The following is a 66,890-nucleotide window of genomic DNA, read 5'->3' on the forward strand; positions in this document are numbered from 1 at the left end:
CTTCACATCTAATGCCTGAACTTTTGAGGAGGGGGGCTCAGGATGCACAGCTATATGATCCTCTGCAGCAGAGGTGCCACCAAGAGTTCGAGGATTTCGAGAATTATCACTCTCCTTTGGGACAATGCACTCTTTCTCGTTGGGCATAATACGGTTCTTAGCTTCCAGATTGGCTTCAGGAGTACCAATGGACACATGGGCTGCAGTAGCAGCCTGGTGACTTAACACTGTGCTATTACACTTAGATGGAGGATCCGAGGGCAGTAATTCAGGTTGTACAGGTTGAAATTTAATTTCTATGTCACCCGCGCTCTCTAAACCTAATTTAGACCTGCTTGTTTGATGAGTTTGAGAACAATAGGTAGTTGAATTAAGATTGGGAGCAGAACCAGGGTTGATCAGTGTTGTGGTAGCGCAGGACATCCCGACAACTGAAGATTGGGTCATTGGCTGACTTGTATCATTCTGTATGAAGTTTCCAAATTGATGAAGCTGATCAGTAACTCCTAAGTTTCTAGCCAGCGAAGAGGAAATCCGGCCCTCAGGATCGACTTCTTCACTTTGAATAATCTGATGCTGCAATCGATGACTGAGGGCTATGGGAGCCTCTGTTTGGTTACTTCCATCCCATTCCATTTCTGTAAATGAAAGTGAATCCAAATGAGACAATAAATCTTCTAATCCAGTGGCCATTGAATCATCAGCCCCTGCAGAGAAAATTTGCAGTTGTGCTATGATTTGGAAACTGTTAATCTAGTATATCTTTCAACCAATCTGGTTAATTAAGCGGACACCAGACCTTTAGGACGCTACCAAACTACACAAGCAATTTACACTATCAAAGTTCATTGTACTGCACACAAAATAAGGGGGAAAGAAATCAAGCAACAACTATTACCCTGGAACCTGGAATCAGTTTGTGTGGCAAAATGGACCCTTTTTGTCCCGTCAACTAAAGGAACATGCTCACTTTCCATGACAGAGGCAACTGTATCATTAGTTTTGTGACCAGCATGGGATCTGGCTTGCTTAGATTTACCATCGAACTTTTTATAACTTTCATCATGAGTATTTACAGTAGAACCCCACTCTGAAGGTGCATTTATCGATGCACACTCTGGAGTTTCACTGACAACAGAAACCATATCTTTTGACCGTGATACGCAATCCCTTAATCTTTGACTTAATAAGCCTTCATCTTCGATCTTCTTTATGTCAAATGTAGATCCTGTAGTTATACTGGAACTTTTTGGAGCTCCGCGCTGCGGAACGAACATCCTCCTTGGTTGTATATTGTTTGAGGGCATCATACCTATGTGTTATGCAGAGAAAAAATTCAGAACGATCTCCAACATAAATCACTAAGTTAATAAGTTTTTCTCACTATATTATGAGAAAAGTCCAAAAAGAAGTTATAAGCAACAATCTAGCAAAAGTACCATCATACAAGTTTTAGAAGGAGACAACTAGGAAAAGCTCTCAAAGAGCAACAATTTGGGATTCTCAGAAGGCAAGAAATGAAATAAAAGAAGAAGAAAAAATTCAGCCAAAAAACTCTCTACAAAATGCAAAGGAATTGAGAGAAAAATTGAGCCAACTAAGAAAAGCTTTTCAGTATTACCAACTCTGACCAACAAGTAGTTAAAGAAATGGGGATTAAAACATAATGACTAACAACAAATCCTAGATCATTCAAATTTCTCCCTAACTTAATAACAAGCGGAGCATGCTTTCACTTTTTATCATTTCTCTCCTGACTTATCTTCTATCATATTTTCTTTTCTGTCCCTAACTTCATAACTAGGCCAAAGAACCGAAACCATTATGCCTTCAACAAGAAATGACCTACTTGGTGTGTAGTGAACAAAGAATTCTTTTTGAAGCTCAGCCAGAACATAATAATCCTAAGCTTCGTGAGTTCACTGAAAATAACAAATGAAAGTTCAACCAGCGCTCAGCTAATACAATTTAACATCCTTATAGTCAAGTTTATGTGCTTTTACACAATAATCAATTTGTTTGTATATTTCTTTTCTTTTTGGCTCCATTAACTGAAATTACTCATCACACTGTAATTTCAAAGAACTCGAATCAGCTAGGCAAAATCAGCTTATTCTGTTGCGGTTACACAAATATTAAAAAAAATGAAGAACAAATTAAGAAGACCTATTTAACAATTTATACCCAATTCCAAATATAACCAAATCGGCACCATAAATCGCAGCTTCACTTCCATTACAATCGCAAAAAAGAATAAATTAAGCAAAACCCTAGTTCCAAATTCGAGAAAGGGGGTGGGGGGGGGGGAGGGGGAGAAGGAGCTCAAATTTTAAAAACTAAATCAGATTGAACAATCTAGAACAACAACATTACAAAATTGGAATCTTGAATCAAAACTCCAAATAGCAGACAAGACACGGCCGTAGCAGTGGGAAAGGCGTAGAAACGTGAAAAAAAACCACTTACTGAGAGGGCGGTGGCGCTTGAACACGGCTTGAACGTTCCGGAAGAAAGCGTCATTGGACAACGAAGAAGACGATGAGGAAGTCGACGTCGTTGAAGTGGAAGTGGAAGTGGAAGTGAATTCAAGATTTATAGAATTTCGGAGGAAATTGGAATTGGTTGACAACGGCGGAGGTGGTGGCACTGCTGGTGGTGGGGCCGCCTGAAGGTTAGCCTCCTCCCCTTCCATTGATGAATCCTTGGAGCATTTCTAATCTGTAATCTCTTCTACTCGGCTGCGAATCGATCAAGGAACGAGGCAGCTCGGAGGAGTGGATTGATGATTTTTCCGGGGTTTATTTGGGGGTTCTTTCCTTGGGGGAGTCGGGGAAGGAAGTGAGATTTCACAAGTTTAAAATGTTTCGTTGGCGCTTTCGACTCTTTGACTCGTGTCGCTAGTAAGGTTTGAAAAAAATATAATAATTGCATTTCCTTTCATTTTTTTCCAAAAGAAAAATAAAAAGTAAGCTTGAATTCTCTTCGTTTTCTTTTTTTTTTTTCAGTTACGTTCTATACTTCCTAGTAATTTTGTAGATCAAGTGGTGGTGGCTGTTAGGATGTATATTTATATAAAAATATAAAAATATAAAATTTATAAATTATAATTTATACATATATATAATATTCATTTATACATTTATACATTTATAATAATATACATTTATACATTTATAAATATATTTATATTATGTATTACATATAATATAATACATTTACAATATATTTTTATATAAATATATAAATATATAAATATATTTATTTATAAATATTTATAAATGTATTATAAATGCATAAATGTATAAAATTATAAAATTATAAAAATTATAAATTATAAAAATACTAAAAAATATGTTTTAAAAATACCTCTAAAAATAATCCAAAAAAATCTACAGTAAAAGTTTTTCATATAGTTTTTGAAAAACAATCCCAAAAACAACTAATCCAAGCGAACTTGTATTTCAAAAACGAAATGCTACAGTGCTGTTTTTGAAAAACAACCCCAAAAACAGCTAATCCAAACGGAGCCAAATATGTTCTTAGGGTGTTTCTAGAAAATTAACAATACATTATTAGAAAATAATGATAGCGTTTCCATCTAGTGTTTTTTGGGGTGTTTTTAGAAAATATCCTAGTATCTAAATATGGATCCTTTTTTATTTTTGAAAAATCTTAATGCACTCTACTCTTTGTTAACCGCATTCCTACTATTTGTTTTAAATATGTATGGAATGGTGTGTTTTTGACGTGTGTGTTTTTGTTTTTGAAATCTCCACTAACACACTCCTAACACCACCCCCTTTCCCAAAAAATACTCCAAAAACACTCCAAGATTTTTAAATACACCTAATAAAAAAAGGAAAAAGTCGTTCAAAATATCTCTCACATTTTGCAAAATAAATTTTTTCATCCTTCACTTTTAAAAGTGTAATTTTACATCCCTCACAAATTCACATTGGTCAAATTTGGTCCTTACCTAGATTTCCGACTAGTTTTTGACCAAAATCCATCATGTGCCTTACACATGATCATTTTTTAAGTACAAAATTATCAAATCAAAATTTATATAATCTGATCCAAAATCCCTTTTATGTCACAAAATAAATTTTTTCATCCCTCACATTTAACAAAATGAAGTTTTTCATCCCTAATTGATTATGTGTACGAATAATTTTTTTAAAACCCATGTATATATCTATTTTATTTCACCTGAACAGTATGAATAGCATATAATATATCTCAGTATGAATAGCATATAATATGTTACTATTTAATTTTGTCTAAATATATTGTTCAGGTAAAATCAAATAAATATATACATGGATTTAAAAAAAATGTTAGTTTTTCACTCATGTTCACTTTCTTTTACTCAAAAATTGAAAATAAAAAAGACATTTAATCCTAAACATTATCAAGTGTTTATATCGAATTAAATTTGGACAGACAAAATAAACAAAGGAAAAGTATGACAAAAAGAAATAAGTGATTGGCATTTTCAAGTTTTAAAACAATTACAAGGCAAGTAATTCAATTGTTAGTCTTAAAGGTGGCAAGTAGAAATTTCAGATTTAAACTGCAATTTATTAGAATGACTATAAAATTTGATTTAGAATTCATTAATTAGATGACCTTATTATACAACTCAATAAATGAGTTATTACCAAAAGAGAAAAGGCCACAAATATTGAATAGATTCACATAGTGAAATCAAATAGATATATATATATATATATATATATGAGTTTAAAAAAATTATTAGTTTTAAACCCATGCATAAATCTATTGAATAGCATGTGTAAACTATAATTAGGCTGTTTAGATGCAATCAAATAGATATATATATGAATTTAAAAACAAAAAACTATTCGTACACATGATCAATGAGGGATAAAAAAATTATTTTGTGAAATGTGAGAGATAAAAAAATTCATTTTGAAAAGTGTGAGGGACGAGACAATTCATTTTATGAAATATGAAGGACTATGGATCAAATTATATAAAATTTGATTTGATAATTTTGCCCCTAAAAAATAACCACATGCAAGGCACATGGTAGATTTCGACAAAAATAAATTGAAAATCTAGGTAGGGACCAAATTTGACTAATATGAATTTATAAGGGATGTAAAATTACACTTTAAAAAGATGAAAGAAAAAAGTCATTTTGCAAAATGTGATGGACGTTTTGAATGATTTTTCCTAAAAAAAAAAAAACAAATCCTACCTCATTTTTCTTCTTTCACCTATCACCCACCACCACCACTCATCACCACTTGTCGCCACCTCTACCCACTACTATCACCACCGTCCCTCTCCTTCCTCGTTTTTTCTGCCTTCGTCCCTTCTCCGTTTACGCCTCATTCATCCTCTTCCTCTTCTCTCTTCCTTTTCTCTCCTCAATATTACTCTCTCATCCTTTCCCCCCTTACCCCCTTCCTGACTTCGAGAGGGGGCGTAGGGAAAGAAAGAAGAGGAGAGAGGAGGGGAAAAGGGAGGATGAGGAAGGAGGAAGAAGAAGAGGGAGAAGGAGAAAGAGGAAGAGAGAGGAAAGAGAATGAGGGTGGGGACTAGGGGTGCAAACGAGCCAAACTCGAGTCGAGCTTTGGCTAATCGAGCCGAACTCGAGTTAATTTTGTGAAGCTCGAACTCGAGCTCGAGCTCGACGAGATCAAAATATCAAACTCGAGCTTAAAAAAAAAAATTTATTTTTAAAAATAAATAAAATAATAATTTTTTAACAAATAATAAAATATTAGGGATATATATGTAATTTTACTATTAAAATAAAAAAAATATATATATATATATAATTGAGCTCGCGAGCCAACGAACTTAATGTTTTTGAGCTTGAACTCGAGTTCGAGATCGATTTAATTAGCTCGAACTCGACTTGAGCTCGATATTGACGAGCTCGAGTCGAGCTCGTATTCGAGCCGCTCGCATCGTGAAACACCCCTAGCGGGGGCAATGGTGGTAGTGATGGCAAAGGTAGTAGCGGATGGTGGTGGGCGGTGGGTGATGGTTGTGGTAAAGAGATTTAAAAAAATTTGTAAACATACCCTAATAAAATTTTTAATTTTAAAACCATTTCAATAAATAACTACAGTGACAAGTTTTTCACATACAACACTATAGTGAAATTTTTTTTAAAATAACTCCAAAAACACCTAATCCGTATGGAGCCATGAAACCATATGATAAAAATAATAGTGAGAATATAATTAACAAAAAGTGGAGTGCAATTAGTATTTTCCTTTTTTTGGCCATCAACTTAACTATAATGGTTAAACAATATCTATATATTAAAAAATTGCACATTTCCTCATATTATATCTCAATAGGATTTATCTCCAATTCCAACTCTAACCTACCATACTATAATTATAAAATTCCTAATCATCATTCCAATTGTGCTAATTATTTTGCCTTCCTTAGTATAATTACCTTGTGCAGCACAGCATCACGCTTAGCGTTCCCATCATTCATGAAGAAATTAAGAGCTAGTTGCCTTCAAAAACTTAAATTGTAAACTGCATATTCTAAGAAATATGATCAAATAATGATGTAATTTTGAAATTGTAGATCGTAATTTGATGAATATACATTTCACAAACTTGTCAATGTTTCTTAAAAGAACAATTATCATCCCAATCATGTGTAGTATGTAGTCCCATCTGGTCACATATGTTCTACATATTTAACCCAAGAATAACATTAAATTATCAACATAAATATAATACATGCCGAGAACCTGTTTAGCTCCAATTTTCATCTTCTTTGTTCACGTGCTTTGCTCACGATTCTTACACAATTGTATGACGTCATTTTGCCTAGTTGGTGGTATAAAATTCAAAAAAAAAAAAAAACAAAAAACACCGCTTTGCTGCTTCTTCCTCATTAGTTCTTGTATTGTTGTATTGAGATATTAATCTCTTCTTTAATGCTAGATAAAATTTTTTGGCTAGGAGATTGGTTGTTTTGTCTTGCTCCTTTGCTTTTCCAGTGAAGAACTAATGCATTTTCCTTCTAATAAATTCTTGACTCTTCCTCTCTTATGCGTTTAGACTCTCCTGATTCTTATTTTTCCTTTGTAGATAAGAATAGAAGCATAACATGTTATTTTCTTCTTTTTAGGCTACTTCTTCCTTTTAATATCTCTATTGTGTGTGGCTATCTTTAGATACTATGCTGCTGCATCTTTTATCCATTCATGGTTTTTTCCTTTTTTTATTTGGTTTTATTATGTCGTTAACTTCTCTTCTGTTTTGCTCCGTAGTCTAGCTTTTGAGAAGTTGGTTTGGATTTCTCAGATGATTTTTCCTCATTGGCAGGTTTACATTTGCTTCTCTTCTTCATTCATGGTCTCTTTTCTCCTTTTTTGTTTAGTTTTATGTTGTTAACTTTTCTCTATTCTGCTATGCAATCTTGCTCTTAGGAAGTTGGTTTGTTTTTCTCAAGTGATTCTTCCTCAGGTTTGTATTTGCTCTTGTTTTTCTTTTGTTGTTGTGTTAAGCTATTTGATGTTTTTCCTCAGTTGTTATGAGGCATGAGGACCAATTTAGCTCCAATGTTAGGTTTTGTTTGATAAAATTGAATCTTAATTCTAAAATCTAAATACTGAAAAAATTAATTTGCTGAATTTTAAATACTGAAAAGAAATATATAAATGTTTGAATCTTAATGTTGAACCTATAAGTATTTATAACTGAATGCTTAATGTAGACACCAAAAAAAAATTTATGTTATTTATTTTTATTCTTATTCTTTTTTCATTTTTCTATCTACTTGTTTATTTTTATTTTTATGTTATGTTATGTTATTTTATGTTTATTTCTTACTTTTTCTAAAGAATATAATCTCAAATTCATTTTTTAGAAATTTAGAAAGAAAAGAAAAGGAAAGGCAGAAAATAAAAAAAAAGAAGAAAAGGAAAATCAAATCAAATTTTTGTCAAAAAAAAAGAGGAAAGCTTCCCACGCGTGCATTTTCTTCCTCTTTCGTATGAAGTAGGAAGCCAGTACAAGGGGAAATTGCAGCGGCAAATTGGCATTCCATTTCCACTCAGTTTTTTCTTCTTTCTTTTTTCCCCAACCCTTAGCCACCTCACCCCCCCCCCAAAATCTTTAGCAAGAAAATTCTAGAATCCAAACCATCCAATGGCTTCAAATAGGCCACAAGAAAACCAGCTTATCTACACTATTGCTCTTAGGGTTTTTTGGGAGGGGGGGTTTGTTCCATACAGTGACGGAGCCAGGATTTTTTTTTTTGGGGGGCCAAAATTGAAATTTCATTCAAAGATGACTAATTCATATATATATATATATATATATATATATATATATATATCAACTCTCATAATATAAACTAAAATTGAAAAAATTTAGGGGGGGCCAATTTTATTTTACACACATATTTACATATTATGAATTAAAATTCTCAAAACTTAGGGGGGGCCATGGCCCCCCTCTGCCCCCCTTGGCTCCGTCATTGGTTCCATATAAAAGGTTTCAAAACGTAGCCATTAGAAAAAAAAAGGGTAGGAGGGCAGCGGCAGAAAAAAAAAAGGGAAAAGAATAGGGGAGAACGGAGGGAGAGAAAGAGGGGGAGTAGCAGAAATTTTCTGAAAAAAAAAAACTTTGAACCAAGGCTGGTGATTCAGCCCCTTTCTTCACCATATTCCAAACTCATCAGGGATTATTTTGGGAAGATCTTTTTTGCTGGGTAACCTATGTTTGCTAGGAAGGAAATTTTGTGTTGAAGGTTTTCAGAAAAAATCATTACAACATCTTCAAATCAAAGCTCAAAACTACAGTGTTCACGATCCTTGAGCTCCTGTGCAGCAGACGAAATTTTGTTATGTCCGAAATTTGCACATCCTGCCTGGGATTTTTTGCACTTGTTTCGGTCTCATAAGCAGCAAAGGTAATCCTTTTTGCCCCTCTCCTCCTCACACCAGCCCAGACTTTCACTAGATGTACCAAAGATTTTGCTGCACTTTGTTCATTCTTTTACTTTTGCTGTTTTTCTTCGTATGGCAGCCCACTAGTTGGGTTTTGCCGCATGATTTGCTATTTAATCTTGTATTTGGAAAAAGAAACTTGATGATTGATGTTTGGGCTGTGCGATTTTATCCGAAAGCTGCAAAAATCAATCCCGAATGTTTTCTGGTTGGGTGAAATTCCATAGCTTCAGAGTTGCTGCGATAGTCTAGCATGGAAACTTCTGAAAAATATATTTTAACCCCCAACCTTTTAAATAATCCCACTGTGGCCCAAAATCTAGAAAAAATGAATCAATTTTGCCCCTTTAAGCATTATTCCTCTTTTGCATGTTTTAAGTATGTTTTTAAACAAATTATTTCTGGATTTTAGGGCTTAATTAGGGCTCAATAATTTTTGGTAGATTTAATATTTTGTTGAGTTTGATAAAATAAATCAAGGTTGGGATTGATGTTGTTTTGTTGGGCTTTTTGTAAATGGCTTTTGTTTTATTTTTTGGATTTTGACTTGGGCTTTGGAGCCAAAGTACATGAATTTAGATTGGGTTGATTTGGTAAAAAATGACAGGCCAGCCCGTCTCTTTTGTCCTTGGGTTTAAGCTAGGCCGGATGATTATGTGGCCCAAGGAAATGATAAAATGGCCCGCTGGCCTTTTGGCTTCTTAAGAGACCAGAGACAAAAATTACATTTTAGTCCTTGATCTTTTGATTTTTTTCATTCTGGCCCTAAAACCTTTGAATTTCTTTCAATTAGGTCTCTAATTTAATTGTAATTTGGTCCTTAAACTTTATCTTTTATTCAAATTTAACCCCTAATCTTTTTAATAATTATAATTTGACCCTCAAAACTTTCTCATTTTTTGCAATTGAATCCCTAATAGTTTTGATTTCTTAAGTATAATTTGTCGATCTTCTTTAATTGTTAATTATACTTCATTTAAATGCTTTTAATTAGTAGATTTCATGGTTATTTCCACTTCATTATAATTTATTTGTTAATTAAATTGGTACCTTGATCATTTTGTTGATTTTGGAGTATAAATAGGATAAATCCAACCTCATTTAACCACTATGTCAAGGGAGGTATCTTCTTATATTATTTTAAATTCTCTTATGTACTCCTATGTATTTTTTTATGTGTAATTGCATGTTTTGAGTGCTTTTTCTTTTAATTACTCATTTTATTCATTTTAAATTTTATTTATTCTATTTAATTTTGATGATTATTTGAGAAGCATTTAAATGCCAAGTTGTAATAGATAGATGTTCAAGACATGTATTTAGTTAAGTGATATAATAGATAGGTTTTAATTTTACCAAAAATGTAATTCGTTAGATAATGTAATAGTTAGGTTATTATTTTTAAAATTTTCCCTTTAGCTTGTAGTTAGAGCCCCAAATGTAATAGTTAGGTCTTTATGCGCATTTCTTTGTTTGCGTACTTGCATGCTTGTGTGTTTATGTGTTTATTCGCTTTCTTTAGGATTTTACATCTAGATATCATGCCTACGTGTTATGTGCTCTATGTGTTTATTTGCGTTAATTATGATTTATTTGTTTATAATAAATATATGACATCACCACACTAGTTCAACGTTAGTTGTGGACTTTCTTCCCGTTTTCTCACTAGTCCAACGCTAGTGAGAACTTGTAGAAATGGATTAGTTCAATGCTAGACCTTTAAACCGTTTTCACGCTAGATTTATCTCTTGTGTGATATTTATTGCATTTCATGCATATTTGTTATTTTTAAGATCTTTTTCTCATATTGCATGGTATTTCCCCTACTATTATTCTCTTACCCTCTATATGTTTGGACCATATCATTTAAAATTGCATCTTATTTTAGAAAATTAGAAATAGGTTAGTCCATTTGCTTAACTAGATTAGGAGAGTCACCCTTCAAATATGGAAAAATGAACAAATGTGGCTTCTTAGCTTTAGTACGCTCTTAATCTCTCTATAAAAAGGAAAATTATGTCACGAAATTTAGTCTCCCGTACCTGTTATGTTGCATTCTTCTCTTTTAGGTCATGTACATTTATCTACTATTATTTTTCTTTTCTTCGGATTTCATCTTTTGCATATTCGTGACTTCTTCAAAGAATCATTTTGAAGAATCGCAATTAATGTGATTGATCCAAATTAAACTTTGAAAAGACATTCCGACCCACCCAATATCCCTCTAGGTCTAGATTCAGATCCATATAGAAACATCCTAATGTGATAAGTTTATAGGTTAGATTAGGAAAATTTTTGACTAAATCTTGCAACTACCCTTGGTTTGATTGAAAGGGTGCCTTAGATTTGAATTTATCAAATCTTTGTCTTTCTTTTCTTCAACCGAGATTTTCGAACTCTTTTATCTTGTTTTCAAAAATCTGGAGTCGTCTAAAAGGCATTTTATTATTATTTATTTGTTTAAAAATATATTTTAAGTGACTTGGTATATACCTAAACTCAATACCAAGTGGAGACTCCTATTTTTTCTTCAAAATCCTTTTTAAACGATTATTTTGGGTCAAAACCATCGCATATTTTAAGTCCCATTTTAGGCCCTTTTTTAATTTATTTTCTAAAATAAAAATTAATTTTCAAATAAAATTAATCAAAAACTCATTTTTTCAACATAAATTTTATTTATATTTTTAAAAAAAGGGGCGCGATAGCTAGTGACTCCATTGGAGAATTTTAGAGAGTCCAAGCACTTGGTTTAGTCGATCCTTTTCTTTCTGTTACATCTTTTATATATCACATTGGGATGTTTAGGTTGTATTTTTCTTTTCCTTTTCTTTTCCTTTTTAGGGTTATTGCATTTCACATGCGCAACCGCCTCTTGTTTCCTATGTATGCGATAAATAATTTATTTATTTTTATTTATGTTATTGCTTTTTTGTATTAGAGGTGGGGGGAATATCACTTTAGAATCTTCATGCGTGCTTAATATTAATTCCTCCCCTCAAAGGAGCACTTTATACGTGCATACACTATTTCTTTATAACTCTTTATTATTATTTTTTTTAGTGGTCGTCACACCACTTCTCCCTATTAGGATTAGGATCGATCCACTTGGACATGTGGTTGTGGCACGACGTGCATGTAACAATGTCTATGGGATCATTTGAACTACTAACTAAGGATTTTGGGATTGATAACCCTTCGCCTCTTACTCTGAAGGTTTGAGAGTCTGAAATCTTATCGAATCTAGATGCATTAGTGAGCCTAATCTCATGTACCCATATTAGAAATTGTCTAGGATAGAATCAACCTTACCCAATTAGGAACACCAGATATGAGGGAAAAGATTCTACCCCTCTTTCTTTATTTTACATTTTTGTATCATTTTATTGATCCAACGTTTTATGTGTTATTTATTGAACTAACATTTCTTTATTTTCTCTTCTTTTACATTCACAAACCTTAAAAAATAAGAGTTCTGGTATGGTACTATTTTAAGAGCTCATCTTAGTAGATAGATTCTCACACGTTTAAATTACAAATAATTGCATTTTAATACCTTAATATTGCACTTCATTTTTAGACCTACCTTGACATATAAAAAGGGTTCCTTTAGGTCATATTTAATTCCCGTTATTGCATATTTATTTATTTTAATAAATTGGCATCATGCGTCAATCTTAAAGGAAATGTCATTTAGGGAATCCCGCTTTAGGATTATGCCAACCTTTTCTCCCCTGGGTATCTAACCTATTATGGAATTTGCATATTTAAATTTCTGTTATGACTGGAGAGGTGGACCTCGTAGGTAAGGTATTTGACCCAAACTTTATACTCCAAATGGACAGTTTTTGATGAAACAAACAGTTGCTGGTAGTTCCGATTGAGGTTCAGAGGTAGCCCACACTTCTTTTACTTTGTGAATTCCATCAAGTAGCATCTCACATAGGACCAATTGGAGATCTCAAAGACGTTTAGTCAGGTGGTTATTTGGTAGAAGTCTTGGTATAATTATGGAACCCTAATTGCTCAGCATTTAGGATAGAAAATCGAGAAGTGACCGTAATAATTGAAGAGGTAGTCGGTCTTCTCAATTTGCCGGTACATGGCACCGTAGTAATATTCCCATTTGTGTTCGACAAAGTTGAGTTTGTCATTTCATTGGATTAAAGGAATTTGTAGTACAAGGGTTTGATCAAAGTATAGATGTGAAATTCCTGTTTGACAGGTTTTCACTAAGAGATGGATTTGAGAGACATTTCGGAGATTTTTCATTTACAACTAAGGCAATGTGGGAGCAAAAGAGATCATGGGTATATGGACTTGTCATGACGGGAATTTACCTCTTTCTGCGAAGGAACAAGAAGATTACCTTCAGGATCACGAAACTTATGTTTGATCTCTTCCTTGGGATTAAGAACCGATCATACTCTATAGTACCAATCATTTTAGCCGACTTATTTGTCGCCTGTACCAATTGCCAAAGAGGAGCGAAATTCTTTCATGGTCCAAATTTGATCTTGCACATATGAGCTATGGAGCATTTTAGGAGAAAACTACCATTTCGAATAGCTTACCATTGATTGGGTACAACTGCATAGCAACCCATCACAAGAAGATTGATAGGAATAATTTACCGAGAAGTACGTTAGAATACGTAGCTTTATTGAAAATGTTGTCTGATCAAGAGATTAGATGGGTTTTGGATTGGACCGATTGCTTCAAATCTGTTCTGCGTGCCAAGTCATTAGAATTCATCACATTGTTAGGAACTCAAGGTATCATGGTTTACACGCTAAAAAGATTTCTTAAACAGTTAGGATGAGTTCAAGAGTTGCCACCTACACCGAATCTGATTGAATTCACTGTTAGTTTCGATAAGGGAATTTGTCCGAATTAAATTTCAATGAAGGTACCGATTATTGAAACTTGGAAAACATTGTTTGACGATATGCGCATTGCATACAATCTAGAACTCAAGCAAAACGCCTTAATTACCCCACAATACGAGGATTGGGTTGGAGATTCTTGTACAAAAGAACTGCAAGAAGGACAATCCGATGAGATTAAGAGGTTGATGGCTATTATCGAAGCAAAAGATAGGGAGAATTTACAATTGAAGAAGTCCGTCGAAACTAATAAGGAGTTGGCAGAAAAAAGTAGAAGGTCAAGTGAGGAAATGCGAGAAAAGTATCAAGAGTTGAAGAGGAAATGTGGAGAATTGTATGATCAAACGGAACACATAAGCAATCCCTACTCCTGGGAATCAAAAGATGATGTAATAGATAGGTTGAAGAGAACTAATAAATTTGTACGAAACCACATTCGAGAAATGATGTAAATACTCTACAAATTTGGCAATCAAATGACTTTTCTCTTTTGTCTAATATTGTTACTAAAAAACAGGTTTGATGAACGGATCCGACTTCAAAGGTGTCGCATCATAATAGGCCAACTCTTGGCGTAAAAAGGGCTTCCCCATAAGACATCTATCTGAAATTATTCAAATATCTACTAACTCATGTTATTTTCTTTTTTCTTTTTTCTTTTGAATAAATTACAGCAATTTGATAGAAAACGCACTCCTTTTCCTCATCCCCAAGTATTTTCCAAAATAGCTACGCATAAAAGCCCCATCATTACGCGGTTTAACAGTCGAGTCTTGAGAAACCATGAAAACATAAGTTTCCATCCGGAGCCATCGAAGAGAGCTGCAATAATTTCATCATCGGACGCTATGAATCTGGGGGCCCAATTAAATGAGATACTAAACAGATTCAACGAGCTAAGTGTAGAAATGGTGGCGCAAAGGCACATGATCGACCAACTAGTCTAGAACAATACTGACGGTTTCCAAAATGACCATGTACCTGTCAACGATAACCAACACGAGTTAGAAAACCCACCACCTCAATATCACACAATCAAACCACTTTTGTTTCGCTTTTTACAATCCTACTTGAAGGCGCCTTTACTTATCCCATCCCCAGTTTACTACATACATATCCAAACAATATTTTCGCCAACTCGATTAGTCACCAAATTCTCCAAAGTTATCTACAAATCAATTTGAACATGCTATCTAACCCTCAAGGACCCCATTACCCCACCACAGAGCTATTCATGTTGGACACCGCCTTTCAAGGGAAGGCTGAAATAGATGAGCCCTCTGCTTTGATCGACAAAAATTTGCTGAAGAGATTGGACCGATTCAATGAGTTTATGAAAAGAGCCAAGGATTGAACAAGCACGGAGGTTTAGACTATGATGAACCGTGCCTATTTCTGGATATGCAGTTGCCAATGGATTTTAAAACTCCTAAATTTAGCAAGTATGATGGCACTGAAAATCTGAAAACGCATCTCCCAATATTCATGAATAAGTTAGGAAAGCCACTGGATAATGAGAATCTACCAGTGCATTTGTTCCCTAAAAGTCTGGAAAGCGACACTCTAGACTGATATTCTAATTTGAAACATGAGAAAATGAAGATTTGGTTAGATTTGTCTACAGCTTTTGTGAGACAATATGAATACAATTGCGAACTTACACCAACAAGAAAGACACTTGAAAGAACCAAGAGGAAACCATCAGAAGACCATAAGACATATAATAAACGTTGGAAGAAGATGGCCGCTAAGGTGGAACCCCCCATGACTGAGGAAGAAATTGTCCGCATGTTCATTAAAACTCATGACCCATCGTATTTTGAGGAGATTTTTTGTATGACTGGGTATTTATTCGCGGCTATTGTTAACAAATTGAAAGAATCTGACGAGTTTGTTAAGGCAGAAAAAATTGTTAACGTATCGACATTGAAAATGCAACTGGAAGCCCTACAAGATCAGAATAACAGTGGGAAGAAACCCTAATTTAAGAAGAATGAAGGATAAGCTACCTTCATATGGGATCAAAACCCCTCGATTAGACCCAAATTTCAAAACCGCCCCACCTACTCATCTCCCTACCCGTACCACTCAAACTCCTATCCTGTTTATCACACTACCGTCAACCATGCTTGTCCCCAACTACACAAATATATCTGCACCACTCAGATTTCTCAATCAAACTTGCAAACTCGATCCCAACGCCTTTATAACCCAAGATCCGTTCCATCAAGTAACCAAACCTACAACCATACTCAAACTAGTGAAATTCCAAATCAAAACTAATATCGAACCTTTACCAATTTGAGCTGAGCCCTCGATAAATTGTATGAACAACTCAAAACTGCTGACAAGATCGGCATGGTGCCCCCTAAAACTTACGCTAAGGGTGTTCCTACTGGTTATAATCTTCAAACCATCTGCGCCTATCATTCTGGAAGTCCCGATCGCTCTACTGTCAATTATTGGGTATTAAATCATAAGATTCAAGATATGATTAATGCCGAAGATATAGTTTTAAGAAGAAGAGATGAGTCAGGGTCAAATGTCAGCAAAAATCCTTTTCCTGAGTATAAGGGAACTGTAGGGGCTATTTATCACTGATGAGCAGTTCGAGGAATCTGCCCATTACATTATGGATAAGAATGAAATAATTGGAATAGTTAAGAAGCCTTTTATGCAGGAAGAAGAACTCATTGAAACTATTGAAAGTCCTTTCATCTTGGATTTACCAGAACCTGTGGTACTTGAATTTTTTGAGTTATCACCTATGCATAACTTACAAGAAGTACTATAGAATTATGGTGAACTCGCCCTACCGATCGGGGATGTAGAGTTGCTAAAAGAGGAGGTGGCTACTGCCACTAGATCTAGAAAAATTGTGGGTGAGTTTGAAATTTTGACCCAATCAAAAGCGAAAGAGAATGTTCTACCGTCGAAGCCATCTATGACTGTAAGGGAAGCACTGGATTTTCTGCCCAAATTTCTATTCTATGATTATAAGGTCGTGGAATAGTTGGACAAAATGTTTGCCCAAATTTCTATTCTGGACTTGCTTTTAACATTTGAATTACATAGAGAAGCACTAGTTAAGGTTTTGAGCGAGACTTGAATACCGAAAAATATTTCAATTGACAAGTTCACTCACATTATGGAAAATGTTCTGACTGCCAATCACATAACCTTTTCGGACGAAAATTTAACTTCTGAAGGGATTGGACATAATAAGGCATTGTATATCTTAGTGAGGTGTTACGGAAAGCTACTGCCAAGAGTTTTGATAGATAATGGATCTGTTCTAAACATATACCCATGGAATACCCTTATAAAATTTAGACTTTCGGATGCTAGAATGCAACCATCAGCAACCATAATAAGAGGATTTGGCGAAGTCAGAAGGGAATCAATGGGCGAAATTAATTTAGTACTGGAGATAGGACCTGCCCAATTTCAAGTGATTTGTCAGGTCAAGGACTTCTCAATTGTCTTCAACGTTCTACTTGGACAACTTTGGATCCACACTTCTAGTGCCGTTCTATCTTCTCTCCATCAAAATGTGAAATTCATCATCAATGATCAACTTATCACTGTGTTCATCGAAGATAATTGCACTATGATCGTTAATTCTACGTCAAAGGAGGAGAATGATAGAAAAACTTTAGTTACTCTCCATCATGTGGCTGACATTGTATCCGTAGGTTGGGTATCTAAAGAAAATTCGTTAACAAAGACGAATCTGTCAGAAGCTAGTGTTATGATGGCTAAGGAAATGATACGAGAGGGGTATGAAATAGTCAAAGGTTTGGGGCGAAATTTGCAAGACATCTTGGAGCCTATAGAGTGTTTTGGGAAGAAAGATACATTTGGATTGGAATTTCAATCGACCGCTAAGAACAAGAAGGAGATGTAAGCTCATAAGAAAGGGGAAAAGGAAGGAAAGTAGATTGCTATGAGTATTCCGCCGTTACGCTACACCTTTCCTTGTCCGTCAGGGATAATCCTATCTGAATTAAATGAAGAACGCCTAACTGAAGAGATTGAGATAGGTCTGTCCCAACTGTTTGTTGGAGTCACTTATAAGGATGAGCCGCCGAAAGACGTGGAGTTTCCAACCATCTTTGAAGGAGTCGTGCAAAATTGTATCGCTGATTGCCTTCCCTTTCGAAGGGAATTTTGATAAATTTAGGCAATTGTCCTTGGCTGGAGTCCATGTCAAAGACTATTTTGTTTCTAGTTATTTGTTACTTTTTGGCATTATGTTAATATATGTTTTGTTTAAACAAAATTTTGTTCCCACTGTATAGCTCCGGTAGGAGCTATTTTATTTTTAAATGACGTTTCATTTTGCAAAGGACTTGTCTTAGTTTAAGTGTCTATCTGCTCTATCAAATTTAATGAAATGAAAGATTTTGTTTGTTCTTTTATTATTTTTGCCACTTATTTATTGTGCATGTTTATTTTATTTTCAAATGATCAAAAATAAAATCGTTTGACCCTTCGAATATCATCCTTTTGAATTCAATGATTGCAAATTCGATATCTCTCACGAATTTGAAATTATGGAATTCAAAATTCACAATGAGACTAATAGCAAGGAAGAACTTGAGTCTATTTCAAAAATTCTTGAACAATATGAAGAAAAACCCAAATTGAATTTAGAAGAGACATAAATCATCAATATTAACACTAAGATGGAGGTTAAAGAAATCAAAATTAGTATGCACTTGAATAAGGAGCAGAAAAAAGAGATGATTGAATTCTTAACCATGTTTTAAGATGTATTTGTATGATCGTATGATGATATGCCCGAAATTTCTACAGATATAGTGGTTCACAGATTGCCAACTAATCTAAATTTTCTACCAGTGAAGCAAAAATTGCGCAAATTTAAGTCAGATATAAGTCTCAAAATTAAGGAGCAGATCGAGAAGTGACTCAACGCCAGGATTATTATAGTGTCACATTATCCTATTTGACTTTCAAATCCTGTACCTGTTTTGAATAAAAGTGGAGAAGTGCGAGCGTGTATTGATTATAGGGATCTCAACAAAGCCAGTCCGAAAGATGATTTCCCGCTGTCAAACATTTATATTCTACTGGACAACATTGTCGGACACAAAATCGAATTTTTTGGTGACTGTTTTGTCGAGTATCATTAGATTCTGATGGCGGAAGAAAACAGAAAGAAAATCGCTTTCATCACTCCGTGGGGAATATTCTGCTATTGGGTAATGCTGCTCGGATTAAAAAATATCGGAACCACTTATCAACGAATCATAATCACTTTATTCCATGATATGATTCATAAAGAGATGGAAGTTTATGTGGACGACATTATCATTAAATCCAAGAAAACTGAAGATCATCTAATTGACTTAAAGAAATTGTTCGAAAGGTTGAGAAAGTACAACTTGAAACTGCATCTTGTAAAATGTGCTTTTGGGGCTCCTACCGGTAAATTGTTGGGGTTTATTGTCAGTAAAAAGGGAATAGAGATTGATCCAGCAAAAATCAAAATAATTCAAGAGATGCCTATACCGAAAACTCAAAAGGATGTGAAAATCTTTTCGGAAAAGATCAATTTCATCGACAGATTTATCGATCAATTAACATCTACATGTGAGCCCTTGTTCAAATTGTTAAAGAAGAATATGCCAATGCACTGGAATGAAGAATGTCAGCAGATTTTTAATAAGATTAAGGATTATTTATTGAACTCTTCGATTTTAGTGCCACCCAAGCCAGGTCGACCTCTGATTATGTATTTGTCCGTGCTAGATGAGGTTATGGGATGTATCTTAGGATAACACAATGATTTAGAGAAGAAGGAGCAAGCCATTTATTATTTCAATAAGAAGTTCATCGCATACGTGGCCAATTATTGCTTTCTTGAGAGGTGTTGTTGTGCTTTAGTTTGGGCTGCTCAGACGTTAAGGCATTACTTATTCAGTCACACTACTTATTTCATTTTTCGGTTTGACCCTTTGAAATATTTGTTGGGAAAGCCGATACCGACAAAACGTATGGAGAAGTGGCAAATGATTCTTTCAAAATTCGATATCGTTTTCACTACGTAAAAGGCAATCACGGGTCAAGTCATAGTAGATCATTTGGCCGAAAATCTGAGGGAAGATGATTACCAACCATTGCATACCTATTTTCCTGATGAGAAGATCTTATTTATTGGCACATCAGAAGATATGAATGAACCATACCCTGGGTGGAGGTTATTCTTTGATGGCGTTCAAATTCTTTTGGGATCAAAATTGGAGCTGTTCTAGTGTCACCAGAGGAAAACCATTACCCCGTTGCTGCTAAATTGCGATTTCCTTGTGCTAACAACATGATTGAGTATGAAACTTATATTTTTGGACTGAAAATGGCATTGAAAATGGAGATAAAGGATTTGATTGTGTTCAGTGATTCTGATTTATTGGTGCATCAAACGCTCAAACAGTGGGCTGTATCATTGCAGTCTACTCAATTTGGCCAATAAATTCAGAAATTTGGAGTTTAGGCATATTCCTCACACTCGTAATGTTTTCGCTGATGCTTTGACCACTTTATCTTTCATGATTCGACGCCCAGATGAGCTGGTAATTGAGCTATTTAGATTCAATTTCAGGATACACCGGCACTTTGGCTCGTTGTAGAAAAGACTTGTGATGATCGTTCATGGTATAACGACATCAAGGAATTCATAAAGACGGGATCTTACCCTCCGAGTGTTGATTTAGCTGCCAAAAGCTCGTTGCGCAGAATGTCGTCCAAATTCTTCTTGAACGAAGAGGTGTTATATAAGAAGACATCAGATTTGGACCTTTTAAGGTGCATTGACAGAGCGGAAGCTGATTATAGAATGAAAGAAGTGTATAGTGACGTATACGGATCTCATATGAATGGACCCTTACTAGTTAAAAAAATTATAAGAACGGCATAGTTTTGGCTCATCATGGAGCATGACTCTGTTGATTTTATCAAGAAATGCATTAAGTGTCAAATGCATATCGATATTATACGTGTTCCTCCTGCTGAGTTACACAATATGACTGCTCCTTGACCCTGCTCAATATGGGGAATAGACATGATTGGAGCCATTGATCCTTTGGCCTCGAATGAGTATCAATTCATCCTAGTAGCAATAGAATATTTTACCAAATGGATTGAAATAGCGTCTTACAAGAACGTGACCGAGAAAGTAGTAGCCAATTTTCTGAGAGACCACATTATCTGTCGTTTTGAAGTGCCGGAAACACTGATTACTGAAAATACGAGGAACCTCAATAATAACATGGTAGATGAATTATGTGAATAGTTCAAGATCAAGCATCGGAATTCTGCTAGCTACAGGCCTCAAATGAATGGAACTGTAGAGGCCATAAACAAAAATTTGAAAAAAATCATTCGTAAAATGACGGAAGAACACCGAGATTGGCATGAAAAGTTGCCGTATGCATTAATGATTTATTGAACTGCAATCATAACTTCTACTAGGGCAACACTGTGAGAACCCTGAAAATATATATATAAATATTAGTGCATATTTCATTTGCATTTATAATTCTTTAATAGATTTTAGCATTAAATCTATTTGTTTTTAAATAAGTGCGTAGAAATAAATTTTATGTGCAAAATAAAAGAATTGTGCTAAACTATTAAATTTCCTAGTTTAGTTACGTTAAATTCATATTTCGAAGGTAAATTATTTCATTGATTTAACAATTAATTTCTTTGAATTCCGATAGCTAGTTTTAATCGTTAATAATGTTAAGTGTTAATAGGAACCTTAGCAATAAGATGAATTTGGTAAATTCTAGATAAAATCGATACAAGTATACTAGGTTCGCCTAGAACGTAAAAACCTTGAAATTATAAATATACATATATGTACGTGTTGCATGTATATTTTAGATCTTTAATAAATGTTGTTATTATCTGGTCTTAAATAAGTGTGCAAAAATAATTTGTTTTAGATTACAAATAATTCAATTGTGCAAGATATTAGATTATTTGAATTTTTGCCAAGTAAAGGCAATTTTTCTTGATGTTGAGTGTGCCATTGTTTTTATTTTAATTTTTTTTGGTTCCAATAACTAATTTTAAGTATTAACGACGATAGGTGCTAAGGAAAACTAGAATTAAGACGAAACGTTTAGGTTAAAGCTCTTTATAATTATTTTAGGGACGTTGTATCTCGATAATTGAATTTTTCCAGGTTGGTATATTAGTAGGCATTTGATTTATATTGAGGAAATCTTGGAGTTAGTTTAGGATTGAAGGACTTAAGTGGATATTCGGATGAAATGTGAAAAGACCAAATTGGCCCTCTTTCAATTCAAATTTCACCATGCAGCCATGGAAAAAAAAAAAAAAATTCTTGAACCAACTCAATTCCAAACACTTCCCAATTTCTGCCGGTCCCATTTCCAATATGTATTCCAGCACCTTCCATTCCTACTTCCGGCTCAACTCCACTAAAACACTGCAATATATATACATATATACATTCCACTAACCACAACAAACCCACTTCACTTCCATTTCACTGCCTCGGTATCATCGACAGCAGTGAGGAAGAGGGAGCCGGATTCTTTGTTTTGTTTCCTTTCTGTTCGTGAGCTAAAGAAAAAGAGAGGGAGACCTGCGATTCTGCATTCATTCCATCCGTGAGTTGGGGAGGAGTTTGAGTGCCAAACTTCCTTCATCTTAGCTGCGGGCTTGAGTAAGAGAGAGGAAGAGCTAGCAGGCTGCATTTGGATTGCCGAGAGGAGAGAAATAACTTCAGCTTCCAGTCGCAGGTATTAAACTTAAGCCGAGGTAATACTCTGGACTGAAATTGACTGATCAAGGGTGGATTAAACTACCTATGGACTTGCATGTGATGCTTGTGAGGGTGGATGGAAAAAAAAATTATTATGACTTAAGAAATCTGGTTTGGAAAGGAGTGAAGCTGCCGTGAACTTGAGCTGGAGATTTGCAGCCTTAATTCGTTAATCTGTGATGATCTGAGTTTAGCCTTGGACTTAATCTGATAGATAGTTCTTTACTTGATGATGCATGTGAACTGTAAGGCTAGGAATTCGGTTGCATGGCTGGAAATTTGTACTAGAAGTTTTTGGATTGCTGCACACTTTTCCAGTCTAGCCGATAGAGCTGTCTTGGGTATTTCTAGTATGAATTTTGCTGGAAAATGTTTGATTTTCATTTGGTTAAGTGTTTAGCTAACTAAAATTTGGATGATTAAGCTGCGCATAGGATTAATTAACTTTGATTAAGTCAGAAAATTTAAAAGGTACAAAAACAGGTCACATGCAAGCTAACCGAGAGCAGGATTGATTAAATTTCTAGTTGGTTGGTGTTTTGAGGTTATCCGAACTTGTTTGTGGATCAAATCTGGTAGGTAGCTGTTTGTTTAATCATGCATGAAGCTGTTATGAGCTGTGGAAAAAAAAATAAAATAAGAATAACAATAATATTGTAAGAAAGTTGCTGGAGTTTCTTAGCTTTGGCCGAGAAAAAAGAAACAGGATGTTATCCAATTTTTTTCCTTTGAATCTTTGGTTATAAATTCCATATTGCTGGATAAGATATACATAGCATGGCAACTGCACCCCGCATGTTGAAAAAAAAGAAAAAGAAAAAGAAGAATGGTAGAGAAAGTTTCGGATATAATTTGTCAAATTGCTGAAAGATTATGTCGTAGCTGATGCCAGATTTATGGGGACTTCTTGGAGAAATAATTTGCTGAAATATTCTATTATTTGACTCATTTCATGCTGGACAAAATGCATGTTAAGTGTTTAGTGTTTAAAGCAAGTTAAGGATGGAAATCTAGTTGAAAATTTTGAAGTATCTTTGCTGGAAATTCGTACGTGATTGCTGAACTAGCTCAAGCTTTTAATGAGTTTATTTTCTGGATTTGTGTACTATTTGCTTTAGTTTAAGTTGAGCAGGTTATGAGCTATATGTTTAGTGTATCTAGCAAGTAAAAGATGGAGAGTTATTAGATATTTTGAATTAACACTTGCTGGAATTTTCGTGACTTTCAAAGCAAGAAATGAAATTCATGAACCTCTAGAGCTAATTGTTTGTAAGATAGCCGTGACTTATCTCCTATACTTGAGTTAAAATTTCTGTTATTCGTAGCAAGGGATGGTTGTTTGATACCAAGAGCTAATGATTGATGAAGCTCTTGGCCATTTGAGTAGTTTTGCAATAATTTAATTTTTGGTGAATTTGTTCAAGTGATTGGTTGAAATGCATTTGGAAGGTCCACGATTTGTGATTTGGAATTGTTTTAATACTTTGGACTTCCTTTGGTTGATTTTGATTAGAATTGAATCTGTTGAGACCTAGGGCTAATGATTGATAAAGCCCTAGTGAAATTGATGTTCGAATTGTGTTTTTGCTATATTGGCGACTTGGAATATAACGTGCAAATGAATTGGAATCGTGAAGTCCGTTCTAGTCTTTTGAATTCAAGTATCTTTAAATCAAATCTTGTGGGAATATTTTGCCTTAATATCAAGTTATATACATTGAGTATAGTACGTTAATATTAAAATCTAGATATCGGGACTTTTAAAACCTTGCCGATTTGTTAATTCTTTTCTTTATTTAAACTAGTGTTTCACCTTTAATAAATAATTGCATTAACTTTCAAACTTTAAGTTTTTCACAAAATTATCCTTGACCAATTGTTTTAAAGGAAATTTGTTAAAAACATTAGATTTGAATAATTTCAAATAAAAGACAAAGGGAACTTGTTCGACAAGAAAACTTGTTTGAATTAATTTGGTTCTAGTTTGCCCTCTAGAAGGGAAATACCTTTAAAGAAACCATACGAGATATTTTATTTCTTTACTAGCCTTAATTCCAAGGGAATGATTGATTTGTTTCGAGAAATTAAATTAGTTTTATACAAGATAACCTTTTATATACAAAACAAGAGTTTGTTTAGTAAAACTTATAGTTTTAAAACTTGGATTTCTAGGGTGTAGCGAGGACGTGAACTTCGATTCCCAACTTGACTTTTGAGCTTCACTTTTGGTGAGTGTCCCTGCCTGATTTATGGCTATTTGGTTAAAGTGCTTTATCGACTCGTTATGTGATAATTGCCAAAAATGGCTGCTGATCCATCGAAGTGAGCAGTGTGTACTTTATCGCACTAGCCTTTCGAGTGGTGACTTGCTTGAAGTGTTTTTCGTGAATATCTTGCTTGCGTTTGCTAAGTGCTAAATTACTAGGCAGGGGAATGTACCACACCATAAGGGTGGGAGGGTTTCTTATCTTGTCCTGGTAATCAAGTGTTGGACGTAAAGTCGTTGGGTGAATCCCTCGATCAGTCTACAACAATCAAGTGCTGGACGTAATGTCGTTGGGTGAATCCCTCGATCAGTCTATAACAATCAAGTGCTGGACGTAATGTCGTTGGGAGAATCCCTCGATCAGTCTATAACAATCAAGTGCTGGACGTAAAGTCGTTGGGTGAATCCCTCGACCAGTCTATAAATATAAGTGTTGGACGTAATGTCGTTGGGTGAATCCCTCGACCAGTCTAAGGTATACTCGACTATTATTGCTTCCCTATTTATTTACTTCAGTCGAATCAATACGTGTTAATTGTTTCAAGTGATTGCATGATTTTGGGGCACCACTGAGTTTTAGCTCACCCCACGTTTATTTGTTTTCCTTACAGGTTCTGGAAATTGAAAGCTTTGAAACTTACTCATGTTTCTCTTTTGGGGTGTACTTGAATACTATGACTACTTTTGTGGGCTGTAATGCGTTACCTTGGATAATGTACTTTTTATTTTGGATTGCCACTTGAAGCTGGAAAAGTGTAAACCCTGATTATGACATTTGGCTTGTATGTGTTTATATTTGGTATGTATGAATTTATATGCTTTGGAAACTGTAAGACTTTTTCTCTTGAATGTAACGTGTGAGGTGTGTAGGAGTCGCCGATTGGCTAACTTCGGATGCTGTTATCTTTAAAGTTAATGTGGTGTTAGCAATTGTTTTATTTTGGAAGAATCGCTATTGTATTAGCTTGGGTTAATCTTCGGAAGGATTTGGGTTAGTGTGCCTGCGTGAGTCCTGGCGAGAGCTAGGCAGGCGGCCCGCCAACCCTCTGGTTCGCCTTAGGGGGAAGTGGGGTCGTCACAAACACCTTATGCATTTATGTATGGAATGGAAGCAGTACTACCCGCAGAGCTTGAGATCCCTTCCTTACGTATTTAATGGAAACTCAGTTGGAGGATATTGAATAGATTAAGCAGCGACATAAACAGTTGTTTTTGATTGATGAAAAGCGCTTAAATGCTATTTGCCATGGACAATGTCATCAAAAGTGAATGGCCCGTCTTTCCAATAAAAAAGTCAAATCTCGCCTATTCCGAGAAAGGGAAAAAGTTTTGAAACGAATTCTTTCTATTCAAGATGAAGCCAAAGGAAAGTTTATTCCAAATTGGCAATGACCTTTCATTGTTAAGAAGGTATTGTTTGGAGGAGCACTCATTTTTACAAAGATGGATGGGCAGGTTTTTTTCTCAACTAATCAAATCAGATATGTGTAAGAAATTTTTTATTTGATTATGTCAGTTTTCTTTTTAAAATATTGTTTGGGGTGGACTAAAAGTCGGACCTTCTTCTTTTCCCTTTGAACATTTTACCCCTAATTCTCTCTTTTGAAGTCTCGAGAATAACCTACTCCTTCGTTTGATAACCCCCTAAGGATCACAAACCCTACACTGGGGCAGATTTTATTTTTCGTTTGTTAAAAAAATCAGTTAAAAGCCAAACTAGGGCAATTTTTTAGTTTTAATAGCCCTATATTGGGGCAAGATTTTATAGAATGCAATCTTAGAATTTTTGAAAACTCTTTAAAAATTTGCCTTCGAACCTTAACATTTCTTAACACCCTACTTGACCCTGTTACAAAAATCATAAAGCCCCGACTTCCTCCTCTTGCAATATTTTCACTGAAAATTGCTTAATTAAATGACAAATGATGTCAATACACCTTCACCAATTTTGCAAGAGAAGGATTATTACACTGATGCCATTAATCTTGAAACGCATTTTTGAATCGATAGAGACTGTCGTTAAATTTGTTTATTAGATGAAAACTCGAAAAAGTGCCTTTTCAAAAAAAAAAAAAGAAAGAAGAAAAAGAAAAGAGAAAGAAGAAAAGAAAACAAAAGGCAAAAGTAAAAGAAAATAAAATAAATAGGTGGAGTCAACCTTAGTAAAAATCCGAAAGAGCGCTAAGATAGGGTTTTGGAGCCCCGACTAAGCCGTGAATGGAAAGTAGAGGGTCGACTGTTAAGAAACTAGTGACTATATTCGTTTGGATTTCTTCTCATATTGAGGTTCTTTTGGCAACACTGAATCTCGGGAACATGATATCCGAAGGGGTCAAATGTGACGTTTCTCTTATCGTAGACGGGCCATTCGAACTTCTATTTGAATCTCCAAATCGTTTTCGTAAACTTAATAAAAGTCATTTTCTCGTTGAAAGTCATTTTACTCTATTTTTGCGTTGTTGCATGAAATAATCTTGTTTAAAATTTTTTACATGCTTTCTATTGAATTCGGCTGGGAGACAATTCCCCGTAATTTATCGTAATAGGTATATAAGCATGTATATCTCTTGCTATACGCATGTTTGGCTAAATACATATACTGGCAGGTCAAGAGCAGGTTATACGACATTTCTAAAATGGACAGTTCCTCGACACCAAAGGGCTTATTTTACATGGTTCTCAAGACTCAAGGGACTGTACAGTGGTGGCGTTATATTTTTTCGTTGTAGGTGTTTTCATTTCCTTTTGCAGATTTGGATTACGCACACCTTTTGAATGAAGAGAAAGAACAACACTCATTTCACTAAAGTCTGATCGACATTGGGGCAAAAATTTTTCAAAGGTAATATCTGATTTTATAAATAAGTTTAATATTTGATTGAAAAATAGCAAAAATTGAGTTGCACCTTTTGATTAGAATGCATTTTCATTTCTTCGTCATTTTGTTACGTTTAGATTTTATCCCACCAATCGTTATCTTGTTGGGTTTAAATTTTATTCCACCAACCCTTATTTCGTTAGGTTTGGGTTTTATCCCGCCAACCGTCATTTTGTTGGGTTTAGATTTTATTTCACCAATCTTTGTTTCATTAGATTTGGTTTTATCCCACCAACTTTTATTTCGTTGGGTTTGGATTTTATCCCACTAACCTTCATTTTGTTGGGTTTGGATTTTATCTTACCAATCTTTATTTATTGGATTTGGATTTTATCCTACCGACCTTTGTTTCGTTGGATTTGGATATTATCCCACAAATTTTTATTTCGTTGGGTTTGGATTTTATCCCACCAATATTTATTTGTTGGATTTGAGTTTTATCCCATCAACCGCCATTTCGTTGGGTTTGAATTTTATCCTACCAATCGTTATTTTGTTAAGTTTCGATTTTAGCCCACCAATCTTTTGCTTTGTTAGGTTCAGGTTCGGTCACACCAACCTTTTATTTTCTAGGTTTAGATTTTCCAATTCGTTAAGTTTTATTAGTTGTTTGGACTGGAATTAAACTCCACCAATTAATTTAAATGCTTATTAGTTTCAATTTTACTTAGAACTCACTTTATTTCGTCACTGTTTTCATTCAATTATTTCGTCACTGTTTTCATTCTGTCACGCATTGTTATAGGGAAGCGAACTCACCGGCTGATCGTCTGGCAAACTATGGGGTTGATTCTGAGTCAAGGCAGGTCTTTACTGCTTTTGCGGATCTACCCCGGTTAGTCAGGGGGGACCTTAGGATGGATAGGTTGGGCTTTCCAACGTTTCGTAGGCGGGTGGTGAGGCACTCATAGATGTTGTCTCATCTGCTTTCTCGTGTGTATGCTTGGTTTCAGGCCTTTATAATAAATAATAGTAGTATCTTTTCTTAAAAAAAAAAAAAAAAAAACTCACTTTATTTGTTTTGATTTAGTTGCAATTGAAGCAGACAAGTAAACAATTTGGTGTCTACGTCTTTCTCTTGAATTCTGCGAAACTCAGACAAAAAGGGGCAAGTTGTAGACACAAAAAAAAATTTTTATATTCTTTATTTTTATTTTTATTCTTTTTCATTTTTCTATCTATTTGTTTATTTTTATTTTTATTTTGTGTTATGTTATTTTATGTTTATTTCTTACTTTTTCTAAAGAAAATCAACTCAAATTCATTTTTTAGAAAATTAGAAAGAAAAGAAAAGGAAAGGTAGAAAAGAAAAAAAAGAAAAGAAGAAAAGGAAAATCAAATCAGATTTTTGTCAAAAAAAAGAAAAGCTTCCCACGCACGCTTGTACTGGCTTCCTGCTTCGTAATTGCAACGGCAAATTGGCATTCCATTTCTGCTCAATTTTTTTTCTTTTTTTTGCCCCAACCCTTAGCCACCTCACCCCCCAATCTCTAGCAAGAAAATTCTAGAATCAAATCCATCCAATGGCTTCAAATGGGCCACAAGAAAACCAACTTATCTACACCATTGCTCTTAGGATTTTTTTTGGGGGAGGGGGTTTGTTCCATATAAAAGGCTTAAAAAAACAGCCATTAGAAAAAAAAAGGGTAGGAGGGCGGCAACAGAAAAAGAAAGGGGAAATAATACGGGAGAATAGAGGGAGAGAAAGAGGGGGAGCAGCAGAAAATTTCTGAAAAAAAAGCTTTGAATCAGGGCTGGCGATTCAGCCCCTTTCTTCACCATATTCCGAACTCATCAGGGATTATTTTTGGAAGATGTTTTTTGCTGGGTAATCTATGTTTGCTAGGGAGGAAATTTTGTGTTGAAGGTTTTTGGAGAAAATCATTACAACATCTTCAAATCAAAGCTCAAAATTGCAGTGTTCACGATGCTTGAGCTCCTGTGCAACAGACGAAATTTTGTTATGTCCGAAATTTGCATATCCTACCTGGGATTTTTCACACTTCTTTCGGTCTCATAAGTAGCAAAGGTAATCCCTTTCGCCCCTCTCCTCCTCACACCAACCCAAACCTTCACTAGATGTACCAAAGATTTTGTTGCACTTCGTTCATTCTTCTACTCTTGCTATTTTTCTTCCTATGGCAGCCCACCAGTTGGATTTTGCCGCATGATTTGCTATTTAATCTTGTATTTGGAAAAAGAAACTTGATGATTGATGTTTGGGTTGTACAATTTTATCCAAAAGCTGCATAAATCAGTCCCGAATGTTTGCTGGTTGGGTGAAATTCCATAGCTTTAGAGTTGCTGTGATAGTCTTGCATGCAAACTTCTGAAAAATGCATTTTAACCCCTAACCTTTTAAATAATCCCACAGTGACCCAAAATCTGGAAAAAATGAATCAATTTTACTCCTTTTAAACATTATTCCTCTTTTGCATGTTTTAAGTATGTTTTTAAACAAATTATTTCTGGATTTTAGGGCTTAATAATTTTTGATAGATTTAATATTTTGTTGGGTTTGGTAAAATAAATCAAGGTTTGGGTTGATGCTGTTTTGTTGGGCTTTTGATAAATGATTTTTGTTTTATTTTCTGGGTTTTGACTTGGGTTTGGGAGCCAAAACCCATGTATTTTGGTTAGGTTGGTTTGGTAAAAAATGACAGGCCAGCCCGTCTTTTTTCCTTGGGTTTTAACTGGGCCGGATGATTATTTGGCTCAAGGAAATGAAAAAATGACCCGCTAGCCTTTTCGCTTCTTAAGAGACCAGAGACGGAAATTTCATTTCAGTCCCTGATCTTTTGAGTTTTTTACTCTAACCCTAAAAACTTCAGATTTTTTAAAGTTAGGTCCCTAATTTAATTGCAATTTGATCCCTGAACTTTATCTTTTGTTCAATTTTGACCCTAAAAACTTTCTCAATTTTTGCAATTAGGTCGCTAACAATTTTGATTTCTTAAGTATAATTTGTCTATCTTCTGTAATTGTTAATTATACTTCATTTAAATGTTTTTAATTAGGATTTCATGGTTATTTTCATTTCTTTATAATTTATTTGTTAATTAAATTGGTGCCTTAACCATTTTGTTAATTTTGAAGTATAAATAGGACAAATCCAACTTCATTTAACCACTATTTCAAGGGAGGTATCTTCTTTTATTATTTTAAATCTTCTTATGTGCTCCTATGTATTTTTTTTAGGTGTAATTGCATGTTTTGAGTGCTTTTTCTTTTAATTACTCATTTTATTCATTTTAAGTTTCATTTATTCTATTTAATTTTGATGATTATTTAAGAGGCATTTAAATGCCAAGTTACAATAGATAGATGCTCAAGACATGTATTTAGTTAGATTATGTAATAGATAGGTTTTAATTTTGCCAAACATGTAATTATTTAGATAATGTAATAGTTAGGTTATTATTTTCAAATTTTCCCATTAGATTGTAATTAGGATTCCAAATGTAATAGTTCGGTCTTTATGCGCATTTCTTTGCTTGCATGTTTGTGTGTTTATGTGTTTATTCACTTTTTTTAGGATTTTGCATTTAGATATCATGCCTACGTGTTATGTGCTCTATGTATTTTATGTGTTTATTTGCTTTAATTATAATTTATTTGTTTATAATAAATGTATGATGTCATCACACTAGTTCAACGCTATCTATGGCCTTTCTCCTCATTTTCTCACTAGTCCAACGCTAATGAGGACTTGTAGAAATGTGCTAGTCTAATACTAGACCCTTTAAATCGTTTTCGCGCTAGATTCATGTCTTGTGTGACATTTATTGCATTTCATGCATATTTGTCATTTTTAGGACCTTTTTCTCACCTTGCATGGTATTTTCCTACTATTATTCCCTTGCTCTCTATATGTTTGGACCATATTATTTAGAATTGTATCTCATTTTAAAAAATTAGAAATAGGTTAGTCCATTTGCTTGATTAGATTAGGAGAGTCACACTTCGAATATGAAAAATGGACGAGTCTAGTTTCTTAACCTTAGCATGCTCTTAATCCCCCTATAGAAAGGAAAATTATGTCATGAATTTTAGACTCCCATACCCGTTATGTTGCATTCCTCTCTCTTAGATCATATATATTTATCTACTATTATTTTTCTTTTTTCGAGTTTCATCTTTTGCATATTCATGATCTCGTCAAAGAATCATTTTTCGGCATCGCAATTAATGTAATTGGTCTCAATTAAACTTTGAAAAAACATTCCGACCCTCCTGATATCCCCCTAGGTTTAGATTCGCATCCATATAGAAACACTCTAATGTGATAAGTTTATAGGTTAGATTAGGAAAGTTTTGACTAAATCTCGCAACTAACCTTGGCTAGACTGAAAGGGTGTCTTAAATTTGAGTTTATCAAATCTTTGCCTTTCCTGCTTCAACCGTGACTCTCGAATTTTTTCTCTTATTTTCAAAGATTTGGAGTCGTCTAAAAGGAGTTTTATTATTATTTATTTCTTTAAAAATATATTTTGGATGATTTGGTACACCTAAACTCAATATCAAGTGGTGTCTCCTATTTTTTCCTAAAAACCCTTTTTAGACTATTATTTTGGTCCAAAACCGTCGCATATTTTAAATCCCATTTTAGGCACTTTTTTATTTATTTTCTAAAATCAAAAACTAATTTTCAAATAAAACTAATCAAAAACTCATTTTTTCAACATAAATTTATTTTTTTCAAAAAAATGGGGCGTAACACTTAATAAACTAAATTGTACAATTTTGCCATTTTATCTTTTCATCCAAAAAAGAAATAGAATCTATAATTTAATTAGCTTAAATTTATTAGGTGTGAAACTGACAATATTTATTTTTAAACCAAATTAATAAAAAGATAAAATATATTATGGAAAACATTAAAAGAAACATTACAATCCAATAATTCATATTACATCTAATTTTTTTTGAATGAATTATTGTTTTATAAACTCAAGAGGAAACCAACAAGGTTACACAATTTTCTAACATTCTCGATTCCACCAACCCGCAAAGTTATCCTACTCTCTTCCTCCTGATCGAAGGCATGCCTAATCTGTCTATGCAAATTTCCCCGCGTGCCAACCTAGGAATTGCACTAAACTGGTCATAGATGCTCATAGTGCGGTTGCGAGCAGAAGCGCCCACATTTGCTAGTCTATCTGCCACCCTGTTAGCTTCTCGATAACAATGCTCAAACCCCGCCGCATCCTCAGCCAAGCCCCAAATCGGTTCTATCTCCCTTCGTATCACCCACGGGCACTGCAACCGTCATTGAATAATCCCAACCAGGGTAAGTGAATCTGTGGCGGCCCCACTTCCCCTAAGGCGAACCAGAGAGTTGGCGGGTCGCCTGCCCAGCTCTCGCCGGGACTCACGCAAGCAAACCGACCACTAATCCACGTATAACTTAAAATCAAAACACAATTTGTCATCCGGACGTGCCAAACCTTTAAACGACTGGAATATTAAATCACATTAACTTCAGAGATAACATTACCAATGAACATCCAACCGTTCACTCTTAAATACATCTCCGACTAGTTCAACACAACCTACAAATATACATTATAAACCATACAGCAAACTCATCAAGCTCAAATAAATTCATACAAGCCAAAACTTAGGGTTTGCACTTTTCCAGCTTCAAGTGACAACCCAAAACAAAGATACAAGTACGATTCGAAATAATATTTACATAACGATAAGATAGACTTCAAGTTTCTCGATTCCCAGAACCTGTTAAGGAAAACAAATATCGTGTGGTGAGCTAACGCTCAGTGGTGCCCAAAACATGCAATCATATAAGGCAAGTAACGAGTATTAAAATTCAACAATTAGGAAAGCGTATAACAGCACACGGTAGGATACATGGCTCTCAGGAGCCATTCTCCGCGCTTGATCAGAAATTACCGTAGTTGACCCTCCGTCAACTCTCACTACTAACGGTCCATGTAGAACTCCTTATTTTACTTAACTCCGGCCACCGATCATACCCCAGCTCCGGGCCCGCACGACAAAATAAAAGAGAGCGGTAGTACTCGAGTATACCCCCTGGATAAACTAGTCGAGGGATTCACCCAACGACGTCACAAAATAAGAAATTACCAGGTCATGATAAGAGGCCCTCCCACCCTTAAGGTGTGGTACATTCCCCTGCCTAGTGATTTAGTACTTGAGATAGGATAAGAGGCCCTCCCACCCTCAGGTGTGGTACATTCCCCTACTCAGTACTTAGCACATGAGATAGGATAAGAGGCTCTCCCACCCTCAGGTGTGGTACATTCCCCTACTTAGTGCTTAGCAAGTATTCCAAGGTTTTAGCATTTGAGATAGGATAAGAGGCCCTCCCACCCTCAGGTGTGGTACATTCCCCTACTCAATGCTTAGCAAGTGCAAACAGGATATTTCACGAAAATATTTCAAGCAAGTCACCACTCGAAAGAGCTAGTGCGATAAAGTACACACTGCCCACTTCGATGGAGCAGAAACCATTTTTCAATTATCGCATATCAAGTCAAGAAAGCACTTTAATCAAGTAGGCATAGAACAAGCAAGGACACTCACCAATTCAAAAGTAATTGAGCGAGAAATCTTTAATTGTCCCCTCTGGGATTCTCTTCAAGACTAGCTTGGGCACCTGAAGCAATTTGACAAGTATTTTTCACTCATAATCACGCATTATTCAAGAAAGGAGTTACACTCATGTAGACTTGTCAATACCTCAAATTAAGAACCTTAACCACTCAAAATAAAGGTTCAAAAGTGAGGTTTTATTAACACAAGGAAAAAAATAATTTCCTTCATGAAATCAAGTTTAAAGCGACCAATTATCATCAAGAAGGAATAACGGGTTTTCAAAATTTCAGTTTATAAGAAATCGGCAAAATTTCAGCTTTGCACGTCAAACTTAGAAAAATCAGATCTTGTACTCAGTAGGTCCAAAATTGGAAAACTTGGTACCGTTGGAAACTACTTCCAAAGTACTAAAAGTTCCTAGAATACACCTTTCTAAGATTCCACATGGAAAACATTCAAAAATAAGCTCAAAATCTCTGTTTTTAGTTCATAAAGCAGATTTAAGTTGATTTTTGGTCAACTTTGAAAATTCGGAAAAATTCACTTGTTTAGAACTAGCTTTTGAAATTTATAAATCTATTAGTGTTGTAATCCAAGAGTATAAAAAAATAAACGGAACAAGAAACGGAGTTTTGAATACTAAGATATGGCAACTCAAAGTTACCAAAATTCCTTTGTGAAACATGGGTTTTTCAAACTCGAGTCATGAACTTTGGTAATTTATTTGATCCATGAAACGGTCTCTGAATAACACCATAATTAGCAGTATAATACTACCATATAAGGGTTGTCTCTCTACCAAATTTCATAGAAAAATAGGCATGGGAAGTCACTTAACAAAATCACTCAAGTTTCCAAAATTTTAAGGCAAAGCTGCCTTGTATATAAAAATTTCCTTTTCTAAACTTTTGACCAAGGAAAATCCTCTAAACATGGTTCATTTACATAGAAAAGGTTTAAGGGTCATCCCAGAACAACATTTGTGGTGGTTAACACCAAGAGATTAAATTTGCAAGTCTACACTGAGCCTTGCATCAAATCTGTCCCAAAAAGGAGGGTTTTCAAGAACAGAACAGGTTTCATATTTTGATCACAGGTCACTCAAATTAACTTGGAATTTGGCATGGTTTATGGCATTGGAAAACATAATCATAGAGCTATAATTTCACAGAAGAAATCATTTTGAAATTCGGCACACAACTAGATCGAATTCGAGCCACAAGTTGTAGCCTCAGCATTTTGTTCTTGTAAAACAGAGAAACAGAGTAGTCATCTTTAAATGGTTGGTTCGGCTCACACACATGGAACCAGAACATACATTTTATACCATTGGAAAGGCTGGGATATCTAGTTTCAAATGCCGCTGATGGCACTCGATTTTGACATCGGAGCACAGAGTTATGGCCGAAATACAAAAGCGGGTCAGAGTATTACGAAAACAGTTTTCCAGATTTACTGGCTTCACGAAATTGATCCCATTGACCAACCAAATCCCAATATTTTTAAATGAAACTTTATACACCATATATTCAACATATAAACATGATATATAAGTCATGAAACCCTCAAAATTCTGCAAAAAGGGGTGCGATTGAAACAGGGCAAACCTGAACATTTTTGAACTACACATCCCTTGAAGTCGAGACTAGCTAGGTATCATTAATCTACCCATTTAAGCACTAAACTAGCATTATATCCATCATCAATCATTAATCCAAGGGTGGGAGTTCATAGAGCCCACCATCAAAATTTTCCGACATGAAATAAAACAAATAACATGTAATTTTGGCAACTAATTCCATCACAATAAATCTGTCATCGGCTACACAGAATTCCAGCAGTTAATTGGTCATAAATCCAACTTTTTACTCGGCTAAAACATGATATTAAGTACTCAATTTTGGCATGCAATTACTTAGCTAGTCGATTAACATTTCTAGTTCAAAAATCCGATTCGGTCAGCAACAAGAATCATCCAAAAATCCAGAAATTTATTCAGTTTTCCTCGGCTAAGCTTGCATGTAAGCTGATCCATTTCATTTTTATTTTTTTTCTTGCTTAACCGAGCCAAGGAGCTGTATACAAAGCTTAATCATCTTGTTCTTAGTTAGATCAACGCATTTATCAGCTCAGACTACTACAAAGAGACATAATTGAAGCTGTATTTCCCAAAACAGTCTCACGGCAATTCCAATTTCTTCCTAATCAGATTTTCTCATGCCTTAATTGCATCATCCGAGTGCACAGCTCAACAGGCATGTCCATAGATAGTTCAATCTATCACTAATCAACTTATTCTAGCTCAGTAATTACCTCACAAAGAAGATTATACGCACGGCAGAAAGCTGAAGTTTCTCCCCTCTTGGTTCACACGCGATTGAACGTGATGTTCCTGGTTGCAGTGGTTGCAATAGTTGCGGCTGGAACTGATGGAAATGGTGACAATTAGCAGCTGGGTGAGGTTTAGAAAATGCAAAGGAAACTCACGCACCGCCTCTCCCTCTCTTTCCTCAAGCTCACTGACAGAAACAGAAAAGATTTCAGCTCGCAGCTTCCTTTTCTTTCCTCTTGGATTGCAGAGTGCGGCTCAGTCTCTCCCTCTCTATCTCAGTCGATGTTAACGAGGTGAAGGTGGAGTGTGGTCTGAGGTGAATTGTTGCAGAGGAGGTGGAATGGAGTTGCGGTAGTGGTTTGTGATATAGAAATGAGGAGGGAGAAAGGTGGTGCCGCGGTTTTGAGAAGGGGTTGAGTGTAGGAGTGGTAAAAGTTTTTGCATTGGCCGGTTAGGGTGGTGGAGTTATAATATTGTCCAGAAATTTTGATGGGTTTGCATGGTAATTTGTGAGGTAGTGGAGGGTATTTTGGACTTTTCACTTTTCCTTCTAATGACCACTTAAGCCCTTGATTCGAGCATAATCTCACGAATTATCCCCATGCGTGATTTAAACTCCTAATAGTGTACTAATCTCGCGAGGGTTTCGATTATCGAAATTTATCGATTACAATTTAATATTAAGGTTCCTAGTAATTCCTAACATTATTACCTAATTATTTAAACTATAAAAATCAAGTTTGACCTTAATATATAAATTTAACATTCTTAATATTCGTTTATCCTTTTATATCAAAACTTATTAACTTAATCATTATTAACGCTTAAGATTAGCTATCGGAATTCAAAGAAATTTAATTGTTAAATCAATGAAATAATTTACCTTCGAAATATGAATTTAATGTAACAAAACTAGGAAATTTAATAGTTTAGCACAATTCTTTTATTTTGCACATAAAATTTATTTCTACGCACTTAATTAAAACAATTAGATTTAATGCTAAAATTTATTAAAGAATTAAAAATGCAAATGAAATATGCACTGATATTTATATATATATATATATATATATATATATATATTTTCAGGGTTCTCACAGAATCCACTTGTATACTGACATTGGTGAACCCCTTTTGCTTGCACAGGCGAAAACTCGTTAATAGGGCCAATGCCTCTGCCCGCAAACTAGTAGTTTCTCCAAAATACGCTGAAAAAGCAAATAATGGCAATCTAAAAGAATCACGTAGAATTCCTCCACCACCACTCACTCTTGGGTTGCCCTTGGAGCATCCATCCATATTTAATGTTAACATCCCCGCCTCCTTCGCCTTCCATCCCATTAGCTAGTAGCCATAGCGAGTTGGCGTTTGCGTTATCCACTCATATAGCTGAGGAAAGGTCTGCACCGCAACCCTTTGATTGAACTGGACTTCTACCACCGCTTTCACGTCCAACAAAATGTCATGACAAATCCTCACTATTCGCATCCGGATCCCTTCATAATACACTTGATTCCGAGCCTTCCAAATATGCCAGCATATATAGCTTGGAAGAACTAAGAAAAGGAACCGTCTTTTCACTGTGTGTGGCGCAGACATCCACCATCCCGTTATCCATGTCCGTAGTGAGGAGCCTAGCTGTGCCAACCTACACAAACTACCAAAATAATCCCATACTCCCTTTGCAATCTTACCCTCCGAGAAAACATGCTCCAAGGCCTCAATCGATCCCTCTTGGCAGTACAAATATTTTGATGCCAGTTGTACTCCCACTGATAAGTGACTAATTTACGTAATAATTGTATGACATTTTATATTATTTTTAGTCACTTTGGTTATATTATTGGAAGAATATGAATCATTTTGGCTATAATTGGTGAATAAATGTTTTTAAGTGATTAAATGAGGTTTTTATCACTTTTTACTTGGATTTTGTGTATTTTGACAGTTTTGACACATTTTCGTATTTCGGCTATAACTTGAGTTACAATGATCGGATTGGGATGATTCTTGAACCCATTTGAAGATAAGAGATAGATCTACAACTTTGCTGAAGACATCTAAATCCAGTTTGAAGGTTTTCCAGGTCAAAATGCCGAATTACAATAGCAAATTTCTACTGGTCGAAGCTGGAACAGGGCAATGAGCAGGCAAGGGTATTTCAGTCATATCTCAGCCTACACAGATCCAAATGAGGTGATTCTTGATGCATTAGAAATATAACTCAAAAGGCTACAACTTTTGTGTTTTAGACATGAGCTGGTTCAGCCTCTAACATCAAGAAAAGATTGGTTGAAGTTGGGCCAAAAACAGAGCAAGTGATCCACACTCGGATCCACTATTCATCCGAACCCTCGGTTGTTTCTGGGTTAGTGGAACCGAGCTCGGATCCATACGGATCCGAGGTACTGTAGCAGCTCGGATCACTGGCCGGATTGTGGTCAGAAAAGGCTGCTCTGTACGCGTAAAACTCAATTTCACCTCCACCAACTCACATTGGATGCTAGACATGTGAGAAACATTCCCAGCTGTAAAAGGGAGATGTAATCCTCATTTCTTGACCACCTTTCATCATAAAAGAGCCAAATTCATTGCAAAAAGGGGATTGGGAGTTCATAGCAGAAAATAGAGAGAGACATACGGGAGAAGCTGGAAGTTGCAGAAATGTAGCTCTTTCATCTCCCTAGTGTTAGTTTAGCTTAGTATAGAGTAGTGTAGCTTTTCCATTCTTGTTTATTATCTAGATTAGGATGAAGATGGAGGATGAAGAAGGCAAGGAAGAAAGCTCATGTGACAAGGGTTGTATTCCTTCCAAACTCTTTATCTTTTGTATTTGATTCCAAGTTTAGTTAATATACAAGTTCTGGATTTTGTGTTCATTATGAGTTTCTAAAGTTTATACCTTGGGTTTGGTTGAACTTTCTATAATTGTTAGTGTTTATTATTTGGTTATTTGACTGCTATGATTTGAGCAAGTTATTTAGCACTTTAGCTCTTGAAATCATGATTAATCTGGTACCATTAATTGTGATTATCTAAGGTGTTGTTTCTGCAATGAAAATTGAGATTTAACACTAGTTCAAGAAGTGCTAAACATAGGGAGTACACTCACGAAAGTAGAGGTGCACTTATGTGGTTTTTAGTGATTCATTTCATGTAATTTCATTGAAGAAATGAACTTGTAGCTAATTTCATAACCATGAAAATAGGTATGGATTAGTTATGGGTATAATTGATTCACTACGAAAGTAGGATTCAAATGCATAAGGAAATTACACCATAATTAGCCTAGATGTAGTACTCAATGATCCAAATATAGCACTTGCATGAGTAGTTAGGGATACCACAACCTAAGGAGCTTTTATTTGTTATTTTGTATAATTTCAGTAGGTTAAATTTGTTATAATTTATTGATAGTCTAAATAATAGAGAAGCTTTAGTAATACCGGTAATTGTTCACTCTTCCTTGTGGGATTGACCCGATATATACCCTAAACTACTAGTTGATCTGTATACTTGCAGTGAACGGGTGTAATTCGGTATTTTTTAGCTTGCACGTATGTAAAATACCCGTCACCCACCCTCCACAAAGCACCAGTTAGTGGCAATCTCCCCAATAGCAGATGCATCATGAAGAAAGAGATTTTCAATGGAATCCGCGGATGCCATACCTGGGATTGTATCAAAAAGTAGTCACGAGACTGCCGGACCTCCTGAAAGGCCGATGCCAAAGTGAACCTCCCTGATGCCGTCAGCCTCCATATAACCTCGTCGCTCCCATCTTGCTCCGGGACCGGATATTGTAATATTGGGAGGATAATCTCTTGCGGAATATACTGGGTGAGCAAATTAAACTTCCATTCCCCATTCATGCAGAAGTCCTTGAAAGTGAGGGCCGGATATACCAAAGTTTTGAGGCATAGAGTCTCACTGCCCAACCAGTTGTTGTATCAAAAGTTACAAGACCTTACATTAACCAGCCATAGCATGGATAGTTTTGCCTTTCGGCTTATATTTAACATTCTTCTCCACATTCTCGAGTCAAATCGTTTCCATTCCACCTGGCAAGGATGGAGCGCCCTGCAGTATTTTGCCCGCATAAATTCCGCCCAAAGCGACACACCTGTCCGAAAGTTCCACCATAATTTGCAGGAGAAGGCCGAGTAAAGATCCTGTAGCTTTTTGAACCCCACACCCCCTCCTCAATCGGAAGGCATAACTGAGACCATTTGATCCAATGAAACTTCATTCCTTCTCCTGATGATCCCCATAGAAAAATTGCACAAGCCTACTCTATTCTTTTAAACTCCGAGGTAGGACACACGGTAGTTAATAGTAAATGTACTGGGATGGATGAGAGCACATGCTTTATCAAAACTATTTTCCCCCCCGGGGAAATCAATCTTGACTTCCAAGACATAATTCTAGCCAGCACAGCCTGACACATCTCTCCAAAGTACACAGATTTGCTTCGGCTTAAATACAAGGGAAAGCCAAGATAACGAATTGGAAACTCCTATCTAGTAAACTGCGTAAGCCGCTCAATCGCCCTTCTCCGAGCTATTGGTAGGGTCCTATGAACCAAGTAACCACTCTTTTGTACGTTTACCAGTTGTCCCGATGAATGCTGGTAAGCATCAAGCACCTGCACCAGTCGCTTTAAAGCAGCAGTAGCCCCATTCGAGAAAATTAGCACGTCATCAGCAAACACTAGGTGCGTGACTGCTAGACATCTCGTAGGGACTCTGAACCCTACGAAGCCCTGCTAGATTATTGAGGCTTCGTGAGAACATCTCCGAACCAATAATGAACAACACTGGGGATAATGGATCTCCTTGCCGGAGACCCCTGCTAGATTTGAAGTAACTGTGGGATGTTCCGTTATTGATGATTGAAAACCAGACGTTAGAAATTAACCTCCAGACCATGTCTATGAACCGCTCCCCAAACCCAAATTTGCACAAGAAAGAAATAATATGCCACCAAGACATTCGATCATATGCCTTAACCATATCCAGTTTTACGGCGACATTCCCCCCTCTTGACTTCTTGCCTATAAGCGAGATCAGCTCCTGAGCTAGCAAATAGTTATCCGTTTTGCTTCAGCCTTTGACAAAACCCGTTTGCTGGGGAGATATAATTCTCGACAGTACCAAGGCCATACGTTCCACTAAAATTGTGGATAATAATTTATTGAAAAAATTGCACAGGCTAATTGGTCTGTACTTGGAGAAATCCTGGGGATTCGAACCTTTAGGTATCAAAACAATTGAAGTGGAGATAATGAATCTAGGCAGCTCACTTCCACAGAAGAAACTCACCACCACCCTATGCAAGTTTTACGCAATGATATCCCATGCAAAGGTAAAGAACCTACTTGTAAACCCATCGGGACCAGCCGCATTCTCCCCATCCATAGTGAACACCAAACGCCGAGCGGCCTCTATGTCAGGAGCCTCCTCCAACAATGAATTTTCCTCTCCTGTGACCATTGTCGGGATTAACTGCAATAGCTCCCCCAGACTGGACTCCATAGACCTCGAAAAAAGATCCGAGAAATACTCGATTGCCTCCTTTGCTATGTCGTCATTCATCTCTAGCCAAATTCGATTTGAATTTTTCACCCTCTGTTTCGCTGCTTGTACTCTCCTTTGCTTGACAACCGTATGAAATTACCTTGTATTGCGATCCCCACTACTAAGCCATTTAACCCTGGCTTTCTGCCTCCAAAATTGTTCTTCAACTGCCAGTGCCCTATTAAGCTCCGCTCGTGCCCTGTGAAGCTCATCGTGGTCCTCCTCAGACTCAGAGTTTGATATGCCATCCTCTAATCTCAGAAGCTCCGCCTCCACCTCTCTGACGGCATTAAAAATGTTGCCAAAGTGCTGCTTATTCCATTGCTGAATCGCCCTCCAGGTTCTCAACAACTTAGCGCACAAAACTCGTAGAGGTGATCCGTGTACCACTTGGTTCCAGGTAGCCCGAATGACGTCTAAGAAATCTGGATTGGACGACCATATATTCAAGAACCTGAAAGGTCGCGGCCCATTATCCATTCTTGAAGCAAAAGAAAGTTTCATCAGAGCATGATCAGACGGATGTCTCGCTAAATGTACAGCAGAAATCATCGAGGCCAAATCTGCGTACTCTCCGTTAATCAGGCATCTATCTAGACTCTTCCAAATCCTAGCCCATCCCCTCCGATTATTGCATCATGTAAAGCTCGACCATGAAAAACCAGCATCGAATACCTCGGCCTCTTCCATGAATGCCAAAAACTCAATTCCTTCGGCCACAGAGAATGGTCGCCCCTCTCGTTTTTCATTAGCATCTACAATGACGTTGAAGTCTCCCCCAATACACTAAGGCAGAGAGTGGGGTTTATCAGATAATAAATTTTGCCATAAATCCTGCCATCCCTCCACAGAACACATAGCATGGACAAATGAGAAGATCAAAGGCCCCGGCAACCATAGGTGTTGGATAGACAGTGAAATATGCTGATTAGAGTTACCAATTACCGAACAAATTAACGAACAACTATAGAAAATCCAGAGATCCTCTGATATGTTAACAATGGCATAATCAAATGATAGTTTCATGCAAATATACTTGACTTGAGACACATCTAATTTTGGCTCAGATATTGCTACAAATTGGACACCATGCAAGCGAATTATTTTTTTCAATCTTCTTAAATTGGACGCTTTCGACACCCCTCTAATATTATATAGCAGTGTATTAATCATAACGTAATACCTGGAAAGAGTTATTGAGAGAAGTTGTGGACCGAAACTGCCTGTCAGATTGAAACTGAGCACGTAATCCCTTTCCCCTTGCCTTCCTACCATTCTTGGCATTCCTACCGACCGAATCGATGTTTAACCCCATAAGTGAGTTATCCAGATTCTTCTCTCGCATGACCACCAGCCTTGGCGATAAATTACCCGCCACCAGGGGCAATTCAATCACCAATTTGTTGTCGCTCACACCACTGCCCTCCTTGTTTAGCTCCGCTGCCCTCGCCTCATGCACTCCTGAAGCCCTTTCATCACCACCCAGCTCCAGTCTGCTAGCTGGTTATCTCCGCTCCTCTTCCACTGAACCAGTTATCCCATGCGAGGTACCAGGCTGCTCTTCCACAAGTTGCTGAACTGGACAGCATTGCTTCTGTGAAGCCGCATCAGCATCCTCCTTCAACGTCTCATGCTCTGCAATTTCAGGATCACCTGCACCCGCCTAGCTTAGCCATACCTCCATGTTTCCCTACCTCCACATTCACTGCCTCGCTCCGTATAGCTGCCCCCACTGCTTTATTCCCATCTAGGCTGCCCATGCAGCTTGTCCCAGCCCCAATGCATGGAACTGGATCCTCCCCACTTGTACGTTCAGGCACCACTTCAAGTCTTGCAACTGGGTTCTGTTCGGCACGCACCCTCCAATTCCTTCTGGTTTCCAGATTCAAAGGCTGCTCCATTGAGTTCTTTCTGCACTCCTCTACAGCATGGCCCAACCTCTAGCAAGAGGAGCAATAGGAAGGTAGCCCCTCAGGAACAATTTTCTGCTAGAAACCCATCTCCCCTTCCACTGCTACTCGCACCCTGGTGCAGATAGGCTCCAGCAAGTCCACCTCCATGCACACTTGTGCTACACTCGGATGCGACGTAGCTGCCGTCGCCGAATCCAGGAACAGAGGATTCCCCACCGGTGAAGTGATTGAAAACAGTGAGTGCTTATCAAAGAAGTGAATGGGCAGCACTAGTAAAGAAACCCAGACCGGAACTAGTGACGACTCCTTGTTGATGTGAAAATCTCTTGCCCAGCGAAAGACACGCATAGGAAACTTCCCCAAGTGCCATATACCTCGCGTCCAAATTCTGTTGAAATCCACTTCCGACGCACACCTGAGGAGAACATGGTGATAATCTAACAACCCAACAGAGATTTGGTCTTTTGGATTCAGCGTAGCAAAAAACTTGCGGATTTCCTCCAATGAAGGCCTTCCATGAGAGAACTTTCCCACTAATGCCCATCGATATGGTGTTGCCAATTTTTCAGTATCTTGTTTGGAGAAGACCACCGCTGCTTCTCCTTTGTAAGTCGTCACAGGTTTCACACGGATGGGAGAAGAGGCAGGTTCAGTAAACAATTGAGAAAAGGACTTTTGTGTTGACGGAGACAGCCCTTGCCCCTCAGTCGAAGGCTGAAGGGCAGCCATGGCTCACAGGGAAGCCCTGTTTTTGACCAAAGAAAGCTGGAAAATGAAGAATTGATGCTGAGTAGCAGGCTGTCCTTCCCAGCTTGTTAGTTCTCCTCTCTCGGTTTTTGCTTTATGGATTATGAAGGATTTGGAGAAGTTTTGGCTGAAATAGTGTCACTCTGTCGGCTGACCAAGGATAGGAGGAAATGAGATTTCTTTTGCTCTCAATACTCTCTCTCTCTGCTGGTCTCTTGGAGATAGAATGAAATAGTTTTTGGGTGAATGTTTTGAGTGTTATGGCTAAAGGTTAGTGGTGTTAGTGGGAAGATTGGCTGAAATAGAGGTTATTGAGGCATATTAACAAACATAACAAGGCAAAACTTAAGTTCTTACATTTCATAAAGTTTGGACAGATATGAAATCCCAATTTTTACCAACAACCAGTAAGAATAACTTAGAAGCACATCTATTATTAGTAAAAGATGAAGCTCAATTATATAAGAAGAAGTGATTGAATATCAAGGTAAAAAAAATGCAAAAAAGAGGTCAATCGGGCTTCATATATATAACACCTAATATTTTGAATAGAAAATTTAGAATTAGATAAGGATTTTGAATACAGAATATTAGCTTGTTTACTTAAATAAGGATTTTGAATAAAAAATATTAGATTGTTTAATTAGATAAAAATTTTGAACGTAATTAACAAATAAGGGTAGATTTGGTAGATAAAATAAGATAGTTGAAACAAATATGTTGATTCTTATCAGAATTAAGCATTCAGTTATAATTCCTGTGCTGAAAAAAATACACACAAATTCAACACTACTTAACAAGTTCAGCAGATGAATTTTTATTTATCAAATACCCAAAACCTCTTAATGTCTAAAAAAGTTTAGTTTCAACACTTTTTTATGTTATCAAATAGATTTAGTCTTAGTTATTCACGTGCTTTGATCGTGATTTTTAAGCAATTGTATCATGTCATTTTACTTGGTTGGTGGTATAAAATTTTTTAAAAAAAACACCGGTTCGCTGCTTCTTCAATTTAGCACTTAACATATTACTATAGTCTATTTCATATATGCCAGTTGCTCTTCCATGTCTACCTCTTTCATTTGCCTATTGATAATTGTTAGAAGCTATCTTCTCAATTAATTGTTGGGAATCCTTAGCAGATTTTTCCATTAAATACCTTCCTATAACTACATCTATATTAATTTTAGTAGGATAAGTTGAACCATTATAGAAAATTTGGACATGAGTCAATCAGATAATCCATGATGTGGACATTTTCTTTGTAACTCCTTAAATCGCTCTCAAGTTTCATGTAATTATTCACCATCCTATTGGTGAAAACCAGTTATTTTTATTTGCAATTTTATTGGTGGAAAATATTTGTTCAAGAATGCTCGTCATAAATAGCCCAAGTAGCAAAATTATTAGAAGCATGTGAGTTTAGCCATACCTTTACTTTATCTCGCAGAGAAAATGGAAAAAATCTAAGTTTAATAGCATCACTGCTTATATCATTGAATTTAATTGTATCACAAATCTCCATAAAATTGGCTAAACATTCATTAGAGTCCTTTGTTGAATTGCCACCAAATTTCTCCAGTTGAATCAGAGCAGACTTTTTTTTTTTGTACGAGAATCAAAGCAGACTTGATTTTAAAATTGTTTGCATTAACTGCTAGTCTTGCAATGCTAGTTTGTGCTCCAAAAGTATCCAGTAGAACAAAGTTCCTCCGAGCATGTTGATTCCAATTTACTTGTCCTTGGGATTGTTAGACCGAAGTTTCACCAACCCTTTCCTCCAATTGATTAGTTTTTTTTTTTTTTTAAATTTGTAGTCTTTTATTGATGAGAATAATTGTTACACACAAAGAAACACCATTTTGAAGTACAGGATTGAACTATAAAGACAACAAATGAACCAGAAATGTTTGGTGCTTAGTTGAAAAGCAAAATAGCTCCAATTCTCCATTATCCTCAGCCCTTCATACGCTTAATTTTCCGAATTGAAGGCATCCCTAATCTATCGAGGCGAATTGCTCCACGAGCCATAGTTGGGAACATGTGGAAGGAGTCGTATAACTTGAGTTGATGCTCTGGATGAGAGACGCCCACATTGGACAATGCATCAGCGACTGTGTTAGCTTCCCTATAACAATGTGAAAAACGATCAGGATCTTCCACGAACTGCCAAATATGCCTAATCTCTCATCGAATCTTCCAAGGGCAGTGAATACGTTTCTGAAGAATTCCAATTAATACCAAAGAATCCGATTGAATATAGAGATTCTCAAAACCCCAATGTATGCATGTTTGAATGCCAATAAGAAGAGCCCGGGCCTCTGCACTTAGACATGTAGTTTCTCCAAGATATACCGAAAAACCAATCAAAGGAATGCCATGTGAATCCCGAAGAACCCCACCTCCTCCACCCAATCCTGGATTACCCTTAGAACAGCCATCGGTATTTAGTGTAAACCGACCGGTTTCCTTTGGTTCCCAACAAACAAGTTTGTACGTGACATAAGTGTGAGTTGAATACTGCCAATCATACAAATGATAGAATGAATGAGCCTTGAAAACTTGTCTGAAATAAATTTCCACAATGGTATGGATTTCCAAGGAAATGGCAACACAAATGGCGGGCGATCTCATATGGACATCCTCAAAAAATGCTTTATTTCTTGCTTTCCAAATTTGCCAACATACTATACTGGGAAGAATGCGTCCAATGAATCGCTGTATCTCTGAATCATATGAGTGCAACCACCAACTCACTATACGGGAGCGTAAAGAAGAGCCTGGAAAAGTCAATCCACATGAAGCTCCAAAGTAATTCCAAACTGTTGAAGCTATATGTCCTTTGGAAAATAAATGTTCAATTGACTCCTCAGATGCGGTATCGCAGCAGAAACACTTTGATGGTAAATGTAAACCAAGTTTACATAACCTATCCGGTAAAGGCAGCTTTTCCAGCAACAATCTTAACATGAAGAATGAAATTTTGAGTGGGATCTGAGGATGCCAAATGCTATAAAAAATCATAGACTTGTTTCGTGCTTGCCTAATATCCCGGAATACCGAAGGTAGAGAGAAGTTTCCAGATGTTGTGGACATCCAAATGACTTCAGCTTCACCCCAGTCTTCCGGGACTGGATGCTCTAAAATAGAGGGAACCAGATCCGTCGGCAATGTCTGATATAATCTAATCACATCCCAGTGTCCATTGATGATAAAATCACCAAACGACAAATTAGAGACAACCGTCGTACGGAGAAATAAGGCACCCCCTCCCAACCAATTGTCGTACCAAAAATGACAAGCTCCGTTTTTGATATCCCATAGCATAGATAGCTCCACTTGTCGACTTACATTGACCATCCGTCTCCAGATTGCGGAGTCCATTGACCTGATTTCTACCTGACAAGGATGTAGTAGTCTACAATACTTAGCTTTCATGAACGAAGCCCACAACGAGTATCCCTTTCTGAAGTTCCACCAAAGCTTGAATGAGAATGCTGTGTAGATGTCCTGTAACCTCCGGAAACCAACTCCTCCCTCATCAACCGGATAGCACATCTGAGACCATCGTATCCAGTGAAATTTAGACTCCTCGGAGGATGACCCCCATAGGAAGGTCGAGAAGGCTTTTTCTATAGTTCTAAATACCTTACTCGGGATAACCGCTGCTGACAACAGATGTACTGGCATTGTTGCCAACACATGTTTGATTAGAACTATTTTGCCTCCAAGAGAAAGCATCCTTGATTTCCATGACCTTATTCTCCCTAGGATAGATTGGCAAACTTCCCCAAAATATGATGATTTACATCTGCCAAAGTAGAGGGGGAATCCCAAATAACGTATCGGAAATGGTTGATAATTAAATTTGGTGATACGTTCAATCACCCTTCTTCTTGCCGGTGATATCGAGGGATGTACTAAGTAACAACTTTTCTGCACATTTATCAATTGCCCAGAACACCTTTGATACGCATCTAGCACCTGCATGATAAGCTTTAGAGAATAAGAGGATCCATTTGAAAAAATTAGAATATCATCCGCAAAAGCCAAATGAGTTATAGTAGGACATGCCAAGGGGACTTTGAAACCCACAAACGCCGATTGCATAGCAAGATTATTCAATCCTCTAGATAACACCTCAGCTCCTATAATGAATAAAGCAGGCGATAATGGATCACCCTGACGTAGGCCTCGTGTAGATTTAAAGAAACCATGCGATGCCCCATTTATAATGATAGAAAACCAGACATTGGAGATCAATCGCCAAACCAAATCAATGAATCTTTCTCCAAAGCCAAATCTCCTGAGAACACCAATGATATGATCCCATGCCACTCGGTCATATGCCTTAGACATGTCCAGCTTCATTACCACATTACCACCTCTAGTTTTTTTCCCAATACCCGACACTACCTCCTGTGCTAGCAGAAAATTTTCTGTTATATTACGGCCCTTCACAAAGCCTGTCTGCTGGGGCGAAATAATTTTGGGCAATAGAGAAGCCACTCTATCAGCTAAGATCCTGGATAGCAACTTGTTGAAGAAGTTACACAGACTGATTGGCCTATAATGAAAAAACTCCTGAGGATTTGGTTTTTTTGGAATTAATACAATTGAGGTAGAGGTGATAAATCGAGGTAACTCTGCTCCACAGAAAAAACTGAGAATTGCCTTGTAAACATCTTGGGCAATAATTTCCCAGGCGAATGTAAAAAATTTGCCTGTGAAGCCATCGGGGCCAGCAGCACTATCTCCATCCATTGACTTTAGGACTCGATGAATCTCTTCAATGGAAGGCATTTCTTCCAATTTTCTATTTTCCTCTTCCGATATCATGTGCGGAATCATATGTCGCATATCAGAAGATGACTCAAGATATCCAGTGAAGAGATCAGAGAAATATGATATGGCCTCAGTTGCTATGTCAGCATTGGTGTCCACCCAAACTCCGTTTGATTTTTTGATTCGGTGTATCATTCCTTTAATTCGTCTCTGTCTTACAACCGCATGGAAATATTTTGAATTGCGATCTCCCTCTTTAAGCCATTTTGCCCTGGCTTTTTGACTCCAAAATTGCTTTTCTATTGACAATGCATTCCGCAACTCTGCCTGAGCCTTACTGAGCTCAACCTGAGATTCCTCCGATGCATATTGATCCATCGATTCTTCTGCTTGTTGGACCACCACTTCCGCAGAACGTACAGCATCAAATATATTCCCAAAATGTTGCTTGTTCCATGTATGAATAGCCCTCCTCGTTGCCAATAATTTAGAGCACAAAACACGTAGCGGAGATCCACTCACATCTTGATTCCAAGCCTGTCGAATCACATCCAATAGTTCTGGTTTGCTCGTCCAGACATTCAAAAATCTGAAAGGTCGTGGACTATTGTCTGATCGATCAGAAAAAGTAATTTTCAATGGTGCATGATCCGAGGGATGTCTTGGCAGATGGAGTACAGAAATCACGTCTGAGAGATCCAAACAAGACCCATTAATTAAAAATCTATCTAATCTCTTTGAAACCCGAGCTCTACCTCTCCGATTATTAGACCACGTGAAACTAGCTCCTGAAAAGCCAACATCCAAAACCCCTGCCTCTTCCATAAAAGACATAAAATCCGCTCCTTCCGCTATAGCAAACGGACGTCCACCTCGTTTTTCGTGAGGGGCTAAAATAACATTAAAGTCACCCCCAATACACCAAGGTAGTGAAATAGGCTTGTCATTTAATAATGAACACCATAAGCCACACCGCTCCTCTAATGAACATTTAGCATGGACAAAAGACATGATGATTGGAGAAGAAAACAATTGACTTTGAACATGTATGGAAATATGCTGATCCGAACTACCAATAATGGAACACACAAAAGGGCTATTATAGAATATCCAAATATCACCCGATAAGTTAACAAAGGAATAATCAAATAATAATCGTAGACGAATGGACTCAATTTTGGACACGTCTAACTTCGGTTCACAAATGACAACAAACTTCAAATGATGAGCACGAACTAAATTTATCAATCTTCTTAGATTAGGGGCTTTTGCAACCCCTCTGATATTCCAAAATAAACCACTAATCATGAGAAAAAACCTGGAAAGAGTTTTGAGATGATGTCGCTGAACGTAGCTGTCTGTCGGATGGGAAGCCAGCTCGCACACCCTTAACACGATCTTGTCGGCAATCCATTTGAACACCTACAGATTGGTCAATGTTTAGAGTGTGTATTGATGGCTCAGCCGACTTCTCACGTGGTATAACCAATCTCGGAGATAAATTTCCTGCGTTAGTTGGCAAAGCTACTTCATCAGCCGCATTGGATTTGGAATCTTCATCATCATCTCCACGCAAATCGACATAAAGATTATCTATGTCAGTGGTGTCCGTCCTTTCATTATAAACTAATCCCAAGTTATGCTCCTCAATAAGCTGGGGCCCCGCTGAATTATTCCCATTGGAATTGTCGGGCAGTTGATTAATTGTGCTTGTGGTGTCGATCATTTGATGCTGAACCATTCCCACGTTATGTTTCCTGAGACTTTGTGGCCCCTCACAATCATTTCCATAGCAAACTGTCAATTGGTCTTCCACTACCGAATGCTCCTTATGGACATGCATGGCGACATCAGCAACCGATTGTGGATGTGCATCAGTTTTTGAAGCTGCTGTTTTTTTTCCCTCCTTGACCGCGTAAGCGTCGGCAACTGCATCGTTTTGCTCAGGTGCTCCAGAATGTTCCATTGCACCTATTGACGTTCCTTCAAATTCAATTACGCCCGTAAGTCGAACCTCTTCAGTAGCTGACTTGAATTCCATTGATGCTTTCCCTTTGGCTTCAGTGTTGCATTTATCAGCAGTTCCCTCAGATTCCTTTGTTATAGCTGTTGTAATTCCTTCGTCTTCTTTCTCACAAGAACTTTGCATTTGTTCAGGAGCTGTTGTACCCTCTTTTGATAATTTATCTTTAGCTTCTAAGTCATTACATTCATTTGTAATGACTAATTTATGCTGAGTATTTCCAGACAGCTTTGAACCATGCTTAAGCCTTTTTGTTTGATTGTTTTGGTGTTGATGTCCACCATCGACGAAGTGCTTCTTGCAGTTTTCAGATGAATGACCCAATCTCCAGCAAACTGAGCAATATCTTGGCATATCATCTGGTACAATTTTTTGCCAAAAGCCGGTTTCTCCTTCAACCGCCACCCAGATTCTCGATAAAACAGGCTTTGCTACATCGATCTCCACGCATACCCTTGCCACACTAGGACGCGTCCCAGCAGCCGTTGCCGAATCCAAAAACAATGGTCTTCCTACTGGAGATAATATGGAAAACAACGAATGTTTATCAAAATAATGGATAGGTAAATTTGGAAGTTCAACCCAAACTGGAACCAGAGAGGATTCTCTGAGCACATGAAATTCCCGGGACCATCGAAATACACGCATTGGAAATTTGCCTAATTGCCAAATCCCTCTCGTCCAAATCCTGTTAAAATCTGCTTCAGCGGAGCACTTGATCAGAACATGCCTGTAATCCATCAAGCCAATGAAAATGTGGTCTTTTAGATTTAATGAAGCAAAGAACTTGCGAATATCTTCTAAAGAAGGTCTCCCATGAGAGAATTTTCCAACTAAAGACCATCGAAAAGGCTCCGCAAGTTTTTCTGCATCTGCTCTGGAGAAAATGACTGCAGCTTCACCTTTGTAGACAGTCGCTTGCCGAATTGGGATAACAGATGTTGAAGGTTGTGAAAAAAGTTGGGAGGAAGATTTTTTTTCTGTAGGAGATCCTTGCCCCTCAGCCGACGGCTGAAGGGCAGCCATGAAACGTAGAGCAAACTGAAGAAATTTTTAGAGAGAGAGAGATAGAAATTTTTGAGAGAGAAATGGACAAAGAATTTTTCTTGGTTTCAACAACAAGCCTTGTGCATTCCAATACCTCTTCAATGGTCTTCTCCAATTGATAAGTTTGTTCTAGTGCAAGTTGTCTTACTTTCCTTACTGTTCTTTCAATCTCAAGATCTAACAGAACTACAACTTGAAGCGACCGGTGCATACACTACAAACATCAAAATTAGGGAATCGACTAAAACTAAAATTAACATAGCAAATAAATAGAAAATTCTCAACTACAAAAAATTTAAATTAATAAAACTTACATTTGCCTTAATATTGAATTATTCCTCGGCAACGACATTCAAAACTGGACTTGAATTCAAGTTTTCAAGTAATAAAACCTAATTATCCGAGTAAGTAAACCTAAATACCCATTTTTCTGCAAGTATACATGTCGACTAATAGTACAGGATAAATTAGGGTCAATTCCACAGGAAATAATTTCTATTACTAGAACTAATCACTTGCTCTATTATCTAAATAATTCAAAAACCTTAACTAGAATATAATAAAGTACTCCTACAGCAAATAATTCTAAATAGCAATTGAGTAATTAATTAAGTGATAATTCAAAAAATTAACCCCTAGCATTTGTAGTCCCTTGCTTAGTTGGACATGAATTAACTTGGTTAAATCTGTCATAATTTTACTACTTGTTAAGGATTTAATTTCCAAAATTTATTGGACACTGTTTCACAAATGAACAACATTCTTGTACCTAACCTCGCCTATAACAATGATTAAAGAACTAAGCATAAGTTCATAAAGATCTATAAAATTATCAAATAATCCACCTAAATGTATTTTCTATAATTGTGAATTTAATATATAGGTTTCAAGAATCTACATCTACATGTTGTTAACCAATTATCATTGCTCAACAATAGCTTAAGTGATTTGTAATTGGTGATCAATCAACTACAAATGTAAAAGCAGATTCAAGAACTAACAAGTACCAACCATAATAAATCACCCATAGTTCATTCAATATCTCAAAACAAGTTCATACTTAACCGTAGATACAAAAGTCTTAGCCTTGCATCATTTTAAGGAAAACATGAGCAGAAATACAACCATAAACTTCCATAAAGAGTACTACAAGAGGAAGGGTAAAACATTAAAGTCACAAGACTTGTTGAAGGAAGTTGTGTGCCTCAATCTCTTGTCATCCACTCGAAACTTTAATTGAAACACAAAAGATCTTCACAAGCTATGGTTGCTAGTTTCTCTCCCTCTTCAAGACATAGAGCAAGACTTAGCTAAGGTTTTTTTCTTGCAGAGTTGGCTGCTAGAGTTTTGCAAGAAAGAAATCCATTTCTCCTCAAAAGTCCCCTTAAGAATCACTAACCTCCCGTATTTATAGAGAGGCAACAGTGCTGCAAAAATAGAGAGTAAATGGTGAACAATAAACCCTTAAAAAAGGTGTCTAAAAATTCGGCTGCCATAAGAACCGGTGGTGACCAAATCATAGCCGGTGTCGGTTTTGCTCAAGCTATTCTTTTTGGTTCAGTTTTTAGTTTCAGTTGTCTGTGTAGCTAGCCCTGAAGACTTTTCAGTTGGCCCCGGTTAGCTTCATAAGATTTTTTGCACTTCTTTTCTTCGAGCTTTGTAATTGAACTTGGACCAGCTTTTTTGGAACTTCAAAGACATCGACAATCAATTTTTATTCCTCTTAAATTTCATCCAATAATCTTCAAATTCCATTGCAAATGATCCGCATTTCTTGAATACCTATAAAGCAAGATTAAATCACCATTTACTGTGTAGAATTACAGCTTTTTAAAGAGAAACCAACTCATGCAATATCACACTAAATACTAGTAAAAAAACACTTCTAAAACTTTCTAAAACACACCAAAAACACAATTTACCCTACTAAAAGAGGCAAAGTAAACACTTATCATCTTCCCCTCATTGAGTCAAATATTGAAACCACTCTTCATACCATGTACGAATGATTGTCCTCCTAGATTGGGGAGTATATCTATTTCCCAGAGACTAGGGATGCAAAAAAGATTAGATATTTGACATGTAAACTATATTGCTAATCTTATTGGCATTCTGCAAATCACAAAATTTACCATCTGAATATGTATCTAATAATTTTTTTTTTAATATTTATGCTTCCAAATATTTGAAATTAATGAATAAAAAATGTGAATATATGATCCCTTTTTGAAAACTAAGAGATAACTTGCAATCTAGACTGGATGAATTCACTAAGTAATACTTAAAAAAACAAAAATCAAACCAAGTACAAATAAATCTACAAATGTTAAGAGCAAAGTATTTTCTCTTAAATTTGAACATGAAAAGAATAGATAGATCAACATCAATAAAAAATCACAAAAGAAACAAAAAATAAAGAATAATGGGCACAGACTCTATATTCCAGCTTTGCCTAATTAATCAAAGAAAAATTATAAAATAAAGGGCATCATTCTTCATTAGTAGTTTGTTGAAAGAGCACTAGACTATCATAAGTTTCATTTTCAAAATTGATAGCCATATAGATATCCCATGCTATTTCCTCTATATATATATTGCCTCCACCCAAAATTGATACCACTAGCCATATATGAGAAAGTCAAAGGCGAGGATGGAGCTATGTAAAATTGAATGCGGGCAATTGTCCCCCCTTTTCACTCTCAACTTCCAAAAAATATTCTCAGAGTAGTGTAAAATTTCAGGTAAATTTGACTCTTGCCTCGTCCCCTAAAATAAAAGAAATGGAGGGCAAACATGTAAAAATAAACATATATTTGCTTACTAGCATTATTCCCAAGAGAAAATGAAGTGTCCAATTATCTTTTACACACTAGTAAAAGTCAAATGTTAGTAAATAAATTAAGAGTAAATCATTCCTACATCGTCAGTATAAAATCATTTTTACACTAACTGTTCACCATATTATATGACATCATCTGATAACCTGTGTAGCCTTTTGGCAAGTTCTACTCATAATAAAAAGTAAGTACATCAAATAGATCTCGTCATTGATTCTTTTCAACCCACAGTTTTTTTTTTTTTTTTGACAAACCCTGTACACAGAAATGATGTGAGAGCTCGAAAATTTTCATGTCTTATTTAAAACTTAGCGCATGTTACATTTTTCCTTTTGTTATTGATTGACTTATATGTCTAATTGCCCCTTTCAAATAAACAAATGTATCACTTACACCATAAAACGTTAGTATTAATTAGCATTTGTTGTGGTGGTAGCATGACAAAAAAAAAAAAAACACACGAAATTAAGCATGCATGACAAGTGTCCTTACACTTGTCCCTTGCATGCATTGCTCCTACCCATTTAAAAGAGTCTTCAAAGCTTCAATCACCAAACCACAAACAAACTTCGTCCTTAATCCCTCAAGGAGGCCGAGAGATAGAGAGGAATAAAACCACAATCTCACCTTTTCCTTTTCTGCCAAGAACTGAGAGAAAACACAAAAGAACCAGCCAGCACCCTTCCTCTTCTTCAACTTGAGCTTCAACCAAGAACAAGGAAATCACAACTCCTCTTAGCTAAGTGAACCAGGTGAGAAAGCAAGAATTTCTAGCCCAAAAACTGTGAGGAACAAGAGGTAAAACTGCAAAGTTTCCCTTAATAGCCTGCTACTTTGGTTGGTTCCTTACTGTCATAGGTTGAGCAAACATCAAGAAAAGAAGAGATTCGCAGAGGAAAAGTTCATCGAAGCTGGAAAATTTTGCTTCAGTTGCTGAATGATGCCCGATGATGTTATGCTGCAAACTCCTGGTTGTTTCTCCTCAAAAACCTATTAGATTATGTTTACATGCATTATACTTACTTTTTAGTTTACATATCTTGACATGCATGTAGTTTTTAACTTGAAACAAAGCCTGACAAGAGTAGATTATAAAGAAATTTTTGCTGGAATTCTTGATATGATGATGCATAATTGCCGATGGAGCAAGCTGGAAATTTTCAGTTTTCTTGCAAAATGTTTTGTTGAACCTGGCTAAAACTTATTTTATGCACCATCTAATGCTTTAATTTAGCCAATCAAGTGATGTTTACCGAATTAAAGACAAGAAAAGATCGACTTTTGGAAGAAACGTCAAAGCTTGAATTTTCTGGACAAAGTGTTGCATGAACCGGAGAGGATAAAGCTGCAAATTTGGTTCTTTTCTTCAAAAAATTTTGCTGGATTTTGTCTAAATGTACTTTATACACCTCCTATCCCTCTCTTTATGACATGCATGTCATGCATGTAGTGTTTTGCTTGAATTCAAGTGAGATAAGTGTTGATTTTTGAAGGAACCTTGCTGAAATTTCTGTTTATGATTGATGCTTAAAGGCCGATGGAATAGAGCTGAGAATTTGCAGCTTTTAACTCCAAAATTTTGTTGGTTTTGGTCAAGAACTCATTTCATATACTATTTACTTTTTTTTTTATCTAAACATGTGGCATTTGTTGAGTTAAAAGGAAGAAAAGACTGATTTTTGGAGGAAACAATAAAGCTGGATATTTTGTTTGAACCGTGGAGATTAAGCTCCATTTCTTCTAATTTTGTTCCAGAAATTTGTTGAATTTTATCAAGAATTCATTTCCTATGTCGTTTACTTTGTTTATTCTGACATGCATGAAAAGTATAGTTAGATTAAAGTAAGAAACCTGTGATTTTTGGAAGAACTTGAGTTGAAAAGTTTTATTGGCTGAAGAACTTGAAACTTACGATTTTTGTTACATTTTGATGGAGAAATTTAACATGCATGTGAAGGATTAGACTTCATTTCATTAGTTTAAAGTGTTGCATGTTAAGTTTTGAGCCAAAGGGGAGGAATTTTGTTGAAAAAATGCTAAACTTTGGTGGAAAATTTCCAGGTCAAACCAAGACCATAAAGTTGATTTTCCTCTCTTTAAATTTTCAATTTTGATAGGTTTTATATGGAAATTTTGTTGTACATACAAAATATTTTCTTTTTTTTGAGATATATACTGAAATATACTTTATTTGAGGTGCTTAATCAAAACTAGCAATAGTTGTAGATTTTAAGAAAGTTGGGGTTATTTCATAATTATACAAAGTTTAATAAAATACTAAATGTTAAACCATAAATCAAAACCCATAATTTTGGGAGTTAGATAAGTTAAGCTCGATAGTAGATTAACAAATAAAGAATACGCTACCTAGTATATCAGAGTAAAATTTAAAGATAATTTAATAATTCCAAATCCTTATGTTGAATTTTAGAAATCGAATTTAGCCAAGAATCCCACCCCGAAGCGAATTGAACCTCTCAGTGAGTGTTCCTAATGTTATCTATGATTGATTGATTTTGATTGACACTTGGTGTGTACTTGATTGGTTTTGATTTTTTGAATTTAAAGAAGGGTTTGGATGACTTTTGAATCAATTAAATGTGCAAAAGTATTGTTTCAGGAAGGGGTGTGCTTTATAACCTTTTTCCAAGTAAAAATTGAAAAGTTATTGTTCCGTAGTTATACTACTTTCGCATGTATTGTAGGCCAGGTGCGTACTTTACCGAATCAGCTGAATTGGGCCCTAAAACTCATCACCAATTGACCTATTCAAGTCGGCAACGGGCTTGGTCGGGTAGGTTGGCAGCCTTGGATGCCGCAACCTGGTTGACCCATGGGAGAATTGTGGGCTTCTAGGTGTCTGAAATCGTGGTATACTCGAGTATTATCTAGGGGTGACAATGGGGCGGGGACACCTCCCCCAACCCCCACCCTGTTGCATTTTAATTGCCCTTGCCCCCGCCCCGTCCCCTGCCCCTGGCTTCCTCCTCCCCGTCCCCGCCCCGCCCCGCTTTCCCCGCGGGGGCACCCGTGGGGTTAAAAAAATTTTATTATATAATTTCATTATAATTAAATTTGAGCAAATAATCAAGTACTAAAATATCAACACATCACCAAATTATTATTCATTATTCATTGTAACTTCACAATTGAAACTCATAAAAAAAAAATTAAACAAAGGTTATTTGAATACAATCTAATATGATAAAACAAATATAACTAAAATAATCAAGTTTTTACTTTTGATACAAATACAATCATTAAATTATTATTGTGTTTTTTTTTTAAAAATGTTATTGTATTAAGTGTAGTTAAGAATTTAACATAAATGTATTAATAAATTTAGTATAAATAATTAATAATTTTTATTAATAGATATGTATAATTAGTAGTATAATTGATAATATCATTATATATATATATAATTATGTACATATATATATATATATTTCAAACGGGTGGCGGGGCGGGGGACGGGGGGAAAAAATTCCACCCCACCCCAACCCCCACACCACTGACCCCCGCGGGCTCCTGCCTTCGTTGCCATCCCTAGTATTATCTTGTAGTATGCTGATTATTGAAACGAGTACTAATTGAAGGGGATTGTTTACTATGTTGGAGGATATAAGGGGTGATTGGCAGAGTGTGCAGTGATATCGAATTGGCTTCTATAGTGATCTTGCATCCTTTTAATGAATTGTGTTATTTTATTTCAAAAGTTGCTATTGAGACTTGGATTTTGTTTTGCTATTATAAGATTGATATTGTGGTTGACAAATGATTGTTTGTTTTTTTATTGCCTACTTGGAACTTCACAGGGTGTAAACTCAACACTTTAGTTTGTTTTTCTTACGGGATATGAGGGCGAAAGAAGATGAGATAGCAATAGCTTGAACCTAAAGTCTCTATTTTGTATTTATTGTAGACAATCTTGTACTATGGGAATTAGTGGATAAATTCTTACTTTAATCCTGTTGCTTCATATATAACTATGAATGTTATGTTCGAATTGATGGAGTAAATATTACTTTGGGAGTGTATTGTAGTGAGTCCTGACTAGAGTCAGACAGGCAGTCAGCTAAACCCTGGAGTACGCTGTCAGGAACACTAGGTAAAGCGACGTAGCTTTGGGGAATGCGGAGTCGTTTTGAAGGCAGCTCAGACTTCTGGCACATACGGTGTCGTTGCACTTAAGAAGTTAGTTGGGAATTCTGTTGCAGTTTGTTATAGTTAGTTGCATGGTTAGTTGTCAGCTTCAGTCACGTTGCATGGAGGTGTAGGAAATTTCTATAAATAGCCAAGTATAGGAAAGGCTTGGCAGACAAGATTCATTACAGAAATATTCTCAATAAGATTTCCCTTACTTCCCTCATTTTCTCTCAATTCATGTTCTTCCCTTCCTATTTCCCTCTTATTATTTCTTCTTCTGAGAAATTATCAGGTTAAATCCTGACAAGTGGTAATCAGAGCCTTCAATCCTCGGTGCAACTTAACTGCAAATTCAAATGGCAGACGGTACCAGACTCAAGAATCTAGATGAACAGCTCCGGAAACTTGAGACTAGGGTTCAGATTCAAGTAGATTCCCTGCAAACGGAGTTACAAGACGCTCGAACGCACGTAGATACCAAAATGGACGAGCTCGACAAGAAAATTGACGCGTTAATGGCAGGAATGGAGACGAAGTTGACTTCATTTCTGCAGGCTCTCAACAGAGACAGAACAACAGCAACTGGTGATTCGCCTCCCCCAGAGAAGAATCCTCTACTGACCAATCCACATGCCAGATGCAGAGACTGGGGAGATCAGTCAGCAGCAGGCAAGGAGCGTAAGGTTACGATCCCAAGCTTACCTAAAGTAGAACTTCCTTTTTTTGAAGGGGACAGACCTCAGGAATGGATCAGGAAATGTGAGAAGTATTTTCTGGTTCATCAACTTCCTGAGGATCAGAAATTGGAAGTAGTGGAGATGTATTTGGTAGGGAAAGCCGAAATATGGTTTCAAGGAATTAAAAGGAGCAAGGGACGAACCTCTTGGGAAGGATTCTGTCAACTAGTCAACAGGAGATTTGGAGACAGAGAGAGGAGAGACGAAGTGGAGGAATTCAACAAGCTTCACCAAACCACTAGTGTCAAGGACTACCAAGAGAAATTTGAGGAACTGAGTTCCTTGATGTTAATCAGAGATCCTCACCTATCTGAATCCTACTTTGTTTCCAGCTTCATCAGCGGTATTAAGGAAGAGATCAAGCCTATGGTTAAAATGTTGAAACCTGCTACCTTACTTGAGGCCTTCGAGATTGCAGAATGGCAGGAACAGTTATTGGCATTCAATGGGAGGAATACCAGAAACTTTAGGACTTGGGAGCCTGGGGAAAGCTCCAAGTCCCACAGTGCTACCGTTGTAACCAAACTAGGGGGGAAAATTTCAGAACAAGTTGGCCAAAGGAAGTGGACTCCAGAGAGTACAAACCAGGAACATAGGAAGATCTCCCCTCAGGAGATCTTACGCAGGAAAAACAATCACCTGTGCTTCAAGTGTGGGGAGAGATTCAGCCCAGGTCACCAGTGCAAATACAGACACTTAAATTTCATTCTAGAAGAGGATGAGGAAACTGAATTTTTGGATGCCATTGGGGAGCAGGATGAGCAGACTGGCCATCCAGGGCAATCCGTGGATATATCTCTACATGCATTAACAGCCTCTATCAAGAGAAAAACCCTCAAATTGCAAGGGGTGTTGAAGGGACAAACGGTATCTATTCTGGTGGATACTGGTAGCACTAACAGTTTTCTGAATGCAGCTTTACTGGAGACCATGGAGCTAAGGACAGCTAGTATGACACCCTTAAAGGCAACCATTGCTGATGGAACCACTATTTCCAGTGAATTGTTCTGTCCACATGTAACCTGGAGTATCCAGGGGTACAACTTTAATTTTCCTTTGATAGTCATGGGACTGGGAACGTGGGATCTCATACTTGGAGTGGATTGGATGGTGCAGTACAGCCCTATCACTTTTGATTTCCAACAGCTGTTGATCAAGCTATCAGAAGAAGGGGGCGAGATGGTATTGGAAGGGGTAGCTGAGCAACCTTCAATGAAGCTTATCAGAGGTAAAGCAGTAAGGAAATTCATGCAGCAGAAGCACAGGACCAGGCCAACCGTCTGCTCTGTGTCTGAGGGAGGTAACTTGAATGGCGTAAGTCCACTTCCCAGTGAGATTTCTGAATTATTGCATGAGTTCTCAGATGTGTTTGTTGAGCCTACACAGTTACCACCAGAACGAGCACATGACCACACCATCCCACTGAAACCAGATGCCCAGCCTTTTAAACTCAGACCCTATAGGTACCCACATTCCCAGAAAACAGAGATCGAAAACCAAGTCTCAAACATGCTTCAAACTGGCATCATTAAGCCTAGTACCAGTCCATTCTCTTCCCCTGTCTTACTGGTCAAGAAGAAGGAAGGCACCTGGCGTTTCTGTGTAGACTATAGGTACCTAAATGACCTTACCATTAAAGACAGATATCCCATTCCAAACATTGAGGAGCTCTTAGATGAATTGTTTGGCTCCAAGTTTTTCAGTAAAATCGACCTCAGGTCAGGATATCACCAAATCAGAGTCAAAGCCTGTGACATTCATAAAACAGCTTTCCAAACACACCAAGGCCACTATGAATTCCTAGTGATGCCCTTTGGCCTGACTAATGCGCCTGCATCTTTCCAAGCTCTCATGAATGAAATTTTTCAGCCATATCTTAGAAAATTTATCCTTGTCTTCTTTGATGATATACTAGTCTATAGCCCGGATTTACAATCCCATGCTAACCATTTGAGAACCGTGTTAAGAATTTTGAAATCTCACCAGCTGTATGCCAAGATGTCTAAGTGTATGTTTGCTCAGCTGAGAGTGGAATACTTGGGCCATGTCATATCCTACAATGGGGTTGAGATGGATGCTGCGAAGGTGGAGTGCATTAGAGCATGGCCAGTACCTGCAACTGTGAAAGCCTTGAGAGGTTTTTTAGGCCTTACAGGTTATTACAGGAGGTTTGTACAAGGCTATGGGCAAATCTGCAAGCCTTTGACTGAGTTGTTGAGGAAAGACTCTTTTTGTTGGACTGAATCAGCTGCTGAAGCTTTCCAGAACCTTAAGGATATCATGAGCACTACTCCTGTGCTCAGGATGCCTGATTTTACTAAACCGTTCGTAGTAGAGACTGATGCCTGTAGTCGAGGCATTGGTGCCGTGTTAATGCAGGAGGGACAGCCTATAGCATATCTCAGTAAGGCTTTAAGTCCTAAGAATTTAGGACTGTCCATATACGAAAAGGAGCTGCTAGCAGTTGTGATGGCAGTGACGAAATGGAAACATTACTTGCTGGGGTACCACTTTGTTATTAAGACTGACCATCAGAGTCTGAGGTTTCTGCTAGAGCAAAGGTTGAACACTCCATTACAGCACAAGTGTTTGACAAAGCTCCTAGGCTTGGATTACGAAATTCAGTACAAAAAGGGGGCTGAAAACAAAGCTGCTGATGCATTGTCTAGGAAGGGGTTTCCAGAGGAAGACTCTTCAGGTGAAATTTGCGCCATCACTTGTGTCAAACCCCAATGGCTGACAGATGTATCTGAAAGTTATGAAGGTGACTCAGCATGTCAGGACAGAATTGCCCAATTACTGGTCGACCCCACTTCGGTTACTGATTATGAGTACGCAGATGGAGTTCTGAGGTTCAGGAAAAAGATTTATGTGGGGAGTCATGGTGATCTGAGGCATCAAGTCATTCAACAGCTACACTGTTCTGCAGTAGGGGGTCATTCTGGACAGTTGGGATGTTTTAAGAGGCTAGGTGCAGTTTTCTATTGGCCTCGGATGCGGAAGGATGTAGCTGACTTTGTCAAACAGTGCGATGTTTGCCAAAGGAACAAACATGAGAATGTTCCCTATCCTGGGTTGTTGCAGCCCCTACCAGTGCCTAACCAAGCGTGGTCTCAGATTAGTATGGATTTCATAGAGAGTTTACCTCTCTCTGAAGGTACCGACACTATACTGGTGGTGGTAGACAGGTTGACAAAATTGTCCCATTTCATTCCTCTTAAACACCCTTTCTCAGCAGTAGAGGTTGCCAAACTGTTCCTCACACACGTCTTCAGATTGCATGGGCTACCAGAGGTTATAGTTTCAGACCGAGACAAGCTTTTTACCAGCCTTTTCTGGCAGGAATTATTTCGACTAGTTGGTACTCGATTGAACTTCAGCTCAGCTTACCATCCACAAACAGATGGTCAGAGTGAGCGTGTCAACCAGTGTTTGGAAACATATCTGAGATGTATGACTAGTGACAGGCCTCAGAAGTGGAAATCCTGGCTACCTTTGGCTGAGTGGTGGTACAACACAAATTACCACACTAGCCTTCAAACGACCCCCTTTGAGGCCCTTTATGGTTATAAGCCTAATCATCTACCCTTGGGCTTCATTTCTGATACCATTGTCCCTGCAGCTAGTGACCTTGTCAGGGATAGGCAGGCTGTCTTACAGATTCTTCGCCAGAATTTGACGCAGGCGCAGCAACGCATGAAGTATTTTGCGGATAGAAAGAGGAGTGAACGAGCTCTGGAGGTTGGTGATATGGTCTACCTGAAGCTTCAACCTTATCGACAGCAGTCAGTAGAAGTGAGGCGTTCCTTGAAACTTGCCTCCAAGTACTATGGTCCCTTCCCTGTCATTGCTCGCATTGGGGAAGTAGCTTACCGACTGGAATTGCCACAGGGATCCCGAATTCATCCAGTGTTCCACATTTCGATGCTTAAAAAGAAGGTAGGAGGTTCTCAGGAGGTCATGCCTGCACTACCACTGGTTGGTCCTGATGATCAAATTCAGGTTGCTCCGGAAATGGTTCTCAAACGAAGGGCTATTCTGCGAAATCAATTACCTGTGTCACAGGTTCTGATCAAGTGGATTAACCTGGGGTTCGAGGAAGCCACCTGGGAGGATCTCGACTTCATCAAGAACCAGTTTCCAGAATTCCATCCTTGAGGACAAGAATGCGCTAAAGGGAAGGGTATTGTCAGGAACACTAGGTAAAGCGACGTAGCTTTGGGGAATGCGGAGTCGTTTTGAAGGCAGCTCAGACTTCTGGCACATACGGTGTCGTTGCACTTAAGAAGTTAGTTGGGAATTCTGTTGCAGTTTGTTATAGTTAGTTGCATGGTTAGTTGTCAGCTTCAGTCACGTTGCATGGAGGTGTAGGAAATTTCTATAAATAGCCAAGTATAGGAAAGGCTTGGCAGACAAGATTCATTACAAAAATATTCTCAATAAGATTTCCCTTACTTCCCTCATTTTCTCTCAATTCATGTTCTTCCCTTCCTATTTCCCTCTTATTATTTCTTCTTCTGAGAAATTATCAGGTTAAATCCTGACATTGTACAGAGCCGATTATATAGCAATAAATCACTTGGAGTATTCTAAGGGTCAAATTGACAGGGTCGGTTAATTTTTTCTACTTTAATTATTATAGAATATAATACAATTCAAATTCAAGGTCGGGTTAATTTTTTCTACTTTAATTGTTATAGAATATAATAAAATTCAAATTCAAAAGGTTTGTAATCTCTAATTAAGAAATAGAATAATTGATCCAGTCGAATAAAATAAAGTTGAGAAAACAATAGGCAAGAGACTATGGTTTTAGATTTTGATCCAGAACTTAAATTAATTATCTAGTTATTTTCTTAACATGCCAAGAACGTATCACAAGTATTCAAATAAACTTTTTAAGATCTTAAGTGATTTAAATTACATCATACAAACCCGCAACGGATCTTCTGTCCCACACCCTGTGCCACTCTCTGTCCCACTTTTTATTATATTGCTATTTCTCCTTCATAAACATCATGTTTTAATTGGATTCAATAACTATTAATTAAGTAAAAAATAAATACAACAGCTTCAAAAAAGTAAAATATAATAGAAAATTAAAAAATACTGCAGAAAATTCATAAAAAATCTCATTTTTTGTGCATTTTGATTTTTTTGAGTTTGTTAAATTTTGTGTATTACTCAATTAATAGTTATTGGATCTTAAGGAAACAAAAAAGAATTAAAACATGATGTTTATGAAGGAGAAATAGCAATATAATAAAAAGTGGGACAGAGAGTGGCACAGGGTGTGAGACAGAAGATCCGTTGCGAAACAAACCCCTAGTGTTTAGGTTAAGTATGTTTATTTATTTAGTACCCGGTTGTATATCCCTTTTTAGTTCAATACGAACCTTAAGAGTATGTCTATAGTGATCAAGCACAAACATGTCTTTGATTCTTACTTGCACGTCTCTTAATCTCAATCTCTCAAGAACAAGTTATAAAAGATGAACTAAAGCTACAGCAACCCTAATGTTTTTTCACATCTAGAAACAGCCTGAATATCACCTATTTATAGCTTCCTAAACTTGTAGTCCAAGTATGATAGAATTTGGTCTTGAAAAGTTGCCAAAAGTTGAGTTTGAGCAGGTTTTCGCCAATGTCCGACAAGGGACATTGACTGATGCAAAACTTGAAAAAACTTCTGAAGATTCCAGCATAAAGTCCCTTGTGATGACTGGCACCAAGCTTTGTCCACCTCAAGCTGCTTTGCACACAATTTCAATCCATTTCCTACTCGATCATAGCAATGCCCCTAGGACCATAGGTAGCTTACATGAGTTTTTACATATCACTTACCAAGACAGTTCTCACATCAGGAGTGAGATTAGCTTACATGAGTTCTTACATATTACTTATCAACACAGTTCTCACATCAGGAGTGAGATTTGAGCACACAACCTTTATGAGAAGGCGGTCTGCCGATACCAATTGATCCAACTATTGGCTTGAATATCTAGATAATGATGTATATTTCCACATGTCTACCAACGCCAGAATCACTCGCATCAATATTTCTGGTTATGCAAAAAAAAAAAAAAAAAAACACATGCACATATAAACACACAATTATAATGTACAACCCTAATATTCCGCAAGCAAATGCACTCAAATCTGTTTTTAATTACCTATCCATTTTTATGAATCATAGAATCATAACATTTACTTTTACTTGACAGGATACAATGCAATGCTCCAAATGCAAACATAGCAATCCCATGCCAGCTACCTAATATTTCTCTTGATTAACAACTATTATGAGTTCAAATATTTGTAATTCCTGTACTCCAAAAACCATATATATTTACTATGTATA

The 66,890-nt window shown here is 36.8% G+C and overlaps 2 protein-coding genes, 1 long non-coding RNA gene and 1 other non-coding gene across 5 annotated transcripts in view; 1 reads left to right on the top strand and 3 right to left on the bottom strand.

Annotated features, from left to right (window-relative positions):
* LOC113711846 (serine/threonine-protein kinase MPS1-like) overlaps nucleotides 1–2,888 on the bottom strand; it is a 9,603-nt gene extending 6,715 nt beyond the window's left edge. The window contains exons 1-3 of one of the 2 annotated variants that reach the window (XM_072067857.1): nucleotides 2,467–2,888; nucleotides 899–1,312; nucleotides 1–707 (exon numbers count right to left, since the gene is read on the bottom strand). The exon at nucleotides 1–707 is cut by the window's left edge and continues 315 nt beyond it. In XM_072067857.1, the coding sequence (XP_071923958.1) occupies nucleotides 1–707; nucleotides 899–1,312; nucleotides 2,467–2,692 (1,347 nt within the window). In that variant the 5' untranslated portion in view covers nucleotides 2,693–2,888. The remainder of the gene's footprint in view (nucleotides 708–898; nucleotides 1,313–2,466) is intronic. The other variant, XM_027235076.2, reaches the window with a different exon arrangement.
* A 30,358-nt stretch (nucleotides 2,889–33,246) lies between these two features.
* Nucleotides 33,247–37,133, bottom strand: LOC140015058 (uncharacterized). The gene is made up of 3 exons (XR_011821818.1): nucleotides 36,697–37,133; nucleotides 34,372–34,444; nucleotides 33,247–33,543 (listed from the first exon to the last, which is right to left on the bottom strand). It is a non-coding gene; the product is annotated as an uncharacterized lncRNA (long non-coding RNA).
* A 9,057-nt stretch (nucleotides 37,134–46,190) lies between these two features.
* On the top strand, nucleotides 46,191–46,296 carry LOC113713096 (small nucleolar RNA R71). The gene has a single exon (XR_003453429.1). It is a non-coding gene; the product is annotated as a small nucleolar RNA R71 (small nucleolar RNA).
* Nucleotides 46,297–46,907: 611 nt separating this feature from the next.
* On the bottom strand, nucleotides 46,908–50,561 carry LOC140015218 (uncharacterized). The gene is made up of 2 exons (XM_072067131.1): nucleotides 47,193–50,561; nucleotides 46,908–47,117 (listed from the first exon to the last, which is right to left on the bottom strand). Exons 1-2 carry the CDS (start codon nucleotides 50,559–50,561, stop codon nucleotides 46,908–46,910), a joined length of 3,579 nt encoding a protein of 1,192 aa, XP_071923232.1.
* Nucleotides 50,562–66,890: the final 16,329 nt, after the last annotated feature.

Source organism: Coffea arabica, chromosome 10e (genome assembly GCF_036785885.1).
Source record: "Coffea arabica cultivar ET-39 chromosome 10e, Coffea Arabica ET-39 HiFi, whole genome shotgun sequence".
In the NCBI taxonomy this organism is placed as follows: domain Eukaryota; kingdom Viridiplantae; phylum Streptophyta; class Magnoliopsida; order Gentianales; family Rubiaceae; genus Coffea; species Coffea arabica.

Bases quoted from the DNA above. Each gene is read 5' to 3' on its own strand.
- LOC140015218 (XM_072067131.1), bottom strand. From the start codon at position 50,561: ATGGAAGAGGCAGGGGTTTTGGATGTTGGCTTTTCAGGAGCTAGTTTC. The intron at 47,118-47,192 runs GTATTAATTGGA...CATATTTGGCAG, and splicing joins ATATTCAATCGGATTCTTTG to TTCGTGGAAGATCCTGATCG.